The sequence below is a fragment of the Ipomoea triloba genome, chromosome 4 (genome assembly GCF_003576645.1).
Source record: "Ipomoea triloba cultivar NCNSP0323 chromosome 4, ASM357664v1".
Lineage (NCBI taxonomy): Eukaryota > Viridiplantae > Streptophyta > Magnoliopsida > Solanales > Convolvulaceae > Ipomoea > Ipomoea triloba.
The window spans coordinates 18,711,006-18,783,094 of NC_044919.1; the positions used below are offsets into that span (position 1 = coordinate 18,711,006).

The 72,089-nt window shown below is 35.4% G+C and overlaps 4 protein-coding genes across 5 annotated transcripts; 3 read left to right on the forward strand and 1 right to left on the reverse strand.

Annotated features, from left to right (window-relative positions):
• The first annotated feature begins 15,051 nt into the window (after positions 1–15,051).
• Positions 15,052–16,861, forward strand: LOC116015555 (S-adenosylmethionine decarboxylase proenzyme 4-like). Its single transcript, XM_031255660.1, has one exon. It carries the CDS (start codon positions 15,478–15,480, stop codon positions 16,507–16,509), a length of 1,032 nt encoding a protein of 343 aa, XP_031111520.1. The 5' UTR covers positions 15,052–15,477; the 3' UTR covers positions 16,510–16,861.
• Positions 16,862–39,553: 22,692 nt separating this feature from the next.
• On the forward strand, positions 39,554–41,803 carry LOC116015290 (probable protein phosphatase 2C 35). Its single transcript, XM_031255330.1, has 2 exons — positions 39,554–40,890; positions 41,532–41,803. Exons 1-2 carry the CDS (start codon positions 39,985–39,987, stop codon positions 41,682–41,684), a joined length of 1,059 nt encoding a protein of 352 aa, XP_031111190.1. The 5' UTR covers positions 39,554–39,984; the 3' UTR covers positions 41,685–41,803.
• An 11,451-nt stretch (positions 41,804–53,254) lies between these two features.
• LOC116017637 lies at positions 53,255–57,464 on the reverse strand. Of its 2 annotated transcripts, XM_031258258.1 has the most exons (3): positions 57,451–57,464; positions 53,607–54,404; positions 53,255–53,496 (listed from the first exon to the last, which is right to left on the reverse strand). In XM_031258258.1, exons 1-3 carry the CDS (start codon positions 57,458–57,460, stop codon positions 53,462–53,464), a joined length of 843 nt encoding a protein of 280 aa, XP_031114118.1. In that variant the 5' UTR covers positions 57,461–57,464; the 3' UTR covers positions 53,255–53,461. The 2 variants fall into 2 exon arrangements, with proteins under 2 accessions (XP_031114118.1, XP_031114117.1); XM_031258257.1 differs by lacking the exon at positions 57,451–57,464 and having other exon boundaries at positions 53,607–54,646.
• Positions 57,465–60,711: 3,247 nt separating this feature from the next.
• Positions 60,712–67,979, forward strand: LOC116016669 (pyruvate, phosphate dikinase 2). The gene is made up of 21 exons (XM_031257030.1): positions 60,712–60,867; positions 61,020–61,283; positions 62,143–62,199; positions 62,320–62,553; positions 62,673–62,810; positions 63,048–63,210; positions 63,311–63,546; positions 63,650–63,778; positions 63,888–64,067; positions 64,269–64,406; positions 64,874–65,038; positions 65,124–65,285; positions 65,374–65,463; positions 65,640–65,778; positions 65,863–66,040; positions 66,130–66,259; positions 66,350–66,478; positions 66,577–66,714; positions 66,825–66,902; positions 67,073–67,164; positions 67,702–67,979. Exons 2-21 carry the CDS (start codon positions 61,029–61,031, stop codon positions 67,742–67,744), a joined length of 2,874 nt encoding a protein of 957 aa, XP_031112890.1. The 5' UTR covers positions 60,712–60,867; positions 61,020–61,028; the 3' UTR covers positions 67,745–67,979.
• The last annotated feature ends 4,110 nt before the right edge of the window (positions 67,980–72,089 follow it).

Sequence of the window (72,089 nt, forward strand, 5' to 3'; positions counted from 1 at the left end):
TTAAAACACAAAAGCATTATAAGCCCCCAAATTACCCCTATACTCATAGTAGGAAAAATTGGGTTGAAATTAGTTAGGCTAAGTCTTCCACCCAACTTTCGTTGTGATGAAATCCTCTCCAAAGCAAATCAATAAAAGCTGCGCATCAATTATCAATAAGAAGAATTTATAATCCAATTCAAACATAAAACCCTAGGTTAATAAATTATCCCCTTTATGCAATAATCATAAACCTCTCATCAAGAACAGCAATAGAACCCTAATCCAAACCCAAAAGCTAACTACTCATGCATCATAAAAGTAAACAAAGTAAAGCAATAATAAATAACCATAAACATTGCAAGAAATATAAAGGGAAGAGAAAACTTTACTGATAATGAAGAACAAATCCAACTTAAATTTGAGATTCCAAGCTTGAAATTAAATAATCTAATGTAAAACTAATCTACACTATTCTAGAGAAATATAAAGAGAAGAGATAAAACTAAACTAAAACTAGTTAGGGTTGGGAACTCCGTAAATTGTAGAGAATATGTAGAATATATAGGAGATAGATGGGCCTTGGGCCCATGAGGCAACTTCCAATTCTTTTCCAATTCTTATTCTTGTTTCCTTTCCTTCCTTATTCTTAGATAACATGGAGTGCCTCCCATGAAGCGCTAAGTTTAATGTCGCTAGCTCGACTCAACCTCTCAAGATCAACCATCATTGAATTGAACAAAGAACATCCCATCCTTCCTAGCAAACTTCTCTTGAAGATAGTGCCTCAAATGGTGGCCATCAACAAGCAAGTAATAACACTACAGAATGTACTTAGCAACATCATAGAGTGCATCCTATGATGCGTATGTGCACTGAAATTCTTTACCTTTTACAATTTACGGTGTAGTGTTTTAATTTTTTTGTTTTTTTGCTTGGTTTATGGTTTAGTTTTTAAATTTGGTTTAGAAATTCGCTATAGAGTTTAGTAGTCATTATTTGCCACTAGAGTGGACCTAAAAATAATATAAAGCACGCTGAGCAAAAATATTAAGTGCACCTAACGCTATTAACATAAATTGTAAGATCTAACATGAGGCACACAGACCCCTCAACTAATCTACTCAAACATCATTAACATTAAAGAACAAGCAATAGAAAACAATAAAGTAAATAAATCAAAATCACAATCTATTAAGAACAAGAGTAGAGCAAATATACCTAGGAATCCAAGAAATCTATTACACCTTGATTATCATTCATCTCGTCGAATCTACCATGGGGGGACTAAGCTAAGCTAAGGGAAATAGGGGATTTCCCCAAAGGGGAGAAAACAAAAGGAAATTGGATCTGGAAAATTGGGGCTCCTCTCTAAAATGTAGGGGAAGGGTTTAAATAGCCAACTTAAAGTCAAAATCCCGAAATTGCCCTTAATGACCCGAACCACGTTGCATCCATGCATGGATGGGGGCTTGGATGCATACTGGAAATGATCCACGCCACCTCTACGCATGGGGGCAACGTGGCCTGGCTCCTTCCTAGTTCGTTTCTTCGCTTGTTCCTTCTTTTCGGCCCGATGTCCTATTTTGTCCTGCGGGAATGACTTAAAACATAATTTAAAGTCGATTTTGTTGATTTGATCACATCATAGTCTTTTATGCATGAAATGATTATAAATGGGTGTTAAAATTGTACATTAACTCCTCACAATTGACCCTATATTCGACTATTCTTGGCGTTTTTCATATATATATATATTCAAATAAGTATGTGTGTGTGTGTGTGTGTGTGTGTGTGTTGGTAATGATACACTACGAGTTGGTAATGGTAAGAGTTTATCTATTAGTCATGTTGGTCATACTTCCTTTACTACCCCATCTAGGTCATTTAAGTTGTCTAATACTTTTCATGTTCCTAGTTTGTCTACCTCTTTATTGTTTGTTCAGAAATTTGCATCTTACAAAAAAGTGTTTTTTGAGTTTCATCCCTCTTTCTTTGTTGTGTAAGACACCAATACCAAGGAGATTCTTCTAAGAGGCAATAGCTCTAGAGGCTTATGCACACTTCTTATCACTAGCTCGTCTCATTCTACTTTTCTTTCAGCTCGTGCGTTTTCTTATGTGTGGCATGATTGTTTAGGACATCCACATCATCCATGTAATGCATGTCAATTGGAAAAATCTACATCGTTTCCTTTGCCACGTGTTGAGTCATCTAGTCCAAACATCCTTGATTTAATATATACAGATATTTGGGGTCCAGCTCCTTTGTTGTCCACTGATAGTTATCGTTACTTTGTTATTTTCGTGGGTGATTACTCTCGTTATACCTGGTATTTTCCCATGAAATTAAAATCTGATCTTTATGCCATCTTTTATGTTTCGTACTATGATTGAACGTTCCTTCAATAGAAAAATCAAGTCTTTACAATCTGATTTAAGAGCTGAGTACAAAAAGTTACACTCTACCTTTGTTCAGTTAGGAATTTCTCATAGAAAAACCTATGCCTATGCTCATGAGCAAAATAGTCCTGTAGAACGCAAACATAGACACATTGTTGAAACAGGGTTGACTCTTTTGGCTCATGCGTTTGTTCCATATAAATTCTGGGATTTTACTTTTGAGACTGCTGTTTATTTAATAAATAGAATGCCCTCTACTATATTAAATAACTCCAGTCCTCACTTGTTATTGCATAAATCCCCTCCATCCTACTCTTTTCTTTGTGTCTTTCGCTGTCTATGTTACCCTTATCTTCGACCATACAATCATCATAAAATGTTTTATAGATCATCTGCATGTGTCTTTGTAGGCTATCCTGAGTCGCTTCAGGAGTATAGGTGCATTGACTTACATACTAATAAGGTTTACGTGTGCAGGTATGTGCGGTTTGATGAAAGTGTTTTTTTTTCCCTTTGCTACAAAGGAAAATTTGTAGGCACCAAATCCCTTTGCAAAGTGGACCATGGACAGAATCAATTTTGCATTTTGTTTATGCCGTCACCACCGCACCACAATAGTTGCACGTAGTTAGTCCGCGACCAGCCAATAGTGACACTACCGCGCTTGGACAATCCGCGAACCAGTCGCATGCAGTTGCTAGGCACGGCTCGGACACCCTACAGCCTAGTGCAGCTGCCGATCGCAATGTTCAGACCACCACACTACCCTATGGCTGACCGCGAGGCTCCTCCACCAAACCCACTACACGTACTCACGCCATGTAGACTCAGAGTCAGTCTCAAGCTCCCCCATCAACTTTGAGTGTTAAGGTTTGCCCTAGAGATCCCACTGGTAACACTCAAGCAGTTAAATATTCAAAATGGCGTGAGGCTATGTTCAAGAAATTTAATGCTCTTCTACAGAATCAGACATAGTCTCTTGTACCTTCCAAGCCAGGCATGAACATCATTAGGTGTAAGTGGTCTTTCGCACCAAATGAAAGGCAGATGTTTCCATTAGGAGACACAAAGGAAGGTTAGTAGCAAAAGGTTTTAATGAAGTACTTGGTTATGATTTCTCTAATACATTTAGTTTTGTGGTAAAGCCTACTACTGTCAAATTGCTTCTTTCCACCAATGGTTATGTTGTGTTCCTTCAGTCAAACATTGCGTTTTGGGTCTACAAGAAATAAAGAACTGTTGCTAGGCCTTCCAATGAGCTAGATCTGCCTAAAGGGGCTAAACCAATTGATTACAAATGGATTTTTAGAAGAAAACTAAGACCTGATGGGTTGATTAAAAGGTTTAAAGCAAGACTTGTAGCTAAAGGCTAGAAACAAAGGTTTGGTGAAGATTATTTTTGCATGTATTCACCAGTAACTAAAATTGCAATAATACATGCTTTGTTTTCCTTATCTTCATTTCATAAGTTGATAGTTCACCAAATGGATGTCGAAACAACATTCATAAATAGTGACTTGGAAGAAGAAATTTACATTGAGCAACCACCTGGTTGTGTCTATCCAGGAGAATAAGGAAAGGTATATAGACTCTTAAAATCTCTATATGGCTTAAAGCAAGCATCAAAACAGTGGTATGAAAAAATTCAAAAAATCCTTTTAGACCTAGGTTACTTGATTAACCGATCAAATCCTTGCCTAACTCCAAAGAGATTGAGTCTAGCATTGTGCTTATATGTCTTTATGTGGATAACATGTTAATCTTTAGTTCAAATATCAATGTAATAAAAGAGACTAAAAGGTCATCGTCTGATAAGTTTGACATGAAGGATTTGGGAGAAATTGATGTTATACTTGCGATAAAAGTCATTAAAAAAAAAGAGAAAATGGCTACACTTTATCACAAAGTCATTACATCGAGAAACTATTAACAAAATTTGATAGCTTTGAGGTAACTCTGGCTCAACTATATGATTCCAGTGTAAAACTATCAAATAATCTAGAGGCATGCATGTCTTAAGAAGAGTATGCAAAGATAATTGGAAGTATGATGTTTCTAATGAATTATATCAGGCCTGATATTGCTCTTGGAGTGAACAGACTCAGTCGCTACACATATAATCCAAGTAAAGCTCACTAGAGCATACTAAGACAAGCGGTGCGCTACCTATGAGCAACGATAGATTGGGGGCTCAACTATGCTAAATTTCCTGTAGTCCTAGAGAGATACTATGATGCGAACTGGGATAATGACAGTGATGATGTTAGCTCCACAAGTAGATACATATTCACTATAGGCGGAGCAGCAATATCATGGAAATCCACCAAGCAGTCATGTATAGCTAGATCAACAATGGTGGAGGAACTCATAGCGCTTGATCTAGCTAGGCAAGAAGCCAAGTGGCTAAGAAATCTATTGGCAGACGTGCCGTTGTGGGGGTGTACAACACCATCTGTGCCCATTCATTGTGATTCACAAACTGCTATTTGCGTGGCAAAGAATAATGTCTATAATGGGAAGAGAAGGCACATAAGAATACATCATGAGTATGTACGATAGTTAATTCTGAATGGGGTAATCAAATTAGAATATGTGAAATCTGAGAAAAATATTGCATATCCTCTCACAAAAATGCCTAAATCGAAAGGCCATCCTTGACACATCAAGGGAAATGGGTTTAAAATCTGTGATATAAGGAATTCATAATGGATACCACTGTTGTGGTCAAATGCAGTCATGGAAAGACTTACACAACTATATGAAATTGAACAAGAGATACTATTAATAATTGGTCTATACAAAGATAGACCTCAAAGGTCAAAGAGTTTAACTTTCATAGAACCTGCATATTGAGGGCAGATGTGTGCATTTGAGTTCAAAACTATATACGTATTTCTCGATGAGTTCAAGATATAATTCATTATCGAGGATAAAGTTACTCAATATCACTACGTGTCAGTTCAAGTTCAAACACTGCATTAAGATCAACTCTTGTGTTTCGCTCAAACATCATTCGTTTACACACTTTGAATGTGGGGGGCATTGTTAGAGAAACATTCAATAGTGTAGTATTTCCAAAGGCTTGTTGTCCCACAGTGCTTTCAAATGAGCATTTTAACCACCTTTTAAGTAACAACCTTTCTAGGAGAGTTTGAAAATTTTGGAGGGAAAATAAGGGGGAAACTCATGCACGCGCCGACGCTGCCGATCAATTGTTATATCGTGGATCATGGTCACAAAACGACGTCATTTCAATAAGTGGGAGAAACGGTTACAGTTCATCTCAAATGATACTACAGTTGTGTTGAACTGATACTGCAAATCTACAGTTCATCTCAAATGATACTGCAGTTGTGTTGAAAGGGAACTGCAGTTGCGCAAAACGGAGGCCGTTTCATCCGTCTGTTTTTCATTAATCAAAACGACGTCGTTTTGATGCACGGTCCACAATAAAATTTGCAGCCGCCGGCCCACCCGCTCAACTCGGTTCACACGCGTGCGAGGTGTGGTGTGACACCTTTTTACTCGTCTTTCTTTTTCATTTATGAAATTTTTGCAGACTCTCCTATCGAGAACAATTTGCACGGCCTGGTTAATCCTCTATATTTGTTGTGGCCAAGTTTACTCTTCTATTCTGAATTTTATGCTTCATTTGTGGCTGGAGTTGGGTCAAGCGGTTATATTTGAGGCTATATACACCTTTTTTCCCTTTGCTCAAAATCATGAATTCAATTACTCCTCTTCTTCCTTTCTCTTCTCTACCATCTGAGCACTGAGTTAGTCAGATTCTATCTGCGCATTAATTGTGTTGATTAATCGCAATTAATCTGTGTTACCCATCGGAAGAAAGACCGTACGGTCTCCGAAAATCGCTTTTAAGCTAGTGTTCATACACAACACATATTTCCTTCCCTTTCAATTTTCTTTGTACTGAGCTAGCCTAAATCAACGTAGTTCCATTACTACGACATTTTCTTAAATTTCCAACAATAGGCAATCTAGACTAGTTTATCCTGAAAAGTATAAAAACTATTTTTTTTCCTTTTTATATGAGTGGTGGGTTGGTAATTGATTTGTCAAAATCATTTAAAAATAAGATGGGGCTAGCAAATTTATAAAGAATAAGCTAAAATGAATGAATGTAAGTTAAATTATTCAAATGTTGACAAAAACATGCTCCAAATTTCATCAAAATCACAAAAGAATCAAATTGATGTATATAGGTTTAATTAATTGGATGAAATTGTACATGGTGACAGGTATACATTTCAATATAACAAAATACTTGTGGTCAACAAGTGGGGTGAGGGTGGGGTGGGGGGTTGGGGGGTGTTTGGTGGTGCGCGTGCAAGCACAAGAGGTGGGATGTGGTCATAATGTGAGTGTGGCAGCCACCATAAAATTGTCCATGACGCATACCTTCTCAATCATTTCCCTTCTAAACTCACCATTTCCCATCATTTATTCTCTTTCTTCCTCTGCTTCTTCTTCTTCAATAATCCTATATATAATCTTTAATTTCTTGCTTTCTAGCTTTCACCCTTCCCAATGTTTATTCCCTTTTAGTATCTATCTGATTCAATCCACTGTCATATACTCACACACACACTCTATAGTATAATTAGTGTATAAGCCATGTCACTTGTAAGGTAGTGAAAGTGAAACTAGTAAAGTAACTTAAAAGTTAAGGGGACAATTTTGTGTGCGATAATCAGCTGGCAATACATCAATTACCCTTCTATAAACTATGTTATAATCTTAGTTTGTAATATAATCTTTGGTGAATTGATTTCCGATTTATGAATTGAAACATCTTCTTTTTTCCTACAATACAACTATTTCACTTGGACCATGGGATATATACAATTTTGACAAAATCATATACTTAAACATTTTAAACATGTACTATTTAAAAAAGAAATCTCAATTGTATATTCATGATGTATATATATAAGTTTAAGAAATTATACCTTACAAGCAAACCAACCCTTCAGAAGATTGCCAACCAGTATTCATGGTAAAATTTTGACATATGTCAATTTTCTGATAACTTGGTTAGGTATGTTAACTAGAATTGATAACGACCATATCATAAATCTTCCTCTTTAAGTCTTATGAAGATGTAAATTAAGTCAATCTTGTTTCAAGATTTAATACTAAATTGTACATTTCTGCGTATAAGGAAACTAACACAAATCTAAACCATCGATAACAAATCTTAATTGTGACTTCTGATCCATTAGACCAATGCAATAGGGGCTAAATCATTCATTTAGTAAATTATAACGTGAGTTCTTTTATGAATCCTAGCTACATTGTAATTATCACTTTATACAAAATACAATAGTTTACGTTGTTGAGCAATGAATTGGAGGGATAAGTCTAGCATTTTGTTATTGAAACGTGACGCTGGCTGCTATGCAAGTATAGGAAAATAAAGTTGTGCATTCACTACTAGCTATAGCTACGTAATGATAATCATTTGATTTTAACAATTAGTATTAGAGTAGGTCACAAGTTTGAATATATCTCATTAAAAGTATGTTGTGTAGATGTCACCACTTTTAGCATACTGGTAAGTGTTGTTCGTATGAAAATTCAAAAAATGATTTTTGAAAAAGTACTTATTTTTTGGAAACATTTTAACTTTTTGATGTTTGACTAAGAGTCATAAAATTGTCTTTGAAACTACTTATTATTTTAAATCGATAATTGTAATAACTCAAAAGAAATAAATTAAAATTGAAAAAATAACTTAATTTTGGACATGAGAGATAAAAATGTCTTTCAAATAAAAATCTCAAAAAATACTTTCCACCAAAGTGATGAGCCTTTTTTCTAATAATCAAAGTGAGTACTTTTCATTGATTTTATTTTTCTTGGATAAACAAATACAAAAAAAATTAGAAAAATGGCTCTCAAAAATATTTTTCAAGTTTTCAAATGTACTCTAAATATAAGACAAGGTGTAGGTCTTGTAGTGATAATAGAGCTTGCATTATAACATTTGTGAACAGTATAGTTGTTCAGTATTCCAATTGTTTAATCTTGATTATTCTCTTATTAAATTGATTGACTATATTGAGGCTATTTTTAATTGTTGTACGATACGGAATACTAAGGACGCATGTATATTATACTATACTAAATACTGGTAGTTACGAAAGGGGTGATGATATATAATTGATAATGCATTTGCATGGAGCATAAAATATGATGTGAAATGCCATTGAATTTCACGTAAGGAACCCCACCCCCCACACCCTAATTGGTGGATTTTCTAATTATTTACTAGTCACGCCTGATTCCTGCTGTTTTATATGCATTTGGAATACAATTGATGAGTTTTTTGGGCACGTCTACACCCTAAATATATCTCTTCTTTATCCTCACTCTTTCCCACTCCTTAAAAGACAATCCTGTCCCTTTCACCACAATTTTGATATTCCACTTACTGAAGATTGTGAAACACTACACTAGTAGGATATAGGATGTTTGGTAATTGGCTAGGGGTTTCAAGTATGTGGCCATGTGGTTTTAGGTAAGTTTGATATTCTCCTTGATTGGAATTAGATTAAGACATCTAATAACTTCTACTGCTGTATACTTAATATGTATGGTATATAGTACTAATTATGATATATGTTTATGCCAAAACTAAATTTTTACTACTACGTCAAAAGTTATAACTAGCTTAGTAGTGAATGTACAATTTTATTTTTTATACTTGTGTAATAATTAATGCCATGTTTCGATGGTAGGGTGTTGAACTTAGTTGCATCTACAAACCAACGCAGAATAGTTTATTGTTTTGATTTTGATTTAATTGATTCATTAACAAAGTTGGTTAACTGTCGAGAGAGCTCTTCTATAATGGGCCAAATCGAAATTCGAGTCTAAAATAAAATAATTCACTATTTATCCATTAATCTTAGAAATCGAGACATTCGATTCACCCTTCTCTATTATGTACCTTAAAATGGTAAAATCCATATCCCATTCTGATTGTGGCCCTGTTTGGTAAATAATCAGTCTATCAATCAATTTTGGCTTATTTGACCACTATTAGTTGTTTGGTTAATAAATTTTTTGTAACTCCAAACAGCTATCAGCTAACTGCTAATTTATCAAACAACTTTCTACAATCAGCTTATCAGCTAATCATACCTTCTAACCCAATCAGCTAACAGCCATTTACCAAACAGGACCTGTATATAAAATTAATTGTCTTTAGGGTGCTCAAAGTATTAAATTATAATTCAAGATAAAAGAAATCTCATACTTGCATGTTACTATATCTATATACATCTATCTCCAATATATATATATATATAACAAAATGATAAATACAATAATTATGCCGTAATAAAGAGTTTTTAAAACTACAACATGCAGCTTAATAACTCAGAATAGATGCAATATAATAGGTAGACAAATTTAAAATGGTGAAGTACATGATTTGGTTTTGTGTTTATTGGTTTTGTAGTGTTTTGGCTTTAGTGTATCCACTCGAGTAACATCTAAATATAGGAAAGATAGCTAAGCCTTGCATGCTGCCTCCACGTAACATAAACCCTAATCATAATTCTTCTCATGCATTCAATACATCTTTGTTTAAATAATTGTGTCTCTGTTTTCGCAAGCTATCATGTGAATTACTATGGTACTCTGGTCTCTTCTTATGTATCCATTATTATACTCTTCCATTTTGTTTTGTTTTTTGTTCCCCAAAATAAAAATTAAATGGCTATGAGTAATAAAAAAATATTTTATTTTATTTATATTTTTCACTTTTTTAGGCATAGACTATATTCAAACTTTAAATTTAAACCGCTTTTTGTTTGCAAAAAATATTTGGGGGGAGAAATGAAATTGAAATTCTATGAAAAAGAAATTACCGGAAATAATAAATTACTGGTAATATTGATTCCATTGTTTAGTCGTGTTTGGAATGGTAAGGAATAAAGAATAATGAGTATAAAGACAATTATACCAATTACACAATAATAACAATAACAATAACAATAATAATTGTAATTAAGAAAAGTTATTGAGAGCATAATTGTCTTATTTTTCATGGAAAACAAAATACCGGGGGCATGAAAAATGTTTTCCTTGAACAAAACAAAGGAAAATCTAGTTCTCCTCAAATTTAAGGAAAACACTTTAACATTTTTTCTTGAAAACATTTTCGAGCGAACTAAATATGACCAAAGTGTTTAACTTTCTGCTTCGTTTATGATGGGAGTAGAAACCTAGAAGTCTGGTTTTTTTTTCCTTTTGGACAATATAATGGTTATTTTTGATAGAAAAATAATTGTTGATTTAAATTTTTTTAAAAAAATATTTTTGAATATCAGTTGGTTGGTAATAATTAAGAAAGAGTTTTTGAATTTTTTGAATGATGGTCTGAAAGTTGATTGAATATATAATTTTTTTTAAAAAAAAGAAAGGTTTCCCACCAATTTTTCTAGCATTGACACCCCTAATTAAGTTTTTTGAAATCACACCCCTAATTAAGTTAATTGGCCAGGATTTGAATACTTTAAAGAAGAAATTTAAGTATATGCTTATAATCCATATATCATCATTTTAAACAAAAGAAGAATTTAAAAGTGTATACCATGTGTCCTGTCCCTACAAGTTAAACCGTTCCATATACATTTTGCCACAAACTCTAAAATTAACTAATCTCTAGTAAAATGTTCAAATTGGAAATCATTACTTCATAGAAACAGGAAGATGCAGAGAACTCTTTATTTCAGAAATATTGAAAATCAAAAAAATAAGAAATAAGAAAAAAAAAAAACAAAAACAAAAACAAAAACAAAAGAAATGTGGGTACATACGGAATCTTTTCCACTAAGCAGACAGTGGGATAGGTGATACTCATTTTTAAAGAAAACAAAAATGATGCCAAAATTGAAAATTTTCATCTCCACACTTGAATATTTATATTTGCAAATTGCAACTATTATTTATCAATTTTCCTTTAGTCTAAAAAATTCAGACCAAAATACAGCCTAGATATATACCATTTTCACGAATATATATATATATGCTTCAAGTTCTAATCATGCTAATAGCAGCAAAGGTTAATCAACACGGTTTCCCAAGAAACAAAATCTAGCCAACAAAATCAATAAGGAATATAATGCCATAATGATACCATCGCCCATCATCATCATATTGCTAAGTTAGTTTTGTTAATCAATCCAATTAGAGGTTAAGATGCACGTAATACGCCCTAATTCAATGAAAAAATCCATGACTAATAACCCTTGCATTACACTTCAAAAGATACTCACTATCATATCGCTCTAGTAGAAGAAATTTGGTTATCTTCAAGTAAGGTTTTATGTTTAAATTTTGTAATAGAGTTTGGTTTTTCTTACATAAAATCCAAAGTCGTAGATTAAAAAAAAAAAATCGCCATCTACGAACTTCAATAATGTGCACGGGAAGAAGGGAAAATGTGCACTAGAAGACAAAAATGCGCACGAGAGACACAAAAATGTGAAACAATTATTGAAAAAATTAAATTTAATATAGGATCATCAACACAAATCATAAACGATCACAAATAATAAACAAACAAACAATATTCAACTCAAATTAGTAATTAGTGATCAAGATTAATTGATCTTTTAAAAAAAGTTATCATCTACAATTAAAAAAAAAAAAACTCTGAAAGGCACAACAATGTGCACTGTATGGCATTAAAATGTGCACTAGATGAAGGAACAATGTGCACTGTATGGCACAACAATGTGATGGTAGAAGGAACAATGTGCACTGGAAGAAGGAACAATGTGCATTGTATGGCATAACAATGTGCACTGGAAGAAGGAAAAATGTGCACTATATGGCATAACAATGTGCACTAGAAGAATGAACAATGTGCATTGTATGACATAACAATGTACACTAGAAGAAGGGAAAATGCGCATTGTATGGCATAAAAATGTGCACTAGAAGAAGGAATAATGTGCACTGAAAAATAAAAAATTAACTTACTCACACAAAATTACAATAATGCCACCGCATTTTTTTTAAATGTCCAATTTGAACCCTTGATCTAGACTCAATCTACGGATATAATTTCATCATATTTATCACCTAAGGCAATTGTTTCACATGATCGTTTATATATATATATATATATATATATATATATATATATAGTCATGGTAAGGTGTGGCCTATTTTCAGCCATTAGATTATACCAACTCATCAAATCAAAGCGCACTATATATATGTTGCAGAGCACACCATTCTACGTACTAAAACGCACTAGAGGACCGATAAAACACACCATTCCACACAATATACCAAATGCGTCTATTCACTTAAAATTCATCAATATACTTAATAAAACACATCATTCTAGGTATCAAAATGTACCACAACGTGGCTTATGCCAGATTATAAGCATAAACTATTTACACATATTAGAAAACATGTGCTAGTTAAAAAAAAAAAAAAACATGTGCTAAAATATGCACAATTATACGTATTAAAATGCACCAAACTTATTAGAAACACATGTGTTAAAATACACACCATTCAATGTATTAAAATACACCAGACAACGTATTAAAACACACCATTCCACAACACAGTTACACATCATTCTACGTATGAAAATGCACCAACGGATAGATTAAAACACACCATTTCACAACACAGTTAATGCACCAACATACGTAATACCACACTATGTACTAAAATGCACCATTCCAATTCACGTGATATAAATACTAAAATTACCATAATAACCCCACTTAAACATACGCGAATTTCAGTAAGATTAATGAAATTGGACGGTGCAGATTAGGCCGCATGACCGCACCGGAGCTCGCCGCCGCATTTGAACCAAAAAATATATATATATATATATATATATATATATATATATATATATATATATATATATATATATATGAGGGTTTAGATGAGAATACTTTCTCTGTAAAAAGTGTAGACACATCTACACCATTCATCTTGAGAAATCAAAAACTAAGATATTACAATTACTAAACTTTTAAATTTATAATAATTATAAAATGAACCTCGCTATTAAAAGATAGACGGCTGAGATCAGTCATCACTTTTTACAAGGACATTGTTCTCATTTGATACACACACACACATAAACATAATAAGTCTCAATCAAGGTTATATCATTGATTTATGTCCATCTTTTTGTATGCTAATAAATGTATGCATTTTACTTTAAATGTTATACAGTTCAATGTTATTAGACAAAATTGTTCATACTACATTTCTGTTATACAAACATTGATAACTCCATCATTATTACCATACACCTATATCTATCATATTTTTTTGCTATTCTTTAATTATCATTTTATTAAAATCATTATATAATTAATTTAATGGTTAATTATATCTTAACTAAATTTCTATAAATAGGTATATATATAAAATTCAGGTGCGAACGATCTCTCTGGTGAAGGATGAGGTTAGACCTGAGCTGTTGATCAAATCTAGATCAACGACTCAAATCAATGATTAAAAAAAAAAAGAAAAAAAAAAGGGATACCAAGGATCTGCTACTGGTGCTCATCTTTGCTCTTCTATGTTACTTTGGTAATGTCCATTAACTAATTGCTGAAATATGATTGGAAAAGGATAGTGGTAGTGTTTTGGGATTGTAAAAAAAAAAAAAAAAAAAAAAAAAAAAAAAAAAAAAAAAAAAAGAAGAGGCGTATCCTCAATTAAAGAAGCAAACTGTAAAAAATGGCCAACCTTAAGAAGGAAAGCAGCGCACCTTAAGAAAGAAAACAAAGCACCTTAGGAAGGAAAACAATGCACTTTAAGAAGGAAAACCACGCATCTAAAGCTTTAGACCGACGCACTTTAAGAAAGAAAATAATGCACATTAAGAAGAAAAATCACGCACCTAATTAAAGCTTTAGGCCAACGCACCTTAAGTTTCAACAACTAACGTACCATAAGCACACAGATCACACACCTTAAGAAGGAAAACCATGCACCTAAAGATTTAGACCGATGCACCTTAAGTTTCAACAACTGATGTATCTTACACATACAACGTAGAAACCACGCACCTTAAGCACAAAAAGCACGCATCTTAAATTTGACCTAAATGCCAAAAAAAAAATTGCCATCGCGTTTTTTTTTTAATTTGTATTCAATCTGGGCTGTTGATTTTGATTAGATCAAGGGCTAAGATTAAACCTCATCTTTTACCTGAAACCTAACCTATTACCGCATTTGATCTCTATTTTATATATAGGGTTAGGATCACATAAAAACCAGGCTCCCTGTGCGAACTATACAACTTAGTAGCAGCGGTTGCACAACCAGGCATTACAAGTTCACATTTTTTCTAAAAAAAATACTCTATAGTGTTTTGATAGTCATTTTTAGATGCACAAATAGTCAATACAAGTTACACAATTAGGTAGTAACAGTTGCACAATCCAACAATACAGATTGCACAAGGTAGTTCTCATGGAGAAAATAGTTCTTATTTGATCTGAGTATAGGCAATTGAATTTTAAAAAGAGAGGTAAATGACAAACGATAGACCAGCTAGTTTTTGAAAACTTGGATGTCTTGTGGAGAGAAAATTAAAGAAGGTTGCTAGCATGCGCGTGGGAGTGAACTGGGATTCATGTATTTGTCTGAGGAAAGATCTCGCAAGAAACATATAAATAATTAAGTAAAATAAATAAATAAGTAGCATCATCTTGTTTTCATTATGCCTAAAATCATTATTCTTTGTTGCCTCATCCGCATGCCCCCATCGATCTCCGGCCTTCGCAAATCTCTTCTTCTTTCCACCTATATATACCCACTTCCCTGTTTCAGTTTTGGCACCTCCACTTCCCCTCTCTCTCTCTCTCTCACACACTCATTTTCTTTCCAAATTTGAAGAAAACAAAACAAGCAAATTAAGGAACCCTGCAGTATCTAGCTAGCTAAATAATCTTTCTTTTCTTTTTTAGTTTCCCCGGCCTGTCGATCTTGGCTATAGCTAATAGGCCGGCTTTTTGTAAGTTTCATTGATCAGATCGAAAAATTAAGGTTGGTTTGGTTTGAAGTGATGGCTGCTTCTGGGTTTGAGGGGTTTGAGAAGAGGCTTGAGCTACAATTCTCCGGCGATGATCCGGTGGCGGAAATGGGCGGCCTCCGGCAGCTGGAGTTCGAGGTACTGGAGGAAGTATTGCATGAGGTGCAGTGCACGGTGGTGGCAGCAGTGGGCAACACATACTTTGACTCGTACGTTTTGTCTGAATCCAGCCTCTTTGTGTACCCCACAAAGATCATCATCAAGACATGTGGGACCACCCAGCTATTGAAATCCGTCCGTCCGTTGGTCCACCTTGCATCCCGATTGGGCCTCTCCGCAACCCATTGTAGGTACACCCGTGGCAACTTCATTTTCCCTAAAGCCCAACCTTACCCTCACACCAGTTTCAAGGAAGAGGTTTTGTACTTGGAACAACAATTGCCCACCCATCTTTGTTACACCAAAGCCTCCCTCATGCACTCTAAGCTCACCTCTCATTCTTGGCATGTCTTCACCGCCTCCAATAATCCAAGGAATATTGGCATAAATAATAATAATGTCCCTTACACCATTGAAGTTTGCATGACCGAGCTCGACCGCCTCCTCGCTCGCAACTTCTTCACGTCCGGCAAGCCCACCGTCGGGAGAGACATGACGGACCTCACCGGAATCCGGGAGATAAACCCTAATGCCACAATTTGCGATTTCGCGTTTGATCCCTGCGGCTACTCGATGAATGGCGTGGACGGCGAGCGTTACTCGACCATCCACGTGACCCCGGAGGAGGGGTTCAGCTACGCGAGCTTCGAGTGCGTGGGTGACGATGATCGCGATGACATTGCCAAGGTGTTGAGGAAGGTGGTGGAGATTTTCCGGCCGGGGACGATGTCCGTGTCGATCACGTCCGCCACCCACGAGGCGTGGACCGCCGTAGCCAAGGCCGTGGAGGGGATGGGAATGAGACGCCGGAGTTGCACCGTGGATGAGTTCCCGGCCGCCGGGACCGTAATGTTCCAAGCCTTCACCCTTTCAAAGACGGGAACGATGAGGGTGCAGGAGACTTAGGGGTATTAATTATTTATTTGCTTTAATTATTAGAGATTAGTTGAAATTTAAAAAAGATTTTTTAATTAGGAGAATATTTTGGTGCATGGTAATGTGATTGCATCGAGGTTGGATGATGATGATGATGATGAATGTGGGCATTGACTTGTGTAGAAAGGTTAAAGTGGGGGAAGATCATTTAGAGATGGTTGGAGTACTCTTGGAAGGTGATTGGTATTGTTTCATCATGATAATGCACCCCACTTATGTTTGTCACGCCTAGAATTTTGATTTTTGTAGTGGGGGGCCGTGGTTATGTCTCTGATTTAAAAAGTGCCTCAACTTTATACCATCTCAGTTTTGATTTTGTCTTCTTCTCCATTTTCTATACATCTATATTATATGTCTTCTCTCTCATCTTCTCTTTTATATATCATACTTTTAATATACTCCTTATTTGTGTAAAAACAATCTCTCTACCTACCAACTTTCATTTCTCTAGTTTAATTCAATTCATTATTCACCAAATCCAACATGTATTTTCATTAAGTTTTGCCACATATATATATATAAAAGATAATGTTAACGTAATTTAATGTTTGTTACTCAAATGATAATAATATGCATGTTTTGGTATTCATAATATAAGATCTGGTAAAATGTATTGATTCGGTATAAATAGTGTTCTTGATGAAGTTATTATTCAGGCTTGAAATTTACACTCTCGTTTCCATTAGATATGTCAAAAAAAAAAAATGAAGTATGTAGTTGCAAATATTTGGGCATCCAATTCCAAGTACAATGCAAGATCTAACCAAGCATGATATGTGTATGGTATATTGGCTACCATTTAGAAGTCTGCATGCGTTTTGTGCTGATTCAACATATCACGATTGTACTCCCCTGTCTCATGCCCCCCAACTTTTTGAGTTCTCTAACTACTTTTTCATAGTGGGTAGAGTATTTACTTTTAAGCAAATTCATCTATGCTCGGTAATTATTAAAATAATTTTGATAAAAAAACATATTATTTACCAGTAATAAGTGTCACAATAAGTTGATGGGATACAATTACGTAAAATATAATCATAAAAGATGTGATAGAAGTGTTTTAGCATTGGAACTTAGGAAGATTATGTCGGAATGGTTGTCTTAGGGGTGGGACAAACAATGTCCACTTAATTGGGAGAAAGTATGCTCATAAATTGTTCCCTACACCTAAGTACTTATCCCCAACAAACCTATCCCAAATCTTCATGGGCCCAATCCAATGTTCTAGTTCCTTGTAAAGCATCAGATCAGAGTTTTGATGACAAGATTAATTATTAGCTCAACCTCAATTTTTTTCTAATCAATAATTATACGTGACAGATGAATATATTTAAGTACATGGCCGGTAACAAGTAATTAAATCAATGTTATTAAATTAATGAGTTAATTCCAGCAATGGTCCTTCGAGTATGTTGATTTTCTAAAATTAGTCCCGACTTTTAATTTGGACAATTTAGGTCCCTTGACTTTCAAATTCTTTCCAACGTTGGTCCTTTCGTCAAATTTTGGTTAAATTGAAGTCAAATGAAGGGGTAAAATTGTCCGTTCATATGTTTAGTGTATTCTTGCTCGTATTTTTCATGTCTTATACGTTGTATATATGAATATAATCTCAGTCGAAGTTTCAATCTAAGCCATATAATGAGATTATATTCATATATATATCGTATAAGACAGGAGAAATATAAATAATAATACACTAAATAGGTGAAAGGACAATTTTACCCCTTCATTTGACCTCAACTTAACCAAAATTTCACGAAAGGACCAACATTGGAAACAATTTGAAAGTCAAGGGACTTAAATTGTCCAAATTAAAAGTCGGAGACTAATTTTGGAAAATCAACATAGTCGGAGGACCATTGCTGGAATTAACTCTTAAATTAATTGTTTTCAAATAATAGGAGAATTAATGTCGATAGAATCAACGGCTTAATCTGGGCATGGTATCATAAAAATTTAGGGACTGTTTGGAAAATAGTTGTTAGCTGATTGGGTTAGTGGGTTTGACTAGTTGATAACATTAGCTGATTGTAGAAAAGTATTTGGTAAATGAACTGTTTGCCGATAGCTAATTACATGCAAAATGACTTTCTCAAAAAACTAATTGAAAAAATTGTTTTGAGTAACTTTTTGAATTTTAACATTTTAGAGCAATAACATGTTATTAAAACTAATTAATCAAACATTATTAACATTGATTGTTTAACCAAATCAAACAGTTAATAGTGGTCAAATAAGTCAAAACTAGCTGGTAAGCTAACTATATTATCAAACCTGATCTTAAACAATTTAATTTTAGTTTTGTGATACTTAAAATCTTTTGAATGATAATATTGAAATTCATATCAATTGATTAAGTGATGAGCTTGGAAAATATGTTGAATTCGAGTTGTAGGACTGCAGATACTGAAAATTAGAGATTATGGTCGTTTAATATGAGATTAAAGTTAAGTTCCAAGCTAATGCGGGCCATTATGGACTGGGCTCTGCCAATGATTGACTGCTAATTGATTTGATCCAAGTCTGCCAACGTCCAAGCAGATCCAAGTAAGCCCATTCCTTTTCCCCCCATTTACTATACAAACTTTGTGCATTTTAAATCAATTGTTATACCATAGCAATCATTATCAATCATTATTATTATGCGGGATCATGAATAATATATTATTTGAGTATTGAAAATACATTATTTGAGTATTGAAAATACATTATTTTGTATAATATACATTCAGTACACGAATAATGTACTTTTAATATATTAAAATGGTGTTGCTATTTGTACCACCCTCTAGTGAAAAGTGGGTGTAAATAACCTTGGAATTGTAAAAAGGTGAAAATTTCAACAATTACATAGGTGGTGTAAATAGCAATAAGCGTATAAATATGGTTATTTACACCAACCTGGTCAAATTTACGAGATTCTATTAATAAATTTTAATTAAAAAATAAAAAATTAAAACATTAGAAAAAAAATCTTCCCTTCTCTGGTGAGAAGGCGGCGCTGCCTTCTCACAAGAGAAGTGATGAGTGCCAAATATGCCTCTAATTGTGGTTGCATTTGTGGAATATAGCAAAAGCTGTCATTTTTCAGGGCATTTCCGTGATAGTTCGGTATTTTGAGCATATCTGGAGTTAGGAGTGTCCAAATGAGGTTATTCAAGTGGCATTAGAACAGAAATTTAAAGGGCTACAACTTTGATGAAGACCAAAAGGGCCGATTCGGACATCTCTGTAGGTTTCCAGCCATGATCGTGGCGTAGTCATGACGAGGAACCAGAATCGGCCACGATCGTGGCTCGACTCATAGCGGGGAAAAGACGTGACTTTTAAAAGGCTAAATGAGTTGATATTTTGGGAGATCTTGCTTTAGACTTTTCCATTAGTTTAGAAACACTTTCGCTCTCTAGATTAGTGTTAGATTCATCTCTAGACCAAGCTCTCCATCCTAGCAAGGGAGACTTCAAATGTTGTAGGAGGAATTGACAACTTCTCTTGTATGCTTGGATTGTCTTCTCCATTTGATGATTGATTGCAATTTCTATTGAGTATATAACTTTCATTGCATTTAATTCTTTTTCTAATTTCCTCCATTGAATGCTCCATTGATTTGCTATTCAATCTAGATCAATAAAGCTTGGCTAGAATCTCCATGTGAATTGGATCTTATTTTCTTTTGTTGTGTATGAATTGATCTTCGCAATTGTGGCTATGTGTTGATGTCTTGTTGGAAGTGGAATGCTTATATTGACTCTTGTGTATGAGTGCACGATGTGCGGTATGAGTGCACGATGTGCAAGAGGTTTAGATAGGGTTATGCTCACAAGATATTGGGGTTTAATCCTAGACTACTTTCCCTTGCAATTCTCACCCTAGATCCGAGAGGACAAGGTCCGGATTGATATGTAGACAACATATTTGATGAAATGTCACTTAGGGAATGTTGGCATGAGAAAACTCATTTCCTTGATAGGCCTTTAAAGTCTAAAATGACTAAGGCATTGGAAGTCATCTCACATAGGCCCAATTCACACATAGTTCACTCCTTACTTAGGTTGCTTCATTTCACATGATCAAGGGTTGGCTAGTCCCATTCACCTAACTCTATCTTAGTTTACTTTGTTTTCTTACTTGCTCTCTTGCTCATTTTTCTCTTTTTCCTTACTCCTTGCACAATGCCCTTTGCTTCTTGCTTCCTAGTGCAAATGTGCGATTGTGTTTGATAATGCAATATTCAATTCCAAGTGTCTAACCTTGTGAGACTGACACTTAGGGATTCCATCCTCGTTTATAGTCATCCATTCCATTTCCATTCCACCATCTTTCCATCCAACACCACTGAACTATATACACAAAGATAACCCTTTTCAAAATGGCATCGTTGCCGAGGATGACAACGGTCTTGGATGTTGTATTTTTGGCATGAGTAACCCATTTGCTTAGGAAGTTTTGTTCCTTTTTCTTGATAGTACATTTGCTTATTCCATTGTGCTACCTCGTAATTCCATTACGTTGACTTGTGTTTTCACATTTGTTTTTAATCATTGCACATTGTGTTCGTTTTACTCCTCTTCTTGAACCATCGAAGTTGAAATTGCACTTGAGCTCACTTGCAACTACTTTTAGTTGCAATTTTTTTTGTCTTAATCTTGTGATTCTAGGTTGATATTTGGAAGATGTACTCTCAATATTGTGATTTCCATGATAATTCTTTCCAACTTTTCCATTACCCCCACCAAAAACATACCCCACCACCACAGTCATACTCTCAAAATGTCTATTCCTACAACCCCTAATATCAAAACTAGCATTACACTCCACCAACACCTCAACAAAGATACACATACGATGATTCCCCGGAGAACTACCATGAGTCTTCCTATGATCTTGATTTTGAGCATTCATGGAATCGGGCCCAACCACTACAAAGAAAAATCATCCATTATTATTCGAGTGGATACCAAACACTAAGGTATTCCCGGAATGATTATGAGGAGAGATGTCATGATCAAGGAGACTATTCTAATGTGTACCGAGAAGATGGAGGGAACAATTTTCATGAAGCTTACCATTTCAAATCCCATCCCTACAACCATTTTGAAGAAGATGATGACTACTTCCCACAAAGAGGCCTAAATAATTCTCAATCTTATACCTCTTACTCATACCAAGCCTAATCTCCACAATCTTACATTCAAAACACACCTTCCACCAAAAAGAAATCCACCATGGAGCTTAAGTATGAACATTGGTTAAACCCCAAGCCAAAAGATCCAATGATCCCTACAAAACCATCGAGGAGCATGTGTGAGGACATGAAAATGCCAATTACTTGCTATGCTTGTGGAAGAGCTCACTTTCGATATCAATGCCATGTTTACCCCTATTGCAAGACATGCAGGAGGAGATCTTATTGTGAGTGTGGGGATGAGCCCCATGTGGATGATAGAAGTAAATAAGGGGCAATGACAAACCTCTAAGCAAGATAGATTGAGTAAAGAGACTAAGGCCTTAGCTAGGCACTATGAGTTAACATTGGGCTCCTGGATGAAAATGTTGAAGTGATTCCAAGGGCTTTGGAGGAGTTGATTGAAGAACAAAAGGAGGAGGGTATTCAAGAAGACCCCGTGCTTGAGGAGATTCCAATTCATGAGTTGGAAAATAAAAAAGGAGTAGAAGAGAAGTGAAAGTGATGAGGAATTTGAGGTAGGGTGGGAGGATGAGAAAACAAATGAGGACACATTTGATTCTATTTATAATATTTCTCTTAATTCTTGTGATGATTCTTATGATTGTGAGGATTTTGATATTTTTACTTATGGGGTTGATGAGAGTATTGATTGTATTGATGAGGATGCCATGAAAGTTCTTGATGTTGTCACTTTTGGCAACAATGTTGATGATAATGATATGGATGTTTTTGTTGAAAATTTTGTTGAAGTTGTGAAAAATGACGGAGTTGAAAATGAAAGTGTTGTGGAAGAAAATATCTTTGAAAAAAGAAATTGCAAAAAAGAAGTTGATAACAAATTGGTGTTTGTTGATGTGGGAGAATTGTTTAACAAAAATGATGAGGGGAATAAGGAAGGAAATACTTGAAAAAGAGAGTGAAAATAATGAGAAGACAAAGAGAAGAAGAGAGGAAGAAGGATAACCTTGAAGACATACTCTTTGTGCTTCTTCTTGGCAAAATTCTTGAAGAATGTGTGCATCATATTTGCTTTGATGAGTTTGTGGATGCCCGACACTTAGGGGCATATTGCAAAGGCAAAGTGGATGGGGTGCATGGTCCGGTCCCCCTTCTTGTGTGCTTTGATACTTAAAGGTAAGTTGTGTCTAGTCAAGGACGTTAAATCGCTGCGCTTCTTGGGAGGCAACCCAAGCAAAAAGTAAGAAAATTTTGAAAAAAAAATTTAAACATGAAAAAAAAAATTTGTTCATCCCTTTTTATTTTGATTTTGTACTTGTTTTGTTGTTTGGCATTCTTGTTTTTGAGCTAACATTGTAGGGAAAGTCACTAAGGGGCTTAAAAAGTTCAATTGGGAGACAAAAATATCAAAAGGGAGAGGAAACACCTAGACCATGATCGTGGTAAGGGTCGTGATAACTTCTGGAGCTCGACCACGAGAGTGCCACAATTGTGGCGCTAGTCGTGGTGGCGTATGTTTCAAGGCCATGAAAGGTGTCACGATCTTGACGGGGTCCCGTAATGTTTCTTCCATCTTCACTTCAATCCACTTCCATTTCACTGCTAACTCACTCCCGAACTTCAAGCAATACTTGTAAATGACCAAGGTACCCCTAACATCATTTGTGCACCATCCAAACACCAATAATCAAGCTTTAGTTCTTCCATTTCATTCATATAAGGTAACTCTTTATTCTTTGCTACTTGGATTCTTGATGATTTATAAGATCCATGCTAGGTGTTTGTGAATAATAGATGGGAGAACCTTATGCTATAGTTGTATATTCTCTTTGTGCATATGTTGATTGGTTCAGACTTATTTTTCATATCTTGTTGTTTTTAGCCATGACCTTGTGAAATTAATTGTTCATACATGTTGAATATTCTTTTGTTGATATTGTGATAAATTGAAATTGTTTGAAAAAAAAGAGAGAAATAATTGTGGTTGTCCATATCCTTGCACTCGATGTTGTGATATTTGTTGATTAGATCTTGGGTTCTCATTGTTGTTCTTGGTGACTTGACCTTAACACTTGAAACTTGTTCTACATTTTTTTTACTTTTGTTTTATTCTAGTTTTCCATTTTTTAGCACTTCTATTTTTAGGAATTGTAGTTTCTTTCATTTGTTATATTGTTGCACTTTATTGTTGTTTTCTTTTGCATTCGAGTCGTTCTAAAGACGTTAAGCGTGATGCTCTTGGGAAGCACCCCAAACCTTCTAAAAAAACACTTTTGCGTTGTTTTATTTTTATTTTGTTTTAATTTTCATTTAGCATATTGAAATTTATTTTGTTTTCTTTTTAGACTTTTAGTACTACAATCCCGTCTAGCTATAATCTCTTTTGATTTCATTCTTATTGATTTGTATTGCAAATGCCCTCACTAAACATTGTAAGTGCCTTGTAAGTGATGATTGATGTTGTGTTCTTGAGGAGGCTTCATAAGGGGTTGATGTGATCGGATTAAGGGCACCGGTGCTTGATTGGTAAAATGGGGAATTGCCCCCTACTTGTTGTTATTTTGCCCTTACTTATAGTGTGGAAACCACACCCTAGTTGCACTTCTAAAGTGTGGAAAGGGCATGGCTTGCCATCTGTTTGCACTGTTCACATGTACACTTGCTAGTTACACTGGGGACGGTGTTCAATTGAAAGTGTGGAAAGGTTGCACTTTGTGTTTTCTTGCTATTCCTTGAGGTGAATCTTGAGCTTTCATGTGTTCATATTCTTGATTGTTGGCATGATGAGGTTGTGTGCTAGTTTTGAGTGCGTGATAGTGTCTATTTCATTGTCCAAATGTTCTCAAATGGTGTGTGACAAGTTTAACTCTTGGGATGTGTTTGAAGAATTGCTTCTTTACACTTATGAGCTTGCATAGAACTAAGTAGGTTTACATTTTGTTGTGTGTTTGCATGGATTTTATCTTGGCAGGAAGGATCCACGATCATGGATTGGATTGTGGATGGGAACTAGAAAGTTCCACGTCCCGATTCACGATCGTGGATTGGAGCGTGGCTGAATAAGTGACCAATCCATGAGCGATCCACACTCGTGGATTGGGTTGTGGAGAAGGCTTATCGTGAAATTTGGATGAAGTGCACTGGAGGGAAGGCTATTTAAGCTAGGTTTTAGGTATTTTGGATCATCATCAATCTTACAATCTTAGACTTTAGAACTTAGAACTAGTTTAGCTTTAGAGATTACTTTCTCTCTCTAAGAGAGATCAACTAGCTACAAGTGATGACTTTGAAATATACAATTGAAGAACTCAATTTGGTAATTCATCTCTATTTCTACTCTCATTTCATTCCATTTGTGTTGAATTGAATTTCTTGCAATTGCTATTTCAAACTCATCATGAGTTGTAGTTAGATAATCTAGGAGTTGGGTTTGATGACTTAGGATTGATGCATGCTTGATCTTTAATGTTGAATTGACTAGATTCTTGCAATTGTGTCTTAATTGCTCTTGTGTGGATGATGTTGAGTCTTGATCATTTCCTCATTACCGATGATGAGCGAGGAGTGTGAGAGAGTGGTAATGACAAGAAATTGTGCTTCCATGGAGTCTTACTTGTCCACATTCTCGTCCTACGATCCGAGAGGACTAGGTCCGGAAGGAGTGGTAAACCAAGTGCTCGATAAAATGCCCTAGCCGATTGAGGATTTATGAGTCCAAGTTCTACGCAATTTGGTGTTGTTTCCTTTGTCGCCCGTTTGCCTAGATACGATTTGCATTGAAGTTAGTCCACCTTAGCCCTAAGCATGCATGAACTCTAGCGAATGAAGCCAACTCCCCATTTGTATTGCTTGTTTAATCTTCTACTTTGATGCTTTCTACCTTTGTGACAAATGCCTCTCAATATCTCTTTTTCTTACCTTACTCCTAGTAACTCTTGGTGACACACTCCTACGAATGTCATATATTCGACTTAGCTTCAATTTGTCATCCTCGTGAGATCGACACTCGAGGATTCCATCTCCGTTTACACTTTCCCATCTTGCTATAAACTACAAGCATCAAAATGGCGTCGTTGCTGGGGATGACAAACGGTGATTGAGTTGAGTGTCTTTTAGTTTGACATTTAGGAGTGCATTGTTAAGAGTTCCACGATCGTTCTTTTTCTTTTGTTTGTTTCTCTTGGTTACTTGACTTGAAAAGTGGGCATACATGTTCTTTGTATATCTTTTGGCTCACTTGCAACTACTTTTAGTTGCGAAACATTGGTGTGGTGAAGGTTTTTGCAATGAATTGTTGGAAAATGTACTCAAATAGCTCACCCACGTTTGAAAATGCATATCCTCATGGGTATCAGCCTCATAGAGGAGAACAAAGAAGAGATCTTCTAGCCTACGCATATGGACAACACCCCTACTACCCTCACATTACATATTCTTACCCTCCACCACCATATCATTACCCACCACCACCACCACCACCATACCAATATGAAAGAAGAGATGCCTCACACTTATATGAATTTCCATCCCTTAGACCAGGCCATCATGATGGAAATCCTTGTGAAAAACCATCTCAAAGGAAGGTGCAAGCATTCATAGAAATGGCTAAGGAGGACACGACCAACTTCAGGACTGAGTTCAAAAGGGAAATTAATGAGTATCTTGTTGTCCTCCCGAATGAAACTACACAACCTTTGAAGGAGTTGGAAAACACCGTGGCGTTGACGATGGGGGCAATGTTAAAAAGAATCCAAGTGGAAGTCCAAGCTCACATGTTAGGGGCCGAGGAGGGTAGATGTAATGTCAATGCTTGAAGAAATTCCAACCCTTGTGTTGGAAAATCAAGAGGGGTTGGGTATTGAGAAAGAGAATGATGAGGAAACTGAAATAGTGTGGGAAGATGAAGAGCCAAATGGTGACACACTACTACAAAATTACACATATAAGGATACCTTTTTACTACACCTCTTAAAAAGGGTGTAGTGGATTTCCTAAAATAAAAAAAAAAATACTACTTTTTGCGGCACCTACCGAGATCAGGTGCCACGAAAAGTAAATTATTTAAATAATAACTAACTTTCCGCGGCACCCATTCCCGAAGGTGCCGCGAAAGATCAGTCAAATTTATTGATGCACGTGAAAAGTAGTGCAACAGCTAGTAGTACACGCTTATTTTGGCAGCTAGTGGAGAACTATTAATTTGGCAGCAGTACACACGCGTGAAAAGTAATGAATTGTCTTCATAGTCTTCATTATTATTACTTTTTAAGATCTATTGCCTTCATTCTTCATTCTTTCTTCTTCATCTTTCTTCTTCTTCTTCTTGCAGTTGAAGGCTCATCCTCTCCTCGTTGATGCCGCCCTGTTCTCACTAATGGTAAGTATTTCTTTTTTTATTTTTTATTTATTTTTTATTTTTCTTATTTCTTTTTTATTCTAGATCTGATTTCATAATTTTCACTTTCTTTTATATCTTTTTTCTTTTTGATTCCACTTTCCAGATCTGTTTTTTTGTTAGATCTCATTTTTGGCAAGCTTTGTTGGGGCGGCAAAGCTTTGTTTTCGACGAGCTTTTGATTTTGTTGATTTGTAGTGAGCTTCGAAAAGATCAGCGTTTCACAGCGAAAACTTTCCAGATATTTTTTGTTGATTTTGAAAATTCTTTTGCAGTGCACCAAACTCAATCTGAAGCCCCTGATTTGAGTCCCTCTCTGGAAGTGCTACCATGAATTGGAGCAATGGCAAGTTACCGGAATTTTGTCCATGAACAACGGTGGATGGTTAACCGGAGTTTTGTCTGTGGATTGTTTTGGCTATATATATATTTAATTTTTTTAAAATAAAAAAAGGAATCCCCGGCACCTCCTTAAGGGGTGTCGCGGATACCTTTTAATTAAAAAAAATAAAATTATTTAATAGTTTCTGCGACACCCGTTTAGTGCTTTTAGCGACAACAGTATCCGCTACACCTATTACAGGTGTAGCGGATTCCCTTTTACAGGTGTAGCTAATGTGCTATTTTGTACTAGTGACATCATTGAGACTACAAAAGGTAACATTCCTAACTCAACTTTTGTCACTACTCTTAGAAATTCTTGTGCTCCAGTTTATGTTGAAGGCCCTCGTGACGCTTGTAAGGATGACTCCCTTGATGATGAAAATGATTTTCTTGAAGTTTTGGACAATGCTTGTCCAACATCTTGGGAGAATGAGTCCGTGGATACTTTTGCTAGTGATGATTATTTTTATTCTTGCAAAGATTTGCTCAATAATTGTGAAGATTGTGGGTGTGGGGAGGAGGAATTGGTAGGTGATGAGAGTGAGGGAGCAATGGGAATGGGTGAAGTTATCATTCTTGACAACAACTTTGAGGGTGACATGAGCGGAAAGGAGTGGAGTGACTATGTAGGAGTTGAAGATGAAGTGTTTGAAAAGAAAAGATGGAGTGAATAAGTGTTGGTTCAAAATGGTACTTTGAATGACAAAATCTTTGAGGATGGAAGAGAGGATAAAATGAGAAAGGAAGTGCAAAATTTTCTTGAGGGGCTAAACATGATGCGAAATGATACTCTTTGGTTAATGATGAAAAGTGTGCTCCCCGTAATCGTGCTAGAGTTTGAGGGTGGTCGACACCGTTGGGCATACCTTAAATTGAGGGTAGACGGGATGCATGGTGTGGTCCCGCTCTTGGTATGTTTTGCCAGATGACAAGCATCGCGTCTAGCCAAGGACGTTAAACGTGGCACTTCTTGAGAAGCAACCTAATGTAGTCTTGTGTATAATATAGTTGTTTACTTTGTTTCCTTGTTGCTTTGATTTTTTATGGCCCAGTTTGAGCTAACCATGTAGGTGATTTTGTTAGGAAACATTAGAAATTGAGCATAAAAGGTCAAAAGTGGTGAAATAGCAAAGAAAAACAGGGCAAAGTGTAGGGGAACATTCTGTTTCCCATCCACGATCGTGGATTGGAAACAAAAGTTTTCACGCTCTCATCGACACTCGTGGAACAAAAGTGGATGGAAAACAGAAACATCCGCAATTTAATCCACGAACGTGGATTGGATCATGGATGAAAACTATAAAGGTCCACTTCTCCATCCACGAACATGGATTTTTAGTGGATTAGAACTAGAAACATCCACGATCGTGGACGAGGGTCTGAGCAGAAATCGTGGAAATGCAGTCTTTTAAGCCTCATTCTTTCATTCCATCCATCCCAAACCACGAAAGTTCCTCTCTACACGAAGGTAACAAGCTTCTAGCTATTTCTCTCCCAAGTTTGAGGATTTTCAAGTCTTAATATTGCCAAAACTCATCTCCAAAGGTAAAAATCCTGAGTCTCCATTCTTCCATTGTCATGGTTATGAAGCTTTCTCTCTCTAAAATCTTGAAATTGAGTCTACATTGTGGAATAGACATTGATGGCTGAAAATTGTGAAATGTAGCTAGCATTGCATGAGAGAACATTATTGTTTTGCATGCTTGTGGTTCTTTGCTATAATTGTTGAATATTGAGAATGCTTTGGAGAACCCTAGGTTTTCAAATAGGAAATTTGCATATGGGTTGGATGATAAGCATTGTGTTTTGTGAAATTGGTGTTGAAAATGCTTTAATATATGTCTTTATGGTTATCCTTGATGATGAATTGCACACATTGTCACATTATCTTGTTGATTCACACTCACATGTTGCAACTCCATTGTGCAAATTTGAGGAAGAAGATGAAGTTGAACTTTTTGTTGACCATGAATGGTGTGCTATGAATTCTTGATTTTTGAGTTTTGATTAGTCATTGGTTGAATATATTTTGGGGGAAAATGAGAAAATAAGAGGGAAATGATGAAGAAATTTTGGAGAAAAAGAGAGAAAGACAAATGAGAAAGGGTGTGTAAAGTTGGTTACTTGAATACATTGTACGCTTGCTAGTAGTGCAATCTGAGGAAGTTGAAAAGAAAGATATATGTAGAGAGGGTGGTCTCATGGTTCTCTTGTTGAAAATTTTGTTAAATAATGCCTCTTGATTGTGTTGTGATAATATGCGTTCGGTGGGTGTTTATTAAAGAATGTAGGGTGAACCCCGGGTTTTGTCGGTCTCTAGGGAAGACAAATTGGAAATGTTAATAGGCTCTCAATCCAAGGAATAAAGTGCACAATCATCATATGCCATGTCACAATGAATGGATGAACGAATAAAGAGTCAAGTTGTAGTAACAAAGTTGCAAAGAATAGGTTTGAAGACAATTAAAAGGAAACTAGGAATGAGTTGTTAATTAGATGTGATGCATCATGGTGTTTACTTAGGTACTAGGTAGATTGCATTGCATTGGTTGCTATTCTTGAGAGGCTTTTCTATTTCCTTTCTCCTTCCGGTCTACTAAGCTTGCCTTAGGATTTGAGTACTTTTAGGTAACCAAGAGCCTAATGGACATTTCATCAAACACTTTGCATTCACCCCATTTCCTACTCCTACCTTTCGGTGTAAACGCAAGAAATTATAATTGAGTTAGAGCTACGTGAACTCTAGCAATCTCTTGCATAGGATCCATGCCTTATAACATTCCTAGATGTGGTCATACTCTAGAAAGCATACAAATTATCAAGAATGACAAAAGTCGATCAATCAATCCAATGCAATTCAATCACCTAGTTAGGAATTTAGGTTTACACTAGCATCACATCGAATTGCACAACTCAATTCTTATAAAAGAATTAGCTACACATGCTAGCAAATTAAATCATGATTAACCTAATTCACAAATTGAAAATGCAATTGAAAGTAAAATTGGAATGAAAATCAAGACAAAGAATTGAGATTACCTAAGTAATTGAATTCACAATCCAAAAACAATTGACTTCCAAATTTGATCTTCAAGTACAAGATTGAGCTAAAATCTAAGTGTACTTTCTACAAATTCTCTCTCTACCATCTAGGAACTTCTAAAATCTAGCAAAAGTCCCCCCCAAAAATCTACCAAAAATATCTCTAAAATATCTAATCTAGGCCTTAAATAGCTTTCCTCTAAAAACACTTCTTTAAATTCGCGCCCAAGAATAATCTACGAGCGTCGAACACTCGTGGATCCTTCACTTATCATTCCCACGCCACCTTTCACGCTCGTAGATTGGTGCGTGGAACTTTCTGTTTCATTCCTACGAGTCAGTCCATGCTCATAGGCTTTCCGTGGAGATATCCAATTAAGCTTCATCCCTTGGTTGCTTCTTTATCAAGTCCACATGCTTTCTCTTTAAGTCAAACCCTTCAAAACCATCTAAAGTGCACCAAATGATAGAGTTTTGCAAAGATTATGTGATACCCCGTATTTTCTAGGCACTATACGAGGGTCTTATGTGCGTACGGGGCTAATTTCATTAAATTTTCCTCAAAATTGTTTTTAGTCTCCAAAACCTAGTTACCTAATTTTATTTATTCCTTGAGCTCCAAATTTGACCTAATATTATATTAAGTCTAATAATTCCTAATCTTATTATACATATAGATATATGATACACTATTAATGTACTTAATATATACTTCTCAAAGTTAACCCTAATCCAACTCTAAACCTCATTTGTCTAAATCAATCTCTGCCTCTGCATATCTCTCTCGTATCCCTCTTTTCCTCACCTCATCATCTTCATTCATTTTTTTTTCGTAACCTCTGTGCTCCTCTGGCGAGGTGATGATTTTTGGATGATGCAAAAGTCAATGGTTCCTATTAGATTGGTCAAGTTGCTATAAGGTGTGAACGGGAACCTAGACTTCAATGAGTAAGATTTATGTATACTCAAAATTTATTTACCCCAAATCAAATTATTTAATATGTGCTTATGTGGTATTATATTTAAATCTATCGAAAATAAATTTATTATTATTATTGAATAAATTGGTAAATAGGTGAAATTATGAGTACATGACTTATGAAAATTATTGGATTTATGTGGATTATGGCATAGTAAGATTTATGTCTACCCAAAATTATTTTACCCCAAGTCAAATTTATTTACTACGTGAATATGTGCAAGATTTATTAAGGAATAATTATGTGATTATATGATTATTGGTTACTGTATGATTTATGGTGTATAATTTGATTATTATGGATTTATATGAATTATGATATTTGTAGTGAATTGTGGAAATATATATGATTTGTGATATTATGTGAGATTATGAAATTATTTAAATTGTGAATTATGGTATATAAATGAAAAGTATGGAATATATGATGGAATTATGAAATTTGGTAGTCTGTGAAGCTACGAATTATATATGGGAATTTATGGATTTATAGAGAAATAATGAATTATGGTGAAGTTATGAATTTGAGAAATTAATTATTGAAGGTGATATCTACTATTTTGTACAATAATTCACCCCTTATTTTAGTTGTATTTCCTTTATCCTAGTGAAATTGAGAATTGTTTGTGTGTTATATTGTCCAAGTGTTGAATTATCTACAAGGAGCAACAAAAGAAGAATTTTAGAACATTTTGGACAAGTTTTGGAAGAAAATGAAATTACAAGGAAGGAAGGAAACAAGAATACGATTTGGAAAAGAATTGGAAGTTGCCTAATGGGCCAAGGCCCATCTACCTCCTATATATTCTACCTATTCTCTACAATTGAAGGAGGTCCCCTTACAGAGCTCCCAACCCTAGTTAGTTTTAGTTTATTTTTCCCTTCTCTTTATATTTCCCTGGTATAGTTTAGATTAGTTTTATATTAGATTATTTAATCTCAAGCTTGGAATCACGGATTGAAGTTGGAATTGTTCTTCATCATCAGTAAAGTTTTCTCTTCCCTTTATATTCCTTGCAATATTTATGATGATTTATTATTACTTTGTTTTGTTTACTTTTATGATGCATGAGTAGTTAACTTTTGGGTTTGGATTGGGGTCCTATTGCTATTCTTGATGCTAGATTTGTGATTATTGCATAAAGGGAAATAATTGTTTACCTAGGGTTTATGTTTGAGTTGGATTATATTTTCCTCTTATTGATAATTGATGCGCAGCTTTTATTGATTTGTTTTGGAGAGGATTTCATCACAACGAAAGTTGGGTGAAAGACTCAGCCTAACCAATTTCAACCCAATTTTTCCTACTATGAGAATAGGGGTAATTTGGGGGCTTACAGTGCTTTTGTGTTTAAGGTTATGATTGATGCATCACGAAAGTGGGGCAATCTTAGCCTAATTCTTGTTATTGATTACGAAAGTAGCTAACTTGAATTCTTGAGTGCATTGCTAATAAATCCCTTGGTTAATTGTTTTTCCCTAATTTTGAGTTTGTTAGAGCATCAAGATTGCAATACCCCTAATCTGACCCCACTCTTTTATCATATAGTTATCTCTTATTTAATTTGCATCTTTTATTTTATTCTAATTCCTAAATCATATTTTCCTTGGATTCTAGTGAATTCCAATACTTTAGTGCCTAGGATTTAATAATTCACACAATACGTGCCATAGCCCCAATCCTCAGCGGAACGACATTTACACCCTCTTTTTACACTCATCATTATACCTCATCATCAGAAGGATATAAAAATATTCATTTTGTCATGGAAGATTGTTTCAGAAGGATATAAAAATATTCATTTTGTCACGGAAGATTGTTGAGAATTGGTAATATGAACTTTCAATTGGTTTAATGGGTACAAAGGTTATAGATATAGTTGTAAAGTTATATGAGTATTTGGGTGTAATGACTTTTGATGTAAGATGCGAGATTTGATGGTTATAGTTATTTATATATTTTGTCCCGGAGGATGGTGATATTTGGAGGTTTTGAACTCTCCTTTTTGGTTATTATTATTATTGTGAGAGCTGAGATCTCTCTATTTGGTTTTGGCCATCGGTTTGTGGATTCGTCAGGTTGATTTGGATTTGGTTTTGTCCACCGGTTCTTAGATTCGTCCAGGTCGTTTGGTATTGGGTTGAAAGCTTGAAATTTTCCATTTGGATCCATTCCTCCTTGACACTGTATATAATAACTATTGTTGGACATTTGAAAAGTTAACCAATTAGTTGGAAAATTTACCTTGGTGGTTATTGTGAGAGTTCTGGATACTCTCTATTTGGTGGTTATATAGAGAGATTGGAATTCTCTCTTTGGTTATTATTTTATGAATTTGGAGATTATCTTTAGTGATTATTATGATTTGGAAATACTTTGTGGTTTAAGGATTCAAAATCTCTCTTTGATGATTATATCAAGATTTAAAAATTTGAGTACTAATGGTATTATGAAATGTCTTGAGGAAATGGTTATATGCAAATGTTGAGGTAAAAATTATATGGTGAATATTGAGGAAAAAGTGGTTGAATGATTTTGGTTTATGGATAGGCAATGCCTTGATCTCCTAGAAATTTTGTGGATATTTTTATATATACTTTGATGTGTGATTTCCTCAAGTTAGATTTTTAATTGGTTAAAGATTATTGATATTGATGAGAATAACAATGCTTAAGGGGTTAATGTGGAATTATGTGACTTATGTGTTATGTACTATGTGTAAATATTTTACCGGGTGGAATAAGTCTTACCAACTGTTCAATGCTGACTTTGTTTCCCCTCCTTAGCTCTTTTGCAAGTGTTGTTGCATGACATTTGGAGCATTGGGCATGAGAACGAATCACCTATAGAATTTAATATTTAATTAGATTAGTTAGTTGGTTGGTTTGTTAGATTTTTTGTACTAGTACATACCTTGGGTTATTATTCTCAATAAATATTTTTTTGAGACATAAACCTTGAACTATTTTTATTTGGTTGTTTTTAGCCTGTGCGTTTAGATATAAGTTGTATCTAAACGTGGCAGTAGCATCCCTATTTCCTTAGTTTTGTTAATCTTTCGCAACTGAAAATAATTTTTAATCAAATAAATTTCTTTTTATCAAACATTTTGGTTTTTGGAAAATGGGGGTGTTAGAGATTAGCGCTTTAGAGAAAATATCACCATAAGTTAGCCACATAAAGGTATCAAATAGCACAATTTCAACCCTTTATTAGACCCTTAACCATAGGTATCTTTGGCATCTATCGAAGTTTTCACACTTTAACTTTGCTTGCCCTCAAGCAAATCTCAATCAAATCAAGATCATCTAAATGCCAAAGATATCTATGACAACCTAATCAATTCAACTAGTCAAGCAAGAACGAGGGTGCAAGAAAACGGAGAGGGTGAAATCCATCATCCTATCTACAAAGGGTGTTAACCATAAGTCATCAACTATAGGAATATACAAAGGAAGCAAAAACCCCTTTAAAATCCAATTAAGCATCGGGAAACCATTTCACACCAATTAACCAAGCATGCAATCCAAGTTTTGGGTTCACCTTTCATTTTGCAAGGGCCTTCAAGCCGATCCCACTAGTGGGAAACGATGTACACAACTTAGCCAACTCGTCCAACCAAACGCCAAAGCCCAAATGCACAAAAGTAATTGAAGGTAAGGGCATGGATCGCTCACCGCCAATGGCTTGGGCGGTCCCTCTTTTTTTCTCAACTTCCTAGGGAAATGTCATTGGGCACCCAACTTCACATGGAGCCCCATGCTTGTTTGAAGGTCGGTGTAATAGGTACCCGAACCCTAGCGAAGTGGCTCACCTCCTCTCTATTTTCTCATCTTCTAGGATAACGACATTGGGTCAACCTACTTTACATAGATCTACACTTTTTCAAAGACGGTGCAATGGTTGCCCAAATTCTAGCAAGATGGCTCACCTCGGATCTTACCTCTAAGAGCGGCATTGCTTAGCCTTTTCTAACTTTCACCATATCAAACCCTCATGCTTTTTACTAGGGATAGAGGATTTCCCCTCAATGCTCACCATAGGCTCACCTTTTGCCCCATGCCCTACCAAGATTATTCAATTCTCGGGCTTCGCTTACCATTATCCTTCTCAAGTTAAGGTGTGCACACTCCCACTTCGAGAGATCCTTGACTAAAGTCCTAACAAAATAAGAGGTGAACAACATGGAAGCACACAAAAATTTGAACTTCTTTGGTTCTAAGCATTTGCAGTTAACTTCACCGAGAGAACATCTAATTTGAACAAAGCCTACTGGATGAACCTATTTCATTTGTGGAACATGAAAAAGGGGGAGTCAATCAACATGGGGGCACAAGCGAAAAGGTGGCTTACAACTCAAAGCAAGGAGAATGTTATCAACATCTTCATTGGTCCTTTGGTGACCACATTGTGCCATGGACTCGTGCTTAAAGAGAAGCATACAAACTTTGGCTAGAGCATGACAACTGAACTGATGATATAACAATCATTATTGTACACATAAAAAACCTGTCAATGATGAACTGTCAGATTCGTAGTGCAACTACTCTATTCTTCTTCTGCCACTGAATCCTATGATTCTATTTGTATTAATATCTGGAAGTAGTGATGATTGTGTTGGTTGCTATTTCAATTTGAATGGACTTTCATTTGGATACCGGTGTATTAATTTGTGTATTGATGGTAGGACCGTAGGATACACACAATGACACAAACACACACGCACACATAAACATACTATTGTGATTGGTGGCTTCATCTTCAAGTTCTTAAAAAAAAATCATATTAAGCTTCAAATTTTAAATTTTGATAGTCAGGTGCAAGCAAGCACTACTGATATGAGTGGAGGAAAAGGACTAAATATGGAGAAAGGAACGATTGGAATTTATTCCACTCCTAGATGACATAATCTGGGTGACTCCTTATGTCCATTGTTCCTTATGACCGCGGTATGCAAATTGCTTGAGTTGTATTTGGTTGAGCCTCTGGAAAGTACCTTCCAATAATCCACCGCTCCCCGGTCTATGTAGAAATTAGACTGGTAGTTGCAAAATGCATATCTTCCCATTTCCTCTTGGGTGTAGATCTACAAGTATTTCCCAAATCATTGACCGAGAGGATGTATGACTTGTTGAACACTATGAAAAAGATTGAGTGGTTGTTGTCATTGGACTCCTTGGTGAGTTCTAAATGGCAAGGAACTCATATGTGACCGGAGAATAAGTGCCCCATCTCCACCCGAAGATAGTGCTCCATTGTGGGTGTGCAACCATAGCCTCCACCTCTTCCCTACACCCAAATGAGTCCAAAATGGGGTAGTCAAAGTATTTCCCTCCAATAATCTTCAAAGTCTTTAAGTGGGCCACCTTTGCCAACTCGGTGGTTTTCAACCTCCTCGGCACTCTCGCCCCAAGAATTGTTTCCTCATCCTCAATGTCTTGCATTTCCCCCTCCGCCGGACCATGACTCGAGCTTCCTTGGTCCAATTTCCTCTTCTTCGCCAATTCCTTAGTTCTTCCCATTGTTCCTACAAAGTCTCAATAAAAGAATTCCTTCTATGATTACAATGGTTAGCAATAAACACAACACTCTTCTTTTTCTCTCTTTTCTTTTTTTCTTGCTTTTTCGAATTTCTACTCAATTTCTTTTTCCTTTTTTTTTCAAAATGTGGGCATTATTTCCCTTCAATTTACATCAATTGTCACTCACAAAGTCATCATTAATCAACACATGACCAATTATCCAACAAGAATCAAGAATTTGCAATTTCACTTCATGGTCAACCATTCAAAAAGTCAACTTCATCTTCTTCCCCAATTCATGTTTGTAGTCTTTGAACTTTGGATTTGAACTATGTGATGTTTGGTTTTTAGTAGTGTGTTTGGACTTTAGATTGCTATTTTGTTATATAATGTTTATTCTTTGTATTTAGACTATGTGAATATGTGTTTGTTTGGTAGTGTGTTTGAAAAATTAGGAAATATTGAGAATTGAGGTTCTTAAACCAAACCAAATATCGAATCAAAACTGAAATTTTTCATACCGAACTATAATGTTAAACTGAATGGTATTTTTTTTTAAACCGAAAAATCAAACGTGAAATCAAAATAAAAAAAAACTGAACCGAATATCGAAACGCCCACCCTTATTAGATAGTAGAAAGAAGTAGAGTAACAAGAGTTGTCTTGTGAAAAACTTGAGCCTTAAGGTCAGCTTTGTGACCAAGGCTTAATTGAGTTCTCTTATTGTACTAACGCATCATAGTGCAATCTCTTAGTAGTTTAAGAAGATTAGTGGAGTAGGCTAGGTTTTGACCGAACTTATTATAAAAATTCTCTCTCTATCTATCTCTTTACATACTAAATTACTTTCTAGCATAACCAACCAAACTTAAAATTTAAAAAGAACAAATATGTGGTTAATCTTAAAAACGGGTAACAATTTTCCATTGCGTTTAACTTTGATAAAACTATACTTTAACTTCTCGTTCAAGTTCACTTGAACTAAGAGTTTCCGAAAAGTACAAGATTTAAAAAATTGTACAAGTCTATTTACCTCACACATCTAGACTTGTAACCCAAACCCATCAGGACCAACATAATATTGTATGAATTTTTAACATCTTTAAAATATACTAATAAAGTACTAGTTGTAAATACACACAATGTGCAATTGATAAATGTCCAAGATTAAAAATATATAACAAAATCACATGATTGAAATGAATTTTAGAAAACACACAAATAATTTAACTATTAGAAGTTGAAATTTTTGTTTTTGATGATTATAAAGATTATTATCTTTCATAATTTAAAAAAAATGCATTAAACTTAGGAGATATATCGTATTTCAAAATGATTACATTTTTAGCAAATGTAAATAATTTTCCTTTGATAATTATTTATGTTTTAATTAGAGTTTTAACATTGATACAATAATAAATAAAATAAATATTTTAATTTTAAAAAATTGAAAATAAATAAGTTACATTTTGAAATGAGAAATTGAATTAAAAATATATATTGTATTATCTATTGATTCAAATTATAGTTAACTTAAACTATAAAAAAGCTACATACTTATATATATGCATGTGTTTGCATTTTACATAGTAAATGTGAAATTGATAAATGAAAGAATAAATAAAGTATAATTGGTAATACGATATAAATGTACAACATAAAAAAGGTTAACGAGAAGTATTTAATGTCACTATACCACTAACATTTTTTTTATTCTAGTTAAGATTCAAAGTTTTTAAAAAAATATGTCAAAAGGAAAAATGTGAAGGATAAAATTGGCAAAACAGTGTAAATGTACAACACAAATAACATGATAAAATTAATATTTAATTCCACTTATACTACCAACACAATTTTTATTAATTTGTACTAATATTATTGATTTTTATTAAATTTTAGATTTAATTCTATTTTTTGTCATAAATTTATAGGTGATATTTCACTTTTAGTGTTTTTTTAGAATACCCCATGTTGGTCTTACTATTATTGTGGTATAACCATTTTTAGTTCTCTATCAACAAACCTCTTTAAATGACGTTAAATATGCGGAAATATGCGGTCATTTCAATCTATTCAGTTTTAAGTGTTAATTCATTTTTAGTCTTAGATTTACGTCTGACATTCTACTGCTGCGGAGGCGCGAATTGCAAATGAAAAAGACAAGGGGCTATTCGTGAATCAAAGATTTTTTAAAATAAAAATTCCACGGATAAATTCACTTTGTATAAAAAGATCGAAATGCTCCCGTATTTTAATGTCCTTTAAATATCTTTGTTGACAGAAGATAAAGAATACTCCATAATAATCATGTTATAATAATACTAAGATCAACTGAAAGTACTTTAAAAAATAAAAAATAAAATCACATTTATAAATTTAGGATTAAAAATGAAATCCACTTTAAGTTATAGATACAGAAAAAGCAGAGTTGATTTCTATTTTTTTTTTAAATAAAAGTAGAGTTGATTTCTAATCTTCCAAAGACCCCACCTAAACCCAACACCTCACGCCTTCTTTTGCTGACATTTTTCTCGGAAAAGTCTTTACTTGATCACAACAGAAGTATTCCTAATCCTGTCTTTTACTCCTTTGTGTTAGTCTGTTTGTCAATTAGGTTTCAGTTTGATCCTACATTGTCCCGGATCCTTTCTTCTTAGCTGGGTTATACTAATCTTGAGGAGCTTTATTGTTTAGATTCTGTCTTGCTGGAGAATAACGTCATGATTTAACAAACCCAGTTGCTCTTAGGGTTTGTTTGCTGCCTTGTTTCTCAAGAAAAATTAAAAAGGTTCCTTGAGAACCCATTTCAATGTTGCAATTTGCGAGATACACATTCCACCATTTTCATCAAAAATACTGTTTCAGTGCTAGTTTGGGTTGTTCTCAAACACCCGCTTCTTTCGGAACTTTCCACATACACTTGGTGTGCGCTTTTGGTTTGGCTCTGTTGCGCACCTGAATTTGTGGTGAGAGATGGGTTGTATTCATGGCAAGTGTTGTAGCAGATACCCTTCGTCTTCAGATGAGGAGAGCAGGGAAGAATTGGGTCCTTACGCTCAAACACATATTCTTACTAACAGGTCTTTAGATGTTGCTTATGTGCCTTGTGAAAATTTCAAATTAGAGTACTCTGTGCTTACACAGCGCGGTTTTTACCCTGACTTTCCGGAAAAGGAGAATCAAGATAGTTATTGTATCAAAAGAGAGCTTCAGGGTAATCCAAATATTCATTTCTTTGGTGTGTTTGATGGGCACGGGCAGTTTGGTACAGAGTGTTCGGGTTTTGTTAAGGATAGGCTTGTAGAGATATTGTCAAATGATCTTCAGTTGGTGGAAAATCCTGTGAGGGCTTACATCTCTGCATTTTCAACAGCTAACGAGGAACTTCACTCGAGTAATATAGACGATTCCATGAGTGGGACAACAGCAATTACAGCTCTAGTTATTGGTGACATGTTGTACGTTGCAAATGTGGGTGATTCGAGGGGGGTGCTAGCTGTTAAAGAAGGGAATGCTGTTATTGCTAAAGATTTGTCTTCTGACCAAACCCCTTTCAGGACAGATGAGTGTGAAAGGGTGAAGCTTTGTGGGGCTAGTGTTCTGACTGTTGATCAAGTGGAGGGCAATAAGGATCCAAGTATTCAGGCATGGGGCGATGAGGAGACAGGAGGTGATGATCCGCCTAGGCTGTGGGTTCCAAATGAGAAGTATCCTGGGACCGCATTTACACGGAGTGTAGGGGATAGTGTAGCTGAGAATATTGGTGTAGTTGCTGATCCAGAGGTATTAACAGTACAGTTAACTGCAAATTACCCCTTCTTTGTGCTTGCAAGTGATGGGGTCTTTGAGTTCATCTCCAGCCAAACTGTGGTGGACATGGTATGCTGTTTGCTTCACAATTAAAATTTATGTGTTCTAAAAATTTTGACTCATAATCTGACACAATGCATTTCCCTGCTTACTTTTTAACACCAATTGTCTCTATTTAAGCAATATGTGGATATTCATGCCCTAAAATCTCATGCAAATTTATAGTGATAAGTCCTATCAAAAACAGTTTGTAATTGCAATACTGTGTCGAAGGTCACAAAATGTTTGTAACGTAGGCATTAACTAACGGAGAATAAGAACTGTTTTATTACAAATATATTCTTAGAAAGTAATGGGGTTCTAGAATTTGGACATTTTAAATGCCATTTTGGAACTTTTTTTTTTTTTTTCTGCAATCCAGTCTCTACTGCACATGATAATGTCCTACTTTATTTAGTTTAAACATACAAAGGATTATCCAATTCACTATGTCAAATTACTGCATTCAGTTATCAGTAATTTCGAAAATCTTGCTCGCCTTATAATTTATATTACTTGTAGAACCAAATAATGTGTCTAGGTCATCATTTGGGATGAGACAACCTTGTGTTTTTCCCTTCTTTGTCAAAATCTCTCAACTGTTGGGTATTATTCTTGCCAGCATACTCTTGAATTAACATTATTTATACTTCAATTCCTTCATTGTGTAGGTGAGTAAATATGAGGATCCTCGAGATGCATGCTCAGCCATTGCTGGAGAAGCATACAAACTTTGGCTAGAGCATGACAACCGAACTGATGATATAACAATCATTATTGTACACATAAAAAACTTGTCAGTGCATGAACTATCAGATTCGTAGTGCAACTACTCTATTCTTCTTCTGCCACTGAATTCTATGATTCTATTTGTATTAATATCTGGAAGTAGTGATGATTGTGTTGGTTGCTATTTCAATTCGAATGGACTTTCAGTTGGATACCGGTGTATTAATTTGTGTATTGATGGTAGGACCGTAGGATACACACAATGACACACACACACACACACATAAACATACTATTGTGATTGGTGGCTACATCTTCAAGTTCTTAAAAAAAAAATCATATTTAGCTTCAATTTTTAAATTTTGATAGTCAGGTGCAAGCAAGCATTACTGATATGAGTGGAGGAAAAGGACTAAATATGGAGAAAGGAACGATTGGAATTTATTCCACTCCTGGATCAAAGGTGATGATGACTCTGAACTGCACTCTTGTCATCCTATTTAATTACTGGTTCAAAGCTCTATGGTTCCATCTGAAACCTGCAGTTGAGCATCTGAGTTGTTTCTTTACCCCCATTTCCTCCTTTTTCTGCTCTATTCTGCTAGGTTATTGCTTTGATTCTAGGATAAAATATGGCTCGTCCTGTTTTCGCTGCTGAGAAGGAACAATGAAGAGACATCGCAAAGGGCAATGATTTTGGATTAAAGATTCAGGCTCTCACAGGTTGCAAGTTTTCTTTTTATGATTTTGTGGATTATTGATTTTTTGAGCAATACTGATTTGCTTGATCTGCATGATTTTGTGGCTGCCTCAGGTTCTGCCAGTCATTATACCATGTACAAGTGGACCAATGATATAAGCTACATTTTTATTATATTAAAGGTACATTTTTAATACACTAAATGTTCATTTTAAAGATAAATTATATTGTTTTGAGTACTACTGATTCTGTTACAATGCAGTATATGTTCATAACTACTTTCTCAACCTACTGAAGCACAAAGAGTCAATATCGCCTCCACTAAGGCTCAAACTCACTCCCTTCCAAATGGGAGTGCAACCGGGTGCCACTAGACCATAAAGTCTTGGCATAAATTATATTTTTAATACACTAAAAGTATATTTTTAAAGAAATTATTTGAATACTGAATGTTTGCCAACTTCTGAGCGGAAGGCTCCCCAAATCTCAATACAGGTACTGGGTTGGGGGAAATGTATAGTTGATCATTTCAATAATAATTATGGTATAATTAATAATTTGTTAAAGTAAAAATTTTGGATATGATAACTGATTAAATATAATTATGATAACATTTTATATAAAATTTTGGCATCATCATTCTACTCAAATAATAAAGGGTGTTTTCTTTCTCCTTGCCATTTTCTTGGGGCGCTAATAAGACACCCACATGGCTTTTTTGCGTGGAGATGTAATGGGTCAATGGGCAACTGGAAATTAGAGCGGTTAACATAAGTGGCTTCATTAAATATGACATGATACTTTGAATGTATTTTTGCATGCCTCATCCGATATGAATGAGGCACCTCTCTATATTAATTGCTTGAAAGGTTGGCATCTCCCATCTAGATTTGATATGAACATCCAGATGTAAGCCACTTATGAGGGTTCCTCGGTTCAGACATGCTCATTTTAGCATCTATCTTAACTTGCTCAATCTCAATGCTTGTGTCGAACAGTAGACCCTGAAAATTTTCCTGTGATAACTCTTAAAGCACACTTCAAGGGGTTTTCTTTTAATTGAAACTTACAAAGACAATCGGAAACTTGCCTTAAATCAATCAAATAATCTGTATGGAGCTTCTACTTTACTTTACCACTAGATCATCTGTATAACATGTTGTCATTTTGTGTAGTATATTATCAAATAGAGTTAATTCCAGCAATGTTCCTCCGACTATGTTGATTTTTCAAAATTGGTCCTCGTCTTTTAATTTGGACGAAAAAGACACTTGACTATTGAATTTGTTCCGACAATGGTCATTCCGTCAGATGAAGGTTAAGTTGGTGTTAAATGAAGGGGTAAAGTAGTCATTTCAATTGCCTAGTGAAGGACTGGTGAACATAGGGATCTGGGGCGGCGGCTGTGGAGCAGTTTCCGGCAACGTACGATGCTCCCAGGAGGCCGGATTCAATTGTTGCTTCTGGGCCCATTATGCCTCGTCTAAAGGAGGTGGTATGGTGCTGCAATGTTGGGGACACAAAAGCAAAGTCCTAATAAAAATAAAAATTATAATAATCCTGGACAATCTCATAATCAAAAGCCATATCAAAATCAAAATACTCAAAGTCAAAATAAAATTGGTTTTTTTGAGAATGGTTTGCAGAATGGTGTTTCGCATGGTCCTAACTCCTAATGCTACTGCTATGTTGAACCAAAATGGCGCAAATTCCAGATTCCTTTGGTTTTGGTAGCACTGGTTCGAGGAGGCGGCGTATTACGATTCGAGCTCGCCGGATGGGTCTCAATCATTAGCGGCATCCAAGACCATAGTTTCGGAGAGGAATATGAGGAAGAAGCTGAACGGGTGGCTGATTGCACTCAGGGCAGTGGTTCCCTAAGAATCCAAGGCTTATTGCGGCGATTACAGGGGCAGAGTGGAAGAGATTTGCGGCGATTGAAAGGAAGGAAAAAGAAGATGAATTATACACTAGCAATTGAAATGACTACTTTACCCCTTTATTTAACATCAACTTAACCTTCATCTGACGGAAGGACCATTGCCGAACCAATTCAATAGTCAAGTGTCTTTTTTGTCCAAATTAAAAGACGATGACCAATTTTGGAAAATCAACGTAATCGGAGGACCATTGTTGGAATTAACTCTTATCAAATATTGTCTACATAGCTCTTTGATATGTAACACTAGCATTTTTCAAACCAAAAGGCATTACCTTATAGCAATAAATGCCCTTTGGAATATGAAATGAGGTCAAATCTTCATCTTTTGGAGTCATACGAATCTAGTTATAACCATACGAGTCATTCATGAATTACATTATTTCATGTTTGATTACTACATCTATCATCAACTCAACTATAAGCAATGGAAAATTTTCCTTTGGCATTCGACATTAAGGTCACGAAAATCAACGTACTTGGATTTGGCCATTCTTTTTACCCGCTAACACAATCCTGGATATCCACGTCAGGTACTTAACTTTGCAAATAAAACCAGTATCTATAACCTTGTTAACCTCTGTTTCAATCGAAGGAATGAGCTCCGAGCAAAAGCGCCATTGAACTTGTTTAACTAGATGACATCCCCTTTTCACCTCTAGATGATGCACATCCACCTTCAGATCTGGATCCATTTACCCCATTATATTTCAAATGATTAGATCCATTTCATTTAAATTATATTCTGTAATTTTTTATGCCACATAACCACATAAGATACTACTACTGGCTTATGAACACCAACAGTAGCCAAAAAAAAAACAAACAAACAAAATACTCAGCCTTCATATGAGTCCAACCCTTGAAGGAAACCTACACTAGAGAGAAATTTGTCCAAACTGAGCCTGGAGTTGTGCTATACAAACTCATGCAACCAACGAACAATCGGCCAAAAGAATTTTCAAATATTGGAGAGCTCTCGCACACCAGCATGTAGATATCTGGTGAGAGTTTATGATGGTGTCTATGGAGAGCTCTCACACACAGGAAGTCTGGTCGCCAAATTTTTGAAACGAGGTATTAGATGCCAGTGCTCTTCCCTTAGTGCCTTAAATTTAATCACTGTTGTTTTAAGTATTCAAATTTATACTGCTCTATCATTGGGCAAATTATACCATGAACCAGGGTCTACCTTGCATTATAGACTCTGATCTAAATATAACCTTATAATTCTGTATTTGTAGTTGACATATTCTATGCTTATAGTTGAAATTTTTTGTATCGGGTTCACAATACAATATGAACTCTGATCCATGGTATAACAATTGATCTAAAACAGCCTAACTCAACGGCAAATTATACAATGGACCTTGATCTGAAATACGGAGTAACATTCAAAATATATATCTGCCGTTAATATATTATGTGTTTGTACTTAACAAATTATGTACTTATAAATAAATTGAAAGTACATAATAGGCTAACTGCGTACATAATTTATTATATATTTATAGACACATAATATGTTAATTATAATAAACATACTCCGTAATTTGTTGACATAAGGTACATAATATATTAACTGTAGACGTATAATCTGAATGTTGTTTTGAATCAGCGGTTACAATAGAAAAGTAAACCCTAGTTCATGATATAACAATTGTAACTCAGTGGTTGGGGGCAAGTTATACCGTGGACCATGGTCCACAGAGCATTGTAGGATGTAGATAATGGTCTGAAATAGTGTCGTATTAATGAAAAGAAACGGCACTCGTTCCGCGTAGATAGTCTATTTGTATAACATATTCAGTTCCATTTTATATACATTGTAGTTTCATTTTGTTCCAACTATAGTTTTAATTTGATATTATACATACAATAGTCTTCTTATAGTGAGACATGTTATTGAATTTCATTTTATACACACTGTAGTCTGATTACAACACCATTAAATTATAGTTCTAACTCAACTACGGTTTCATTGGACAATATACACCAAAATATGTGAAACTGTTTTTTAGTTTCATTTTATATACACTGTAGTTTCATTACAACACAACTACATTATTATTTTGATATAACTACATAATTGGACAATATGCACTCAAATATGTGAAATATTGGTATTCCGTTTAATTTTATATACACTGTAGTTTCATTACGACACAACTACAATATCATTTCGATATAATTACAGTTTCATTGGACAATATACAGTCAATATGTGACACATATTATTCAGTTTCATTTATATATATATATATATATATATATATATATATATATATATATATATATATGTATGTATGTATGTATGTATGTATGTATGTATGTATGTATGTATAATTTTGTCACATGATTGATTTTTTGTTCATGAGTGAAATGAAAAATGACATTCGATTCATTTGAATCAACTCTATATGTGACACAGATTATTCAGTTTTATTTTATACATGCTGCAGTTTCATTTCTACAAAATTAAAGTATCATTTCAATTAAATTACAGTTCCATTTGATCATATAAACACAATATATGAGACAGTTTCAGTTTAGATATACTGTAACTTATTTTGTTATAAACACACAAAAAATGCAAAATTTGTTAAAATGCAACGAGAGCCGTTTATTTGTTTAAAGATATGACACCGTTTTTGGACCATGGTCCATAGAATACCAACCGGTGGTTGGGCCTCTAGGCCTTTACCCATATTAAGTTTGGGCTTTGAGTTGGGTAAATGATGTGATCTTTTTAGATAAAATAATTGTTGCTTCAACATAAAATTCTTGCCTACTACATTGATTTATTTATGATTAGCTTAATGACCAATTATAAAATGATGCATCAAGAGAAAAATTTTCGTTGACATGCTATATAGTATTTTCTATCTTTTTATTAAAGTAAATTTAATAAAAGGCTAATATAGCGACTAAAATACATTTTTAAAGATTTAACTTTAATTTGGAAAGAGAAAGAAGATGCAATAAAGTTTCTTATTCCGTAAGAAGATGGTTTAAAATTATTAGAAAAAATTCAATTTTTACAAGATTCTGGAAAAAAAAAAAAACAGAAGAAGTTATGGAATAAAAGTTAAGAACCATTTCGAAGATTCCAGAATCCATTGCAACTTTTTTATAATATTAGAAAAATAAAAAGATAAAAGAAAAAAGAAAATCTAAAGGTGTATATTGGTTACCAGATTTTGTGGGGATCAGGCCCTTACCACACCTTTACAAAATAAATAAATAAAAAATAAAATTGAAAAGACAAAGTCACAAAGACCATAATAACTTAAATATAATAAAGATTATACAAGCCATAAAAATAGAAGTATGTACTAAAAGGGAAAAAAAATCTTCCAAAATTGCAGGAAAGAAATAAGATGAATAATTTGAACAGAAAGGGAAGTAAGAGACGGCTCCATACTTCTTGTGTCCTAAACTGATTCACGTGCCAAGTATATTTCCACACACCAAACAAGAAAGTTCAAGGGTCCCACCTTTTCTATGCCAAATCTACCCTCGTGTACCTTGTTAATCACAAAATAATCTTTACAAATATTTTTTATGACAATATTGGAGAAAGTTTTATTTTGAGTAAAGACAGAAATTCGAGTCACTCCCTTGCATTATTGTTAAGTTGGTGAACTTATTGATTTAGTAACTACAAAATTACAAATTCGACTTATAGTGAGAGTAGTTTATTAACTTTTTTGGTTTGAACTGGTCAACTATGAATAACATACGCTGGTCTAACTCCTTGTAATCATGTGCCGACTAGAGTCACAAAGCGAAATTTATTCTATACACATTTAGAGATATTGGTGGTAGGCTTTTCTCATAACTAAAAAAAAATACTATAATAATAATAACCTGCAAAGGTAGACAAATAAATTATAGAAGTCAAAAAATTAATTTATAATGAGTCAAATCAAACAGACACAAATAGAGTTGATTCAAATGAATCGAATGTCATTTTTCATTTCATTCATGAACAAAAAATCAATCATGTGACAAGATTATATATATATATATATATATATATATATATATATATATATATATCACATTATTGTACTAAAAATCCTGATGCATACGGTAGATAATTTTGAGTACTTAACAACTAATTATGACTAACCTTGACATGATGGACATATGGGTTCAAGATTCGAACCTCTTATATGGTTACACTTTCGACGCAGTGCTCAAGATGATAGGCAATTATCTTGAGACCTTTTTCAAGACTAATTCAGATAGGTTTGGCGGTTCATGGCGTAAATTTTATCGGGTTTGGGTGGCATTGGATGTTAATAAATTGTTCCATCGTAGGTTGAAGCTTACCAAGAGGGATGGAGAGTCAATATGGCTTTTGTTTCGGTACGAACACATGCACACTTTTTGCTTCTGTTGTGGTATGTCGGGACACACTAACCATTATTGTGTAAAAACACTCCTACCTCCATGTTCCTGGCTGACTATGCCTATGGGCCAAAGATGTATGCGTGCTCTAGACAGCAAGGAGGTGCGCGCGGGGCTTGGGTTCTCGATGGTTGATCGTTGATGCGAACCTGGGGGCTTTAGTACTACCAACCAACCCAACACCACGACTGGGGAGCAAACTATTACTGAGATTGTTGGTATACTTTTGGTAACACCGAAGAGGATACGCACGAACATGGAGTAGGTATTGCTGATAGACGATTTGCATGAAGTCGCTATGACAGATGTCCCAAAAAACTTGAAGACAATGAGGCTCGTGTCCTAGGCTCGCCACGACTAATGAGTACCCTTAGCTAGAGCTGTCGTGGTTTGGGTAATCAATGCGCAGTTCATGAACTTCAAGATCTTGTATCAAAGAAATTACCCATGTTTGTTTGTTTTTTTTGTTTTTTTTTATTATGGAAACTAAGGTTAACCAAGGACATGCTGAACATTTGCGGGTCAAGATGGGGTATGATGGCCAAATTTATGTTGATAGTGTAGGTTGCAACGGTGGTATTGCGTTGTTTTGGAAGGACAATAGTGTAGCTAAGATGCTGAGTTACTCTCGTAACCATATTGACATAAAGGTGTCAATATAAGGATCAACCTCACGGAGGCTAATGTGTTTCTATAGAATTCCTTAGAGAGGAGATTTCAACGATGTGGCAAAGCACACATTCTAAGAAGTGTGGCCCTCACCTACAACCTGACAGTTTGTTAGGGTTTTTGTGCCGCGTTGGACGATTGTTGTTTAAGTAATATGGGTATGAATGGCTTCCCATTCACCTTGGAAAGATGGAGAGGCATGTCAGCACTTGTGGAGGAAAAACTTGACTGGGTCGTTGCCACTCACGCAAGGCACTTTCTTCATGCTAATGTTGAGGTGAGCAACGTGGAGATGATATTCTCTAACCATAATGCTATCTTTCTCATGTAAGAATTAAAACTGAACTGAAGTATATGAAATATAGGATCTAACCTCCAGCCATAGTTATTTGTTTGATGATTGCCTGATCTGCTTACTGCTGTTGCTTGAGCTTTCTAATTATTTTTCTCTCACTTGACTCAACTCTCTCAGATGGTGTACAAGACTGTATGTCAAGCAGTGAGGGGGATTTTGATGGCCTTTATATAGTTGCATTCCATCAATGCACTAATCATGAAAATTTTCCTATTCTTAATTATTTGCACCACTTTCTGAATAAGAACAAAACATAAATTAGTGGATCCCTAATTTAGGTGTTAGTGTATCCCTGATTTAAGGTCATAGTGGAGTTTAGTGGACTCATACTTTTGACCTTTTATTATTTGTTCTTACATTCTCCCACTTGGTGCAAATATCAAACTCAAAGTACAAGATAACACTAACCATAATGATATGTCCTCATTAGTGCGAGTAATATCTATTATGATTAAATGTAAACTGCCTTTAAGTACTTAATTAGGAAACAAGAAAAACTTAATGAAAATAAACCTTATGTTTATTTCAAATCCGACTGAAATATTTTCTCAATAAATTTAAAGTGTACATACTAGAATGAGAAAATTTCTGAATGCAAAAGAATTTCATTAAAACTGAATGTATATATACAAATTACAAATTGGGTGAAAGTCCCATCTTTTCAGCAAGATCCTTGAATTTAAATGGAGGCATGCCTTTAGTCAAGGGATCTGCTATCATCAACTCAGTACTAATGTGCTCAATGACCACAATTTCTCTTTTAACACGCTCCCTAATAGCTAAGAACTTGATGTCGATGTGTTTGCTTCGACTCCCACTTTTGTCGTTCTTAGTTAGGAAGACTGCAGCTGAGTTGTCACAATAGATTTTTAACGGCTTAGATATAGAATCCATAATCCTAAGCCCAGAGATGAAATTCTTAAGCCACACACCTTGCGAAGTAGCTTCGAAACAAGAAACGAACTCGGCTTCCATAGTAGAAGTAGTTATTAAAGATTGTTTAACACTTCTCCATGAGATAGCCCCACCAGCCATGATAAACACGTACCCAGAAGTCGATTTTCGAGAATCAACACAGCCAGCAAAGTCCGCATCAGAATATCCAATAACATCCAAGTTATCTGTCTGTCTAAATCCAAGCTTGTAATCTTTAGTACCTTTGAGGTACCTTAAAACTCTTTTTACAGCTCTCCAGTGGTCCATACCTGGATTTTGCAAATATCGTCCTAGCATTCCAACAGCAAAAGCAATGTCTGGTCTCGTACATACTTGAATGTATCCAAGGCACCCAACTGCTTCAGCATATGGAATAGTCTCCATGGATTCTTTCTCCAGGTCACTCTTAGGGCATTGATCCATATTGAATTTATCTCCTTTTGCTATTGGAGCAACATTTGGTGAACAATTTTTCATCTGAAATCTTTCTAAAACTTTGTTTATATAGGTTTCTTGCGATAGACCCAGTATGCCCCGGGATCTATCCCTATGAATCTTTATGCCAATGACATAAGATGCATTACCCATGTCCTTCATATCAAAGTTCTTAGAAAGGAATTGTTTCACGTCACGAAGCATCCCCATATCATTAGCGGCAAGCAAGATATCATCCACGTATAAAACTAGAAAACAAATTTTGCTCCCACTCACCTTATGGTATATACAATGATCAGAGGGATTCTCAACAAAACCAAATGAAGAAATAACCCCATCGAACTTAATGTACCATTGGCGGGAGGCTTGTTTTAAGCCATATATGGATTTCTTAAGCTTGCATACTAAATTTTCACCATCTTTAGAAGAGAATCCTTCAGGTTGTTTCATGTAAACTTCCTCTTCTAGATCACCATTAAGAAAGGCAGTTTTCACATCCATTTGTTGCAATTCAAGATTAAAATGTGCAACTAAAGCCAAGATAATTCGAAGAGAATCTTTCTTTGATACAGGAGAAAAAGTCTCCTTGTAATCGATTCCTTCTTTTTGAGTAAATCCCTTAGCAACGAGTCTGGCCTTGTATCTTTCAATGTTACCTAATGAATCTCTTTTGGTTTTAAAAACCCATTTACAAGAAATAGCCTTGGCCCCATTAGGTAACTCAACAAGATCCCAAACTCCATTACTCTTCATGGAATTCATTTCATCTTTCATGGCTTCTAACCACAAATCAGAATGTTCACAATTCGTGGCTTGTGAAAAAGTTTCAGGATCATTTTCAGCTCCAATGTCAGATTCTTGTAGATACGATTCATAATAACTAGGTAATGCTGAACGTCTTATCCGAGTAGACCGTCTTAATGTTGAACCACCGATACCTTGAGAAGGTTGCGGGGCAACTACCTCTTCAGGAACTAAGGGTAGTTCTTGAATTTGTTCAGTCTGTATCGGTTCAGGAACTTGCTGTAAATCCTGAAATTGTTGAGTTTCAGCAACTTGTGGAATGTCAATGGTGGGTTGTATAACCGCGGGTGTTAATGAAGGAACACTGCGTATAAGTACAACTCCATTAGATGACGTAGAAGGGTGAGAGTCGATATGATCAAAAGTAGGAACTAAGTTCTTAAATCGATCTCTCCCACTAATCAAGTCATCTTCAAGAAACTTAGCATTCCTTGATTCCACTATCCTAGTAGTATGTGATGGACAATAAAACCTATAACCCTTAGAAGATTGTGCATATCCAATAAAGAAAGCACTAATTGTCCTCGGGTCAAGTTTCTTTTCTTGTGGATTGTATATTCTCACCTCAGACGGACATCCCCAAATACGCATATGATGCAAACTCGGTTTCCAACCTTTGAATAACTCAAAAGGTGTCTTAGGGACAGCCTTGGTAGGAACACGGTTTAATATATACGTTGCCGTCTTAAGTGCTTCAGTCCACAGCGTTTTTGGAAGTGTGGAGTTTATCAGCATACTCCGCACCATATCCAAAAGAGTCCGATTTCTTCTTTCAGCAACACCGTTTTGATCCGGAGATCCAGGCATGGTGTATTGGGCAATAATCCCATGCTCTTGAAGAAATTTGGCAAACGGTCCTAGTGCTTGTCCATTTTCAGTGTATCTACCATAATATTCACCACCTCTATCTGATCTAACTATTTGTATTTGCTTCTTGCATTGGTTTTCAACTTCAGCTTTAAATAATTTAAAGGCATCCAATGCTTCATGCTTATTATGAAGTAAATACACATAGGTAAATCTTGAAAAGTCATCAATGAAGGTGATAAAATATTTCTGACCATGCATATCCATATCTGGACAACATATGTCAGTGTGAATAATTTCCAATAATGTTGAACTTCTATTGGCACCTTTCTTTGACTTGTTTGTCTGCTTACCCTTAATGCAGTTAATGCAAGTCTCAAAATCAGTATAGTCTAGAGTAGAAAGTACTCCATCCTTTACTAATCTTTTAATACGCTCAAGGGAGATATGACCTAATCTCCGATGCCATAACATTGAGGAGTTTTCGTTAATACTGCATCGTTTAGTGCCGTTTTGAACATGTAAAGAATTATAAATTGAAACATTCTTTAAGTTAAGACGATAAAGACCATCAGATAATGTACCAGTGCCAATACAAGTAGAATTATGAAATAACTTGAAATACTTGGCATTAAATTCAAATTTAAATCCAAAGGGTACAAGTCTAGAAACTGAAATTAAGTTCCTAGAGAAACTAGGAACATAGAATGTCTTATTTAGCGTCAAAACAAAACCATTATTCAAAACTAAAGTACAAACTCCGACAGCTTCTACAGGTGATGCAATCTTGTTTCCAGAGAAGATGCTACACTCAGTTCCCGTTGGCTGTCTCAGATTTGTCATAGCCTGCAAGGAGTTTGCAATGTGGATTGTTGAACCAGAGTCAATCCACCAAGAATTAGTATTAACTTCTAACATATTGGATTCAAAACATACAAAAGAATAGGAAACATTACCTTTTTGGGACATCCACTTCTTGAATTTGATACAGTCCTTCTTCATGTGTCCCTTCTTTCTACAAAAGAAACACTTCTGTATCTTCTTAATGTCAGCTTTTGGGGGCAGTTTGCCCTTAGTTGCTACGGTGGATCCCTTGGACTTTCCAGATTTTCTTTTATACTTTGTTGTGGCCATTAGAGCGTTTTCCCCAATCTCAGTCATAAGCCTTTGTTCTTCTTGTGCACACATGGTTATCAACTCATTGATAGACCAATCTACTTTATGTGTGTTGTAAGAAATCTTAAAGGGGCTATATTCTTGAGGAAGGGTATTAAGTGCAAAATGCACCACAAAAGTATCTGGTAAAATGATTTCCAGCTTCTTTAGTTGAGCTGCAATATCCCTTACTTGCATGATGTGTTTACGCGTGCCCTTAACAGTGGTAAGACGAAGATTGATAAATCGCATTATTAGAGTACTTGCCGATGATTTCTTTGAGTCAACAAATTGATCATCAATGGCCTTGAGCAGAGGCTTGGTTTTCTGAATTTCCTCAATGGAACCACGAATTTCTCTCGAAATTTTTGACTTAATGAGGTGCACACATAACCGATTGGATCTCTCCCATCGTGCACGAAGCTGCTTGGCTTCGTCAGTGCTTTCTGTAGTAACCTCGGAGGGTTCCTCATTCAGAACAGCGTAATCTAACTCTAATAATCCCAAATGTAGGAGAATAGCATCTTTCCACTCTTTGTGATTATCGTCGTTAAGCAAAGGAACATCAATAGTTATGGTTTGAGTGACGGGTAGAGTTGCTGTAAAGAGTAACAATGAATGCTTGGTTATAATTTTTCGAGGCAAAAATATATAGAGAGAGAGAATAAAGTGCATATTGTTACCAATGTAAGTTATGCAAAAGATAGACTCGTATGCCATAAAAATTGCCTGTGGGCTAAATTTTTACGCACAATGAATCTATCAAGACTGAATGGTGGAAATAGAATGAGTACGATTTTTATTTGATTTACCACCCTTAATGACAAAACTACCAAACTATATGCCGATACATAATCCCTGTGGGCAAATTATGATCATAGTTTCGTATTTCATCCTAATTAACACTACAAATACAACAAAATTGCCTGTGGGCGAAATTTTATCATATTACGCACAGTTAACCACAATATTCTTGCCTAAACTTTATGTGAGTAAAACTTAAGATGTAATTTTGGTAAATTGAAGATGCTGTGGCTACTCTTTAATCGACCAAAATTAAATATTATCACATTGGCAAGAAAATCCTAACAAACAAATTGAACCAAATCATGATAGACAATCCTTAGGTATACTCCCAGGAAAGTTGGTAGGTGCTAAGGCTCCTTTAAAAACCAACTCCTTAGACAGAGTAGCGTCGCAAGGGGACTAGTAGCAATATGGCTGAAGGCACTACGGCAGTTTCAGCCAGCAAGGCGTTTTAAGCCAGGGCCATAGAACTAGTATTCCTCCCCAAGAAACTTCCCTAATTCATGTGTTCTCATGTTTGAAGTAAAATTGTTTGAGAGTTCTATAAGATTATGAGTTCACCTATGGATAAGGCTTTTAATAGGGTGAACTATCTTTGTGATTCTTTAATGTGCCCTTAAATAGACACAACTGAAGAGTAATAATATGCTTAATATATCCTTAAAGGCTCTAAATTCACCTAAAAGGCACTATATCATGCATAATAAACATTTAATTCAGACCTAGAAGGCTCTAAATTCATCCTTAAAGAACATGCTTTTCTAAAGGAATAATTATAACAGTCAAACAATTATTGCAAATAAAGATACATAGCATGCTCAAATTATGCATATTATTAACTCATACTTCATAATCAAATTGCAATACTTAAGGCAATTTAATATAATCCTCAATATTAAATTAAAATTCAAATCACAAATGTAAACTTAATATTTGTTCAAAATTGAATATAATTAATAGTAAATCAATGAGGAATTAAATTGAACAATTAAATATAGAAGAAGCCCAAATATGATGTAGGAAAAACACTAAAGCAAACCCATATATAATTATAGTGAGCCCAAAAGTTAAAGCATGTCCAAATGACTTAAACAATCTAAATGGGCCCAATTATAATTTTTTTTTTTTATAAGTATAATGGGCTTGGCCGAATTGGGCTTTTTTTTTTTTATAAGTATAATGGGCTTGGCCGAATTGGGCCTTTTTTTTTTTATAAGTATAATGGGCTTGGCCGAATTGGGCCAAACCCAAACTAATACAATTTCCCTTTTGGCCGAATTGGGCCAAACCCAAACTAATACAATTTCCCTTATCATTCTTCTTGGCCAAACCCAAACTAATACAATTTCCCTTATCATTCTTCTTCCACTAGTTCAATAATAAATAGGCCCAAAAGCTTTAAAATTAAATAGGCCTTGAATTTGAATTCAGTCCAAATAACTAAAATTAAATAGGCCTTGAATTTGAATTCAGTCCAAATAACTCAAATAAGCCCAAATAATTTTAAAAGAAGCCTGACCGAAATGGGCCAAACATAGAGACGCGAAGAGGGAAAGAGAGAGAGGGGTCGCCGGCCATAGAGACGCGAAGAGGGAAAGAGAGAGAGGGGTCGCCGGCCACCACCACCGTTCGCGACCACTCGCCGACCATCGCCAGTCACCTTTCACGCCACCGTCTTCTCCATCGGTCCATCGCCAGTCACCTTTCACGCCACCGTCTTCTCCATCGGTCATCGGAGAATGATGAACCGGAGGCTCCAGTCCGCGAATAAATTCGGTATTTTCTCTGGCTGCGCAGATGTAGTATAGGGCAACTAGGTTTGGATGGTTTGAACATAATATATGTTAAATGGATGGGCTATGTTTGGCCCATTTCGGTCAGGCTTCTTTTAAAATTATTTGGGCTTATTTGAGTTATTTGGACTGAATTCAAATTCAAGGCCTATTTAATTTTAAAGCTTTTGGGCCTATTTATTATTGAACTAGTGGAAGAAGAATGATAAGGGAAATTGTATTAGTTTGGGTTTGGCCGAATTGGGCCAAACCCAAACTAATACAATTTCCCTTATCATTCTTCTTCCACTAGTTCAATAATAAATAGGCCCAAAAGCTTTAAAATTAAATAGGCCTTGAATTTGAATTCAGTCCAAATAACTCAAATAAGCCCAAATAATTTTAAAAGAAGCCTGACCGAAATGGGCCAAACATAGCCCATCCATTTAACATATATTATGTTCAAACCATCCAAACCTAGTTGCCCTATACTACATCTGCGCAGCCAGAGAAATACTGAGAGAGATAGAGACGCGAAGAGGGAAAGAGAGAGAGGGGTCGCCGGCCACCACCACCGTTCGCGACCACTCGCCGACCATCGCCAGTCACCTTTCACGCCACCGTCTTCTCCATCGGTCATCGGAGAATGATGAACCGGAGGCTCCAGTCCGCGAATAAATTCGGTATTTTCTCCATAAGGCAGTAGGTTTATTTATAAATTTATTTCAAAATTTGTTCGTTTATATTTTAAAAATAATTTATAGCATATTCCAGCAGTAGGTATGTTTATTTTCGAAAATATTTCGAAAGAATATTTGTAATATTTTCCAGATATTAATGTAACAATTTCATATATATACACATATTCAAACCAAATATATATGTACAAAAACATACTGTAAAATAGCAGGCACAAATTATGTATGCATTCAAAACAGAATACTTAAATTCATATTGCATACAAACCCAAGTAAATCAATTACAACTAGGCAGAGATTATATTTTGCTCTGATACCAACTGTAAGAATTAAAACTGAACTGAAGTATATGAAATATAGGATCTAACCTCCAGCCATAGTTATTTGTTTGATGATTGCCTGATCTGCTTACTGCTGTTGCTTGAGTTTTCTAATTATTTTTCTCTCACTTGACTCAACTCTCTCAGATGGTGTACAAGACTGTATGTCAAGCAGTGAGGGGGATTTTGATGGCCTTTATATAGTTGCATTCCATCAATGCACTAATCATGAAAATTTTCCTATTCTTAATTATTTGCACCACTTTCTGAATAAGAACAAAACATAAATTAGTGGATCCCTAATTTAGGTGTTAGTGTATCCCTGATTTAAGGTCATAGTGGAGTTTAGTGGACTCATACTTTTGACCTTTTATTATTTGTTCTTACATCTCAACCTAATGGATCCCAAGTTCGGTGTTTTTAAACATAGGTTCTGCTTAAAAAATTCCTGGCTGAAGGAAGAGGGATGTAAAGAGGTAATTATTGGATCTTGGAACTCTTCTATTAGCTAAGGCCTTTAGTGTTGTCTACCTCAATGTGGAGATTAGTTAATGGCCTAGGTGGGGAGAGAACTTGTAAATTTGGTAGGAAAATTCAAGGGTTGAAGAGGGTTCTTACTGGTTTGAAGTATAAGCAGGATGAGGAAATTAAACTCAATGTTATTTAGGCAAATGCATGATGAACTCAGTGGGTTGTTTGAGCAGGAAGAAATATACTAGAAATAGCAGGCCAAAAATCATTGGCTGAAGGAAGGAAACGCGCACATTCACTTTTTCCACAACTTCGCTTTAGCCAAACATTGGAAGAACAAGAGTTTAAAGTTGATAGATTGATCAGGGTGGTGGATTGAGGGGGAAGCATTGAGACTGACCATCCTCCCCTATTTTGATGATATCTTCCACACTAATTCTAGCTAAGGCGAATTTCCTATACAAGGTGTCACCTCTCATGTCACCCAGGAGCAAAACGGGACGCTGTTAGCACCCTTTATGCTTGATGAAGTGCAAGTGGTCTTCTTCTTTATGCAACCTAACAAGTTTCCTAGTATGGACGGGATAAACCCGAGCTTCTTCCAATCTTTCTACGAAGAAGTTGAGGAAGACATTACAACTATTATCTTGAAGTGTCTTATTGATCGGTAGTTTCCCCCCAAGCTAAATGTGGCTACTATTGTCCTCGTCCCAAGAAGTAGATCCCTTAATCTGCGATGAATCACCTCCCCGTTACTCTATGTAACATGGTTTCTAAGGTGGCTACGAAGCTTCTTGTGAATAGAACCAAAGAGTGTTTTTATCCATAGGCATCTAATCACAAACAATGTTATTTTGGCGGCGGAGGCGGACCACTTCTTAAGATGGAAAACACATGGGCACACAGGTTGGGTTTCTCTGAAACTTGATATGGCAAAAACTTATGAAGGGATGGAGTGGGGCTTTCTTAAAGCAATGTTTTTAGCCTTAGTGTTTGCTTCGGATTGGCTTAACTTGATCATACTCTGTATTTTCATGGTTCGTTATAACATTCTCATTAATAGCTTCTTGGTTGGGCAGATTGTCCCTTCTCGTGGGCTGAGGCAAGGGGAACCCCTCTCCCCTGACTTCTTTATCATTTGTGCTGAAGATCTTTCCTTACTACTCCAAGTCGAGATAGGGAATGCATGGTTGTAAGGTGGCTAGAGGTGCCACATCAATGGAGATGATAACATCATGGGTATGCCAATGCCAATGCGCATGACCGGCAAAAGCCTCTCTCACGGACGTGATGATGCCCGTGATCGTACTAGAAACATGACATAACCCTATTTCACTGCATTCCGTGAAATTTCTTCTCGAGTTGCTTTAGGATGACCTTTTGCTCCCTTTCTAAGCACTCCTCTACTCCTTAATTGATCAAATTTGCTCCTAAATGCTTCATTTTCCCTTCATTATGCAATTGGATGAAACTATAAGTGAAAACACATTAATTAATCCAATTTCCCAACTTAACACACCATAATATGCACAGAATCAAATAATTATGGTGTAAAATATAGTCAAAATAATTGTTATCACACGACGTGGAGGATAGCAAAAACTCATATTATGAGTTGGTCAGTTTCCATCGAAGGAAATGCGCAGAACCAAAACATTAGGGAAGAAGTCACGATTGTGGAAGCCTACCCATTTTGTATGCAAAATTAATGTTGCTCTCTTCCTTCAAGAGGACAAAGCAGCGTACGATGACGTCCTGTTCACATACCAGGGGGAGTTCGTCACTATTGTGAATGGCTTTCTGCACTACCCTCAAGACCCTTTCATGGCTGAAACTCTAGCATGCCGTGAAGCCCTTTTGTGGTTAAAAGAACACGGGATCACTAGAGCTCGGTTGGTGTCAAATTGCATAGGAGTAATCAATGGCTTGGTTAAAATTCAGCGCATTCGCTCTTATTTGGTTGTATTTTTAATCAATACTTTACTTAGGGTGCGTTTGGTTCGCACATGGGAATCAGAATCGGAATGGGTATCAAAAACTTGGTAATGGTAATGGGTTTTGGTGAAAGTATTTAGTATGTTTGGTAGTTGGGTGGAATGGGAATGGTTATTAATTGTTGGGGAAGAAAGGAGGAAGAGGGATGAAACCCTTATTTAATAAGGGTATGAGTTTTCTCATTAATGGGGTATTCCAAACCCATAGTAGCATTCACAAAACCTATCAACCAAACACAAGCAATCACTTTCATACCCATTCCTTATACCTAAACCCACCAACCAAACACACCCTTAATGTCTTATGTTGATTCCTTAGTCTATAGTCATGTCAAGAGATCAATAAACGAGAAATGTTCATGCCTTAGCTATAGCAACTGGCTCCAAATCTAGCTCTCGTTCATGGGGCAACTCTCTCCTGAACTTTATTCTTCTGTTGTTATCGGTTGCTTAATATAACTTTTAAGTTTTTGACTTTCAAAAAGAAAATTAAATGACTAATACAATTTGTAAATTGTAATACATAAGCATGCTATTTATTGATTAATTATTAAATAAATGTTAGTTCAAAGTGCGCAATAAACATGATTTTTATAATAATCTTTATTAGTTACGTATTTTTCTTTATATACGAAACCAATATTATTATTATTTAAAAAAGGTCCAAGGGTAAATATCCGTAACTCAGCTTGCTATTTCGTCTAACAAGAAGGGCAGCAATGGAAAATCCCATGTCCATATTATTGGCAGAGTATGGGTTAGTTTCAGGGAATCAACTTGGCGCCAAAAGAAGAAGAATTATTGTCTTGTAGTCTGTATGGGTTGATTTTAATGTAGTCCACACATAAATGGCTTTGATTTAAACCAAAACAGACACCCCCACCACATTTCGCTTTTCCTGCAAAAAAATAATTTCACATTCAAAATAAAATCATATCTCCATCTGCTATACTTTCCATCCCTTCATTCAGTCTACTATTCATCAATTTCCCAATATCAGGTTCAAGATTTTTTTTTTTAAAAAAAAAAAAGTCAATCTTCATTTGTTTCAATTTTTTATGATTGTAATCATAAACGCGTTGTGTTACACTTGGAGTTGATCATATATTGCTGTTTGATCATGAGCTGATTATTGTTTTTTATTTAAAAAAGTTGTATAGGATGAATATTGTGAAAAGAATAGGAATAAGGTGTACAAGTGATGGGTATTCAAGAAGATTGTTGAAGGAGAGAGATGCAGAGCAGATTGATCTTCTTGGAGCCAACCCTCCAACTGTTTTTGTTGGGAAGTGGTGCAGTCGTCTGAGGATCATTAGGTGCCACAACTCTAATAATAGCTTCTCAATTCGACGAAAACATCATGCGACTCCTCGAGCGGTCCTCACTACTCCAGCTTCTGAGCCAACTACCAAGAAGGTACCTACTCTTCAAACTATATATATAAAATCTTTTTTTTTTTTTTTTACTTTGGGTGTTTGTAACTTTTCTTTTTCTTTTTAAATTTCCAAATTGGGAAACTGAGCTAATAATATCCCAGATCAGACTTGGAGTGTTGTGTAGTGGCAGCCTGAACTTGCCATCTGGCAGTGTTGGGCGGAGGCCGGTAAAGGCCAAGTCTAGCGCCCAGTGGCTTGAGATTGTTGGGCAGAGGTCCGTGAAGGGCTTAAAGGGCCAAGTACAGCACTCAGTGTCTTGAAAAATGTGATGGTTGTGTATAAAGAAATAAAGTTGTGCCTTCGACCCTTCGCTACTAGCTATAGCTTTTGGCGTAACTGGTAAGCGCTTGATCCTAACATGCAGTAGGAGCACATTAGGGTAGTTAACTGATTATCAACCTACCTAGGACTCTGTACTAAGTATATCTATGTCTCTCCCTTTAATTTAGAGTGACTGTGAGGCCATTCTAGTGGGATTTTCTCATTATGCAATCTGCAATAGGAGTTATTATTGACAGCAAGAAGATAAGTTTTCAATGTTTTTGCTTAAAACTTTAATTTGCTGCATCTGGAATCACCAAGTACTATTAATGGTTTTAGTTTTTTCACTGTTAGTTGTTCCCAATCAATTCAATTGGAATGTGAGAGTAAAAGGGAACAGGAAATTCACTTAAACAAGAGATGGTAATAGGGAAAAAAAGATAGATATTAAGTAAAAAAAAGGAAGTGATGGATATAGTTGCATGGATGAACAATTTTGTTAAATTTTCAGTTTGATGAGCTATTCCAAATGTTCTCGATCAGTAAATAATGTACGTGTTTCTCTTGCCGGGGTGCAGCGAGTGTATACTTTTGGCAAGGGGAGAAGTGAGGGAAACAAAAGCATGAAGTCTTTGGTGAGTCTCTCCAAACAATTACTACAAAGAAGAGATGAGAACTTTTGATAATGATATGATAGTAAGAGTCTCTGTGAATGGTTGAAATGTAAATTTATTACCATTTCATGAATGTGACAGTTGGGTGGAAAGGGTGCAAACCTAGCTGAAATGGCAAGCATTGGTTTATCTGTGCCTCCTGGGCTCACTATTTCAACAGAAGCTTGCCAAGAGTATCAAGAAAACGGGAAAGTACTCCCACCGGGATTGTGGGAGGAGATATTGGAAGGTTTACACACAGTTGAGAAGGACATGGGAGCTTTCCTTGGGGATCCCCTCAAGCCTCTCCTCCTGTCAGTTCGGTCTGGAGCTGCTGTGAGTTTCTAATACCCTTCACGCTTTGCCTAGAACCCTTCATCTTGTGATCTTTGCTTCTTTTTTTTTTTTTTTTTTTTAAATATATATATTCACTTATTTATGCCTTAACCACTTAGATCTCCATGCCCGGAATGATGGACACAGTCTTGAATCTTGGACTCAATGATGAGGTTGTTGCGGGCTTGGCTGCCAAAAGTGGAGAGAGGTTTGCTTACGATTCATACAGGCGATTCTTGGACATGTTTGGAGATGTCGTGAGTGTTCTCCACAATGTCAATTTTGAACTTTAATTTCCATCAAAAAACCATTTGATATCCTTCTTTGTTTTTGTGTTTTATTTTTTATCCTCCATTTGTTCTCTACTGTTCCTAAAGACCATTGCTAATGCAATGGAATGATCTAAGTTCTTCTGTACAACTAATAATCACATCGTTTATCTGTTACAATTAATTTGTTTAACATAATTTCATTTCTGTGTTTCTACATTCAAGGTTATGGGCATCCCACATTCATTGTTTGAGGAAAAGCTAGAAAAATTGAAGGATTCCAAAGGAATAAAGCTTGACACAGACCTAACAGCCTCTGACCTTAAAGAGCTGGTTGAGCAATACAAAAATGCATATATTGAAGCTAAGGGTGAAAAGTTTCCTTCAGGTATGTACCATTTATTATAATTTACTGCTCTGGTTATTGTTCTTTTTAATAAAGTTTTTCTCATGATCAGACATCATTTTTTGTTTTTGACTGTGCACAGATCCAAGAAAGCAGTTAGAATTGTCTGTCAAGGCAGTTTTTGAATCATGGGACAGTCCAAGGGCCATTAAGTATCGAAGTATCAACCAGATAACTGGCCTAAAGGGAACTGCAGTGAACATCCAATGTATGGTATTCGGGAACATGGGTAACACCTCAGGAACAGGCGTCCTCTTCACCAGGAACCCGAGCACTGGTGAAAAGAAACTCTATGGAGAGTTTCTAATTAATGCTCAGGTGTTCCTTGCTTGCTATTTCAGTTTGAGCAGGCCAGGCATCTAATTTCTTTTACTGTTCAACAATGTTTTGATAAATGAACTGATAAAGCAGCATTTTGTAGGGAGAGGATGTTGTTGCGGGAATCAGAACACCTGAAGACTTGGACACCATGAAGAACTGTATGCCTGAAGCTTACAAGGAGCTCCTGGAGAACTGTGAGATTTTAGAACAGCATTACAAAGATATGATGGTAAATCTTGCGTTAAACAGAATGTTACATTAAATTTAGTACCATATGTTATCAAAGCATAACTGATCGTTTTTTTTGTTTGGGTTTTCTGGCATTTCTTCAAAGATAGGATATTGAATTCACTGTTCAAGAAAATAGGCTGTGGATGTTACAATGTCGGTCAGGGAAGCGTACGGGAAAAGGTGCGGTGAAAATTGCTGTGGACATGGTTGAAGAGGGACTTGTTGACATTCGAACTGCAATAAAGATGGTTGAGCCGCAGCATCTTGACCAACTTCTTCACCCTCAGGTTAGTTTCTCTCCAGTTGCATACTACTAAAATCAGGCGATTCTAGTTGTACCTACATTGAAAGACGTTTCAGAGAAATTATATTGACAGATGAATGACTCAAATGGGTAGAAAAGGCTGCTAATTGATGGCTAGCTACTTGAATTTTAAGAAAAGAAAGTTTGTTGTTCATTTCGATCTGAATGTGTTTTTGTAGTACAGTTTGAGAATCCATCTGCTTACAAAGACAAAGTGATTGCTATGGGGTTGCCTGCATCTCCTGGGGCAGCTGTAGGGCAGATTGTATTCAGTGCTGATGATGCTGAAGCTTGGCATTCTCAAGGGAAGAGTGTCATTTTGGTATATCATCTCAGCTCATCTCAATCATTTTTACTTTTGCTCTTTCTGCACTGTTTGCTGTAATTTATTACTGCATCTAGATTATCAGGATCCTTACCTTAATCTTGTTCCAATCATTAATACTATATTTTCATGGTGCAATATGATTGATTATTATTGGGCGGAGGCCGGTAAAGACCAAGTTTAGCACCTGGTGGCTGGGGAATTGTTGGGCGGAGGCTGGTAAAGGCCAAGTCCAGCACCTAGCGTCTTGAAAATGTGTGGCGGTATAAGTGGTAAGCGCTTGATCCTAAGAAGTGATATTAGAGCCAGACAGGTCTAGCACCCAGTGGCTGGGGATTGTTGGGCGAAGGCTAAAGGTCAAGTCCAGCATTCAGCCTCTCGAAAATGTGTGGCGGTAGCTATAGGTTTTGGCGTAAGTGGTAAGCACTTGATACTAACAATTATGTATATATATATATATATAGGTGAGAACTGAAACAAGTCCTGAAGATGTTGGGGGCATGCATGCTGCTGCTGGGATCTTGACAGCAAGAGGGGGCATGACATCTCATGCAGCTGTTGTAGCCCGCGGCTGGGGAAAATGTTGTGTGTCTGGTTGTGCTGATATTCGTGTGAATGATGCCGAGAAGGTATATACTTAGGATGGATTCTCGATCGATCTCTTGAATGTGTAAGGATTGATTGATTCATCATACCACTACTACGCTACTGCAGGTTCTTCTGGTTGGAGGCAATGCAATAAACGAGGGAGAGTGGCTTTCACTGAACGGATCTACCGGTGAAGTGATCTTGGGTAAACAACCACTCTCTCCTCCTGCTATGACTGCTGATCTTGAGACTTTTATGTCTTGGGCTGATGAAATAAGGCATTTAAAGGTGCTGTAATGTTATTATTATTATTATTTTGTATCAATAAGTTTGGCCTTGGTAATAAATTTTATTTTATATATGCGGGTGGTGATAGGTTATGGCAAATGCTGACACACCAGAAGATGCATTAACAGCAAGAAATAATGGTGCTCAAGGAATTGGGCTATGTAGGACTGAGCACATGGTAGATCTTCTCCTCCTTCTTCTGATATTTAGTTTTTAGTAATTGCAGTATGTCTTCTTCCATCGTATAGAGCGAGCTATTTCTAATCACGAAAAGATCACAACTCACCATGATAGCCAGACCTAACAATCAGCCTTAACTGAGGTGGGAAAATATTTCTGGATTTGGCATTTCAGTTCTTTGCTTCTGATGAGAGAATAAAGGCTGTGAGGAGGATGATAATGGCAGTTACAGCGGAGCAAAGGAAGGAAGCCCTCAACTTGTTGCTACCTTATCAGAGATCTGATTTTGCAGGAATTTTTCGTGCAATGGATGGTACCTCACCTCTTACTTTCACAACTTCACTTTTCTTTAATTTCTTATCTGCAAATTAAATCTCATTCATTCATTCATCATCAGGTCTACCTGTGACAATTCGGCTGCTAGACCCTCCACTCCATGAATTCTTGCCAGAAGGGGATCTTGAACAGATTGTGAATGAACTAACTGCAGATACAGGAATGAGTGAGGAGGAAGTATACTCTAGGATTGAGAAACTTTCTGAAGTGAATCCCATGCTTGGATTTCGAGGCTGCAGGTTTTATCATACATACTTTCAATTCATTTCTGTATAGCCAGCCAGCCAAGAAACTTCATTACTAAGTTGAATCTTATACCTGCCTGCAGGCTGGGGATATCCTATCCTGAACTTACAGAAATGCAGGTGCGGGCAATTTTTCAGGCTGCAGTATCAATGAGCAACCAGGGGATTACTGTCCTGCCCGAAATTATGGTTCCCCTTGTTGGAACTCCCCATGTATATATGCACATCCATCCATCATCTCATTCATGCTTTTATATATATGTCTTGATATATTTGATAACCAAGTTAAGTTATGGGTGACAGGAATTAGGGCATCAAGTGAGTTTAGTTCGTGGTGTTGCGAGTAAGGTTTTCTCAGAGATGGGCAGCTCGTTGAGTTATAAGGTGGGCACAATGATAGAGATCCCAAGAGCAGCTCTTGTGGCTGATGAGGTATATATGTTTAATGTTGAGATAGATGAGACAGCCATTATTGTCTCCACTCATTGTTGGAAGTTTAGTTTAGTGATGAAAAGAGTTGTATGTGTCAGATAGCAAAAGAGGCAGAGTTTTTCTCCTTTGGGACTAATGATCTCACACAAATGACATTCGGATATAGCAGAGATGACATAGGAAAGTTTCTACCTGTATACCTGTCAAAGGGCATTCTTCAACACGATCCCTTTGAGGTATGTATGTATGACTTCAATTCCATTCCAAGCTGTTACATTGATGATCACATATCCTTCTAGCTTAGTGACCACCAAAACTTGTACGTATATATTCGGATCGGAATCAGGTTCTCGATCAGAAAGGTGTTGGGCAGCTGATCAAGATTGCCACCGAAAGAGGACGTGCTGCTAGGCCAAGCTTGAAGGTCAGTGTAGGCCGTGCTCCTCGATCTTCATCTTTCCCACCCAGCTCCATATCTCATCTTTTTGCCCATTCATCATCAAACTAAAATAATTAATCTTGAATTAAGTTATGATGAGGAGTAAAAGAGTCTAATATGCAATGTGTGCATGTGGTGTTAAACAAAAAAAACAGGTTGGAATCTGTGGAGAGCATGGAGGGGAGCCTTCTTCTGTTGCATTCTTTGCAGAGGCTGGATTAGATTATGTGTCCTGCTCTCCATTCAGGTACCTACACTTTTTTGTGTATTATTCAACTCATGGTATGTTGGATCAATGCTGGAATGTTTTCTATTTATACATGGAAAACGTCATAATATATATGAATTAGACGGATGCCAATAAAGGCCAAGTCTAGTACTCAGTAAGTTGGAAGGTTGTTGGGCAAAGGCCGTAAAGGGCTTAAATGACCAAGTCCAGCATTGACCCAGCATCTCAAAAATGTATGGCGATATAATTGAATAAGGTTGTGTCTTAGCTATAGCTTTTGAAATAAGTGGTAAGCGTTTGATTTAATAGGTGGTATCAGAGCCAAGTTACGAATTTGAGATGGAGAATTGTATTGTTGGACAGAAGACGGTAAAGGGCAAAAAATGACAAGTCTAACACTCAGTGTCTTAAAAATGTGTACTTACCACTTAAGCCAATTATATTAAGCACTATTGACATTTAAGTATGGTGCACCATTACTGTATGCTTCACACCAATCCGCACTATAGGAATAGTAGGTGTGCCTAATAAAGTGTGATCCCTTTAATTTGACAGGGTGCCGATCGCTAGGCTTGCTGCAGCTCAGGTTGCTGTTTGAGGAAGACCATACTACATGTTATAAGCTGTAAATATAGATTAGTAGTTCAGTATATTTTACAGTAAACTAAAAATAAAATAATAATGATAATTAACCATCTACGACATCGGATATACAAAGAAATGTAAAACAAAGTGAAAAAGTGACCATGAAAATTGTGTTCCTTCACTACGCAAAATGTGCTAAGTGTATATACAAATTTAATACTAATTAAGTTTCCTTTTTAAAACTCAAACCATATAATTAGGCTTGTTTCGTAAATGGTTGATTCACCATTTTAGTGTTTTGGTTCTTCAACGGTTTAGAGTAGCAGTTTGCTCCAAACCGTTGCATTTTCCAGTATTCACAATTCGTTAATCGCTAACCGCTAACTGCTAGTTGCCAAACAAGCTCGTTGTAGTCTCGGCATTTTTTTAATGCATCAAGTGTGTTACGGTATTCTATTGCCCTAAATTGACAGTTTTAATAATGAGTTTTAAATGTAGCTATTTAAGATAATGATATAATTAACATTTACATATTATTATCAACATAAAACCATACTAATCATTTAGATGTTCTACTCGGAGTTTATTTGGTTCAACCATTATTGTTGAATGAGTTATTCTGGATGAAGATTAGATAAAGTAGTAAAAATTTAAACATTGATGTAATCTAAAGATATTACGAGACAGTTTCCTACTTATTTTGTTCATTATTTGAATACTCTCTTTGTCAACAAATCCCTCAAGTTAGTTAATATGATGGCTTCAAACTAATTTTTTTTTTAATTTTTTTTCATGGTACTTTTTTTATATTTAATTACAAAATAGTGTAAAAAGAAAATAATGGACAATGTAATAAATATCAATTGATGAATTTGAATGTAAAGAATCTTTACATTGGAGAAAATAAAGACAATATAGCTAATAAAATTATTTATCATATTTAATTTATTGATAATGAATAAATTTTTAAATAAAGACATTGTAGACACATAATTCTAAATTAAAGAAATGCATATGTATCATTTTTGTTTTAGCTACTAATTAATTTTCAATTTAATAAGAGTAAATAGAGTGATGAATTTAATTATGCCAACTTTGATTGGAATGAGGTTCGAACTTAAAACATTTCTTATTGAAATCAATAAGTAAGTTAATAATTAAGGATAAATTAAAAAATCTCAAGAAAAAATAAAAATCTAAACAATCTGAACCATTAATTTGTTTTAATAATTTGACCATCATTTTTTCTACATATTATAGGCCAAATATATCTTGTAATTAAATACTCAAAATGAAATATTATCATTCTTTCCTAACATATATAAGAAAAACATGTAAATAGAAAAAAAAAAAAAAGAAAGATAAATGTGAAATATAATGTATCGAAAAAAAAAAAGAAGATAAATGTGAACTGTGACATGAAACATGAGAAAACGACAATTTAAAACAATTTTTCTTTTAATACAACTAACTCTATTATATCGTAGTATGTTCTCCATTGGGGGCTGGCTAATCTTATAACCTCCCATATGGGAGAACATTACATGTCATCTAAGCATAAGGTGCTTGGCCACAATTTAAAAAAAAAAATACAAAAAGTTGATGAAACGTATATACATAGAAAAATATATCAATATAAGCAATTATTTTTCTTGTATATGCATAACTATTAATTGTTTATTAGTTTTATAATTAAAAGTTACAAAATTTTTAGAATTTTCATAACTGAGTCTTAGGTTCCTCATTCGTTATTCTGGTTTTTAAGAAGACAGAGAAGGTGATGGATATATATAATATAATTTTCATATATTGTCATGATATACGAATATACGATTTTCGATTAAGTTACTGCAGAGCTTACAGATGAATTTTACGTATTAAAAATCTCAAGTTATTCCCTTGGTGAATTTGTCATAAAAATAACTTGAGAAATAATTGACATCTTCTTGTATTTCAAAAGTTATGGTTTTTTTTTTTTTTTTTTGAAAAGAAAGTTATGGTTTGATTACCCTTATGTTTAGTAAGGGAAATCAGAAACTTTAGGGTGGTTTGTTTTACTTGCTTGAAGACAATGATTAAGTGTTCTCTTGTTTGTAGTGAGTCATAGGCTCCTTATACGAAACTCAGACTACTAACAAGTCATACGAGGATTATTGAATGACTTTTGGAATTGAAGAACCTTGAAATAGAATGCTAGGAAGTTGAAAATAATGTTACAAAAGTGGTTTCAATATAAGAAAGTGAATAAAATGTGAATTCCCTACTTTACCCTTAAAATTTTAAATATTTTTTAAGTTTTCCGTCAATTTTAACGGTCGGGGACCAAATGCGCCACTTCGCTCATAACTAAGGGACTAAAAATGGATATGGTCATAACTCAGGGACTGAGTCGTCACTACCATTATAAATTAGGGACCAAATTCATAATTTTCCCTAGTTTTAATATGCATCTCTGCAACTCTCTCAAATGTTAGGTATTCGAATTCTAGTGGGACATTGACTCTTTGTGCTTCAATATGTGGGAATTGAGAAAGTATGCATGGACAGATACTACATTGTAATAGAGTCAATAATATTACAATATATATATATATATATATATATATATATTTTTAAAGTCGATTCATAAGGGTCAAAATAAAGAATAATGTCTTGCTAATAGGGGGTGACCAAGTATATGAAGTATTATTCACATCCATAAAAGTAATGAATTTAATTCTTGTCAACATTTTTTTAATTGAGCTTGTAACACATGATTTTCCTAGTGCGGTTACTTCTCATGTGTAATTTACGGATTATTATATAAAAGGAAGATTTACCTAGTGCGTACTCTCAGATAGTGACTATAATTTTTCTGGTTATCAAAAAAAAAACAAAAAAAACAAAAAAAAAACAAAGGCAATAACCTGTTTTTTTATCCAAACAAAACATTTTTCATTTAAGGTCCGTTTGGAAAGCAGGAAAATGATTTCTGAAAAATGTTTTCTGGAAAATGGGTCATTTTATGAAAAACAGTTTCATTTTCAGTGTTTGGATGTATTATGGAAAACTGTCTTTGTGTGTTTGGTTCATTTTCTGGAAAATGGTAGAATTGTATAATTAAACAGTGTAATTATTTTATTTAAAATATAAAAAATTATAATAATATTAAAATAATGTTATTTATTAAAAAATAGAAATAAAAAAATAAAAAATAAAAAACGTAGCGCAGGTTTCCGGCGGTTTCCTCACCTCCTTGGTCCACGATCATGGGTGATAAGGTTTGGTTTTGGCCGAGAACATGCGAAACAGAAATTTTGTCGATTCCGGAAAATGACTTACCGAAAAAAATTCTGTAAGTCATTTTCTAGAAAAATGAACTGATTTTCCTTGGTTAACGGAAAATATTTTCCGTTGACCACATTTTCTGAACGTTACCAAACACTGAAAACACAGAAAACATTTTCCGAAAGTCATTTTACAGGTTACCAAATACACCCTTAAACTCTATGAACAATCCTTGATACACCGTTCTTTTAAGAAATACGCTTGAATTTTTTTTTATTAATTATGAAAACAATATGGAAATATGTTTGAAAAGATTTTGATGACTTTATATATATATATTTTTTAGTACTATTGACTCCTTTACAATGTAGTATCTGTTCATAGCTACTTTCTCAACTAAATGAAGCATAAAGAGCCAATATCGCCTCCACTGAAGTTTGAACTCACCCCTCTCATGTGGGAGTGTAACCAGGTGCCACTAGAACACAAAATACTCCACTTATGTTATTATTTATTACCAGTAATAAAAGGGAAATGCTTCACCTTTAACATTTTCTCTCATGATGTGACATTCATTCTTTAGGTGCCATGAATTTATTTACCACTAATTCAAAATAATAGTTAATTACTAATTAGAAGCTGCCACATCACGTGAGGTGAATTGGAGAGGAAAAACATTATAGGAGTTTCTAGCATTACTCTTACAAAAATATGATTTTCCGTGCAATACACATGGGAAGCATTAAAATTACCATTACGAAAATCGCATGGTACTAATGTTTTTGGACTAAAAATGTAGGAATACATTTTTTGTCAAATTAAACTTTTTTTTCATTAACCGGAATACATATTTTTTTCTAACTTCAGTGTTGCAAAAATCCCGTCTAGGCGCCGATTAATCCCCGCCTAGGCGCTAGGCGCTGGTCGACCGCCTAGCGTATCACATTAAATGGTGGTCTAGGTGGCTAGCCGGCTAGGCGACCGCCTAGGCCGCCTAAGCTCCGCTTAGGCCGCTAAAGCACCGCTTAGGCCGCTTAGGCGCTGACTGCCTAGGCATCGACTAGACTGACTTGGCACCGACTAGGCCTTCT

Excerpts from the sequence above, each read along its gene's own strand:
- LOC116015555 (XM_031255660.1), top strand. The coding sequence starts at position 15,478 with ATGGCTGCTTCTGGGTTTGAGGGGTTTGAGAAGAGGCTTGAGCTACAA.
- LOC116016669 (XM_031257030.1), top strand. The coding sequence starts at position 61,029 with ATGAATATTGTGAAAAGAATAGGAATAAGGTGTACAAGTGATGGGTAT. Across the intron at positions 65,779-65,862 it reads AATTTTTCGTGCAATGGATG|GTCTACCTGTGACAATTCGG; the intron begins GTACCTCACCTC and ends ATTCATCATCAG. Across the intron at positions 66,041-66,129 it reads CTTGGATTTCGAGGCTGCAG|GCTGGGGATATCCTATCCTG; the intron begins GTTTTATCATAC and ends ACCTGCCTGCAG.
- LOC116017637 (XM_031258257.1), bottom strand. The coding sequence starts at position 54,525 with ATGGCATACGAGTCTATCTTTTGCATAACTTACATTGGTAACAATATG. Across the intron at positions 53,497-53,606 it reads GAAGTGGATGTCCCAAAAAG|GCTATGACAAATCTGAGACA; the intron begins GTAATGTTTCCT and ends AACTCCTTGCAG.
- LOC116015290 (XM_031255330.1), top strand. The coding sequence starts at position 39,985 with ATGGGTTGTATTCATGGCAAGTGTTGTAGCAGATACCCTTCGTCTTCA. Across the intron at positions 40,891-41,531 it reads GCCAAACTGTGGTGGACATG|GTGAGTAAATATGAGGATCC; the intron begins GTATGCTGTTTG and ends TTCATTGTGTAG.